The sequence below is a fragment of the Patagioenas fasciata genome, chromosome 1 (assembly GCF_037038585.1).
Source record: "Patagioenas fasciata isolate bPatFas1 chromosome 1, bPatFas1.hap1, whole genome shotgun sequence".
Lineage (NCBI taxonomy): Eukaryota > Metazoa > Chordata > Aves > Columbiformes > Columbidae > Patagioenas > Patagioenas fasciata.
Genome location: NC_092520.1, coordinates 138,458,826 through 138,528,119, shown reverse-complemented (window position 1 = coordinate 138,528,119; position 69,294 = coordinate 138,458,826). Strand labels below are relative to the sequence as shown.

At 38.5% G+C, this 69,294-nt stretch overlaps 2 protein-coding genes across 2 annotated transcripts; one reads left to right on the top strand and one right to left on the bottom strand.

The window, feature by feature from the left end:
* Nucleotides 1-5,770: 5,770 nt before the first annotated feature.
* LOC139829247 (uncharacterized) lies at nucleotides 5,771-10,208 on the bottom strand. The gene is made up of 2 exons (XM_071815790.1): nucleotides 9,375-10,208; nucleotides 5,771-7,034 (listed from the first exon to the last, which is right to left on the bottom strand). The coding sequence occupies exons 1-2, from the start codon at nucleotides 10,039-10,041 to the stop codon at nucleotides 6,955-6,957; spliced, it is 747 nt and encodes a 248-aa protein (XP_071671891.1). The 5' UTR covers nucleotides 10,042-10,208; the 3' UTR covers nucleotides 5,771-6,954.
* Nucleotides 10,209-26,008: 15,800 nt separating this feature from the next.
* Nucleotides 26,009-60,680, top strand: ETNK1 (ethanolamine kinase 1). Its single transcript, XM_065846412.2, has 8 exons — nucleotides 26,009-26,352; nucleotides 38,185-38,444; nucleotides 39,284-39,424; nucleotides 41,404-41,546; nucleotides 48,150-48,233; nucleotides 49,915-50,075; nucleotides 52,590-52,663; nucleotides 53,826-60,680. The coding sequence occupies exons 1-8, from the start codon at nucleotides 26,197-26,199 to the stop codon at nucleotides 53,896-53,898; spliced, it is 1,092 nt and encodes a 363-aa protein (XP_065702484.2). The 5' UTR covers nucleotides 26,009-26,196; the 3' UTR covers nucleotides 53,899-60,680.
* The last annotated feature ends 8,614 nt before the right edge of the window (nucleotides 60,681-69,294 follow it).

Sequence of the window (69,294 nt, the reverse complement as noted above, 5' to 3'; positions counted from 1 at the left end):
GGTCTTCTCCTGGAGGCAGGTAGCCTTCGATAAGGAGGTGTGGGTTTGTATTCAAATCATATTATAATGAGCAAAGTTTAGTTTAAGCACATCCACAAAATTTGGCAGTAATCACTAGACAGTCAGTCAACTGTTCATGGTTGACTTCTCAATTCCCAGATAAGCTTTGTTCTACAATTAAAAAGTGAATCGCTGCCAGACATCTCATTTATTATTCATCTAATATTAACTTTCTAGTAGGCCCCATGGTCAGGTCTTTTGGCCTCTCTGGCAACATTCGGGCTGAGAACTTTCTACAGTAGCAGAACGAGACCTGTCTTTCAATAAATTAGTGTGTTACTTAACACATTTCATTTCAATAGTATTCCAGTTCTCTAGGGCCAGCAGGGACACATAGAGGGCACTCCGCTGGAAGTTCAGTCAAAGCCCTAGAATATATAGACTGTTTGAGGCATCTAAAGTAGCATTAGATTTCCCTCAGGTTTAGGCAAATTCTGTTCAATATAATGAATATACTTGAAAGCTATAGTATGTACCTCCTCAGTAATATGCATGGCAGAAGTCCACAGAAAAGTGGTGTGTTTTCATCATAAGGAAAAAAAAAAAGTGACATCTGACTTGGCACTTTAGTATCCACTTTTTTTTCTTGCTTAGTTTTCCCCCTTCTGCTTAAAAATGGCTTTTTAGCAGGTTGTGACAATAGAAATGTTTCAGCAAGACAGAAAGTGTGATATCCTTAAAGAACAGCACTATCATATTTGAGCAGGTATTGTAATATATTAAATGGCATTGTAACCCAACTATACAAACCAAGAATATTGCTAATGGCAATATTAAAGATAATCTTGTGTGGAACGAGTGTCATGAAAATAAGAGTTTTGTGTGGGGAAGCTGGGAGATTTTACCATCTGAATGTAAAGATCCACGTATCCTTTCTTTTCCAGTTGTTTTAAGTATGATAGGGTTTTGTTTTCTTCTTGACTGTTAGCTCCGTGTATGCTTAGATTAAAAAAAAAAAAAAAAAGATATTTCCTCTGTGATAGACGTGTGTGTTGAACCCTTGGTTTAGAAATTGATACTCCAAAGAAAATGTTTTCCCTGTAATTTCCATCTGCTGACTCCTGACTTTAGGGGAGATTTCAGTTCCATTACTTTACTAGCCTTCTTCAAGGTACAGATTAGCAGATGGTAGCCCAGGCTTTCCTGAGATTGCAACATGACCTGAGATCATAGAATCATGTGGTGGGCTGTGTCTTAACCATGGGGAAAAGTGCTTTTTGGTTATATTGCATTGAGTTGATTTGAACAAAAATGAATGAAAATTTTTTTTGGTTTTTTAATTTTTTTTGAAACACACCAAAGATACTTTTTATCAGCCTGTGCTTTTTAGCATTCACAGAAGATACTGGCTCAATTTCTGCTGCAGTTACTGTCATAAGCAGTCTTTGATAACAGCTGACAAAGACTCTTCTTTCAACAAAGAAAACTCTGCAGTGCCAGTTTTTTGCTTCTGGAAAAATCCCAGTATTTCATTGTAAAACTACACATTTCAAAGTAACCTGGCTGAAATCTAGAGGACACCAATCTCAAAATACTTTTATTAATGCTCAGAGACATCCTATGTCCAGAGTAAAATATGTGTATATATATATGTCTATATCTCCTTACTCTGTTTCCCCGAAAATAAGACAGGGTCTTACACAATTTTTGCTCCAAAAGATACTCACATATAGCTGCCTGGACACTATTTCAATTGACTTTTTAAATGAACTGTAACTAGGGCGTATTATTGGAGTAGGGATTATGTTTTGAGCACCTTCAAAAATTCTGAAAAATCATGCTAGGGCTTATTTTTGGGGTAGGTCTTATTTTCAGGGAAATGGGGTAGTAAAAGTTACCTACATCCCAGAAAACGAAACTTCCTCTCTGACTGTATGTGCTATGCTGTGTGCTCCCAATGAGAATTTAGATAGGCAAAATCCTGATCACTACTATTTGTTATTGCCTGTATGTTTTTGATGTGGCATTGCAACCCCTAATCCCTCTTGTTAGATTAAAAGATATGGAGTGAAATCCTGTCTCAATAAAATCAGTAAGGTGAAACTGTCGCTGAAATGAAAAGATGGGTTTTATTATGAACTCCTGTGGGTAATAAGGTTTCATTATTGAGGTTTCTGATTTACGCTGGAGGATCTCACTGTAGTTAGCCTGTTTAAACGGGAGATAAAGAGCAGTATTAATGTCTATTACTATCTATGGGAACAAATTCCTGCCACAATAAGGGTCTCTAATATAGCAAGCATGGTAAGGAAAGGATGAAAGTCTGAGCAGGACAAATTAAAACTGGAAATATGTAGACATGACTAATGGAAATGTGAGTTATTGAGCAAGTTATCAAATATAGGCATTTTTTAATTCCGTGTAATCATAAGTCATTTGGAGCACTTAGAATCTGTAGTTCCATCACTGAGACTGTCTTTTGTCCTGACCTGTGAGTGAGAACAAAAAAAGAAGAGGCCCATGGCCTTGCAAAGATGAGCACCACGCAGAGGAGGAAGGTAACTCTGGGCAGGCTCCAGTCCTCCACAATTGTCCCCTTGCTGGTGGGATGCTCTCTCCCTGGTCATGCCCATAGTATGGGTGGAGAGTGAACCTGGGGACAGTGGCATAAAGAGACCACGAAGGCAGTCGGGAGATGTTGGCTACCTAGTACTATAGCCAAAAGTTTCACTTTGATTCTCAGTTACTGGCGGAGAATCTTAGGGGCTCATTTTGCTGGCTTTATCCTACTTTGCCTAAACCTGCTTTTCTCAATAATGCTTTTTAATCTTAATGCTGTAACTGTTAGGTAAAAATCAGTTGATTGTAATAAGTGATTTTCCTGATGGAATTAAACAAGTAATGGTATACACTGGTGGTTTCCTGCTGTCCTGAATCTATTCAAAGTTGTTCCCCAGCTAACAGAACTAAGTCAAGCTGACATTGGTGATAGATGATTATACAGTCTGTTCTTTTATATTATACAGGAGTTGAATACAGAACTTCTTTGGACTTTAAAAGGACACAGTATCTTGGAATTAATTTTTGAAGTTAAATATTATCAGGGAATTTAAATACTGTACTACTGATAAAACAGATCCATATAAATGCACTAAGTCTATAATTTGTATGGAAAAATGTTTATCTACTGAAAACTCTTTACTGCCAATGATATTCTAAGATATTCCCATGCAAATCTAGTGAATTGAATAAAACCTGGTTGGTCTTTGAGGAAAAATAGAAGCCACAAATTATTCATAAGGCTTACATTAAGAGTGTAAAAATAACCCCAAATATGTCTTAGTCCTAAAATTATATTTCTGGGTTGTTTATGTACACTTGTTTCCTGGATCTCAAATGAAAGTATTTCCTTTGGAAATGAGATCTCATCACTTCATATTCTTTTGAACATGACTTCTTTCCAACACTCTACTCAAATCAATCTTCTGTTGACTTCAGCAGTTTGCAAATTGGTCCATATCAAACGGGTCATAAGAACAGAGAGACATCAAAGTATTCCATTTCATGCTATTATTGCTGTATGCAGGTCTCAATTTCCATATAGACTTAAAAGAAATTGGATAAAATAAATATTCACTAACATGGGAATGTATGCAATTACCTGCTGAGGGAATCAGACAGCTGGATCTGATGTCATATTATCAGCTAGTAATTAGATATCATTTATCTTTCTTACAGTTCTGCGAGGGAAGTAACATTGCATATGACTTCGTGCATTTTTTGAGCAATGAGTGGCAATGGCATAATTGGGGCATCAGTTCACAGAGATTGCAGCAGAATCCTGTGTACACATGCTCTAGCAAAGATATTTAGTTACAAGCAGTACAATAATAGCTATTCAGAGTGCTTCACACTTACAAAGCCCTAGTTAATTAGTCAACACCTAGTTAATAATTTAATTAAATTGTCAGCAGCAGTATTTATCTAATTAGAAGATCATTAGTATTTCAGTGATATTTTCAACATTTCTGCCCTTCTTCCTTTTAAGGATTGAGACAAAGAAATGAAATATTTCACTGTGATTGTGACATGTATTGGACTTCCACAGTTACTAAAATGGTTATATTAATATTTGTTGGGTTTTTTTTTTTAAATTCTGCTTAGCATTGTTGGTATTTTCTCTTCCCCTTCCCGTATAAATGTAACAAATAGATCATTTATTCAGGTCCCATCAGAAAACATGGAAATATAAATGAATGTGTATATTTATGTACTGAAATGGCTGTCAGGATCAAAGGTGATGGTTCTGAAATTTTGAAGTAGGTTAATGCTTATTAAAGCTACAGTCCTTGTAGTTTGTCTTGTCAACAGCAATGGCACAGGCACCGAGACGACATACATACTGCTCAGCAAGTCAGTCTGTGTCTCAGAAGAGACTATTTTAAGTATAGTAACTCTGTATAAGCTATCCATAGAATAGTCTTCAAGATCCTTCGTAAAATATGCAAGTTATTTGCTGGTGCATTAGAGAGATTAAATTGGATTACGATGAAAACAATAAATCTTTGTATTCTAAAGTGTGGAGTGAATGCAGTTCTTAATACCCATGTGATGCTTTTGCTTCTTGTGCTCCATTTGGAATAGACATTATGATGTGAGTTATTCAAGTTTTTCATGTGTAAACAACAAAAATACTTTAATGAAGCAAACTCACGGAGTTTTATTTTCAGCAGCATATAATGCCTTGTGTTCAGCTTCTTATAAAAATGTCTGGACTGTGATACTCATTTGCTGTCAAAACATCTGACGCAGAGGGGTTCATGTTGGTTTTTTTTCAGAGTTTAACTTTCATGCTGAGCCAGAGGAGACAAGAGAGGCTCCTGAACTGAATTCTGTCTCTTCCCTTAGTATGTGGAAACATAAAAGCTGGGTTCCCAGCTCAGGCTGGTAAGGTTAGAAGCTTAAACTATAAACCAAAAGTAACATCCTTATAATGTGCTTTCGATCACCATTCAATTCGTTGTGAAAAGTATGTTCCACTGCTGCAGAAAGTAGTCATCAAGCTCACCTTAGCAAAGTGGTCATGACACGTCATTTGGATAAAATAGAGGGAACTGTGATGGGTATGAGATGAAGCACTTCACAAGCTAGATAGAAACTTTCCCCCCAAGTTAATTTTGTGTTTTCTACTGAGAATGTACATTGTGACTTTTGCTGTGTGGCAAGAGAAAATGGTGCTTCTGCTGCAGGGTTTGGGGCTCTGTGCTACGGAGCAGCTCTATGTGGTCTTAGCGATCAAATCTTACTCTGTATAAGAAGCCATACAGAAGTTCCAAAGTAGAAAAGAGTCTTCTTATCCATGTCTGGTGGGTTATTGGAGGAATCAGGATGGCTACTTCTCAGGAAATAGTAAGAAGGAATCAAGATTAATACTTCCAACAAAGCAAATATTTTTTCTTAGTCCTATCATGATTCCTGGACACATTCCTGAGTCCAACCTGGAATCAGAAGGAAACACCCATTCACAGAGAAAGCAGAAAGGTTCAAGACCTGCAAGATAACTGAAGCACCATAGAGCACACTTTAAAAAATCCTGATTTATATATAGTCCTGGATATATAGAACTGAATTATGTATGGTGGAAAGGAGAGAAGATGGATGGTCTCAGTACTGACCCATTATTTATTATCCAACTTGAAATAATCAAGTTCACTCTCTTGATTACTAGTCATTGAAACAAACTGTTTATATTCACTATTTACCACTTTATTTCTAAAGTAAAAACCTCTTATAATAAGAGTAGAACCTGGATCACTCAAGTAGGATCCTGTCATCTGTACTTGTTCACTGAGTACTATTTTAATTCATTCCTGACAGAGTTGTGTTCAGTGCTGCATTTGACCCTGTTAACAGCAATATATCGAGCTTTGGAAATACAAGGACAGTGTCTTCAAACTGCTTTCAAAGTACAAAAATTCTCATTCATCAGGCTTGTTTTGCTCTTTCTCTACTTTTATGTATGGAAGAATTACAATTGTCACCTTGGACTGTCTTGACAGCAGCTGAGGGAGGTGCTGCTTTGATTTTATTAGCAAAGGTGATTATGAACAGCACAAGTTGAAAAATATATACTAAATACATTGCTTAATTATATGTTATAACTCTGCAAAATTACCGAGCATCTTTCAATGCATCAAAATTAAATACAGACTTTAAGTAAGCAGGCTGGGAGCTAAGGGTGACATCGGACAGGGGCAATTATTGCTTTATCCATGCGAGCCACGGAACCTGACACACCAATATGATGTTCACAGAGTTCGCTTTATTGTCGGACCGGGCTGGCTTTATAGCAAAGCTGCCCTGTCCACGCGCCTTACAACAATGTGATTGGTTGTAACTCATGTTATACAATAACATGATAGGCTGCATGTGCTGTCCACGCGCTCTGCACACATGTGTCCGGCGATTGCTCACTCATTATTACCTTCTAATGGTGCTCCTTTAGTCTCTTGTCTCTGGCTTTACCTCTCAGCCAGGCTGGCGACAACCCCATCCCCCTGGGACGGGGGGGCTCTGCCACTACATCTCCCCCTCTTTTATTTAATATTAACAATACGCCGTATCATGCTTTAAATACAGTGTGAAATACAGGGTAAGAACATTAAGGCTAATACAATTACAATTAACAAGAACAAACCTGTTTTCAATATTCCTTTTAACCAAACAAGGCATTCACCCCAAAAAACCCAGTCTCTTCTGTTATTTTCTTGTTCTGCAAATCTTCTATCTTTTTATCTTTTAAGTTCAAACAACACATACAATCAAAGTCTTCATAACTGTGAACATGTCCAATAACAAAAGATTAATTGCTGCTCTGTTTTACAAAACGTTATTCTCAACATTGGCTACATTCGTTGCTTAAAGCGATAACATGTCTGAGGTTAAGGGTTGTCATCACTGCAATCGGTTTCTTCTCTTGTTAGCTAGCCAAGGTCTCACCCACTTTGCTGGGATCCATGAATTTTTGTGGTTACCTGTAGAAACACAAGCATATCCCCTTCCCCAGGTTATTAGTGACATAGGACCTTCCCATTGTTGTGTTGTCGGATTAAACACACTAACCTTAGGCACATTTTCGGAAAAATCTTTGACATTTTTGATATGGTGCATAACAACCGGTTCCATTTCAGTTTCACTTTTAGGATTAAGCCAGTTCAGCACATACAATGCCTTCATCAATACCTCTTCTGGGCTCACACCAATTCCCCCTTGTTTTTTCAAAACAGACTAAAGATTTTTAATGCACGGTGTGCACGCTCAATAATTGCTTGGCCAGTACAATTATAAGGGATTCCAAACAGGTGTTGTACCTTCCACTGGGTGAGGAAGGCTGCAAGTCTGTCAGAGTGGTATGCAGGACCATTATCTGTTTTGATTTGTGTAGGGACACCCATGACAGCAAAAGCTTGTAGTAAATGACGTTGTACTGCCTTTGCATTTGCTGAGGTCAAGGCTGTAGCCCACAGCAGTCCTGAACAGGTATCTATGGAGACATGAATGTACTTTTGTCTGCCAAATGGTGCAAATTCAGTAATATCAGTTTGCCATAACTGACCTGGCTGCAAGCCCCGAGGATTTACTCCCTTTTGTTGGAGAGGTACTATGCGGGCACAATCAGGACAAGCTGCAATAATGGCTCGAGCTTGTTCCTTTGTAATTGTAAACTGCTTTCGGAGTGCTGCTGAGGATTGATGAAAGAATTCGTGAGCTTGTCTGGCTTGTTCAAAAGGGGATATATCTGCTACTGCCACAAGTTTGTCTATGGTGCTGTTTCCTTACTAGACCACCTGCTATGTTAGTATGGCTTTTTATATGCATGATAAATACTGGTGCTGTCCTATAATCTAATACGTTCCACAAATCTAACAATGCTTCAAACAACAAGGAATTGGAAACTCGCTGCAAAAGCGCTCTATGTATTCTTTGTACAATTCCCACAACATAAAGAGAATCTGTTACCAGATTAACTGGAGAGTTATGCCATTTTTGCAATGCTGCTAAGCATATTGAGGGCAGTTTCTTTAAATATGTCCTGTCTGTTTGCAAGTAAAACATGCTAGGCCACAAGAAGAAGGGCTTCCACCTTTCATTGCAGGCTTAAGTGCTGCAGCCAAGGCCGCAGCGTGGGCTTGAGCATGTATTTTTGCTTTTTCTACCTCCTGTTGCATAATCGGTACCTGTCTGCAAGCTTCCACCATCTCTGCTAAAGAAGCAGTTTTTCCCAAACCGGCTAATATCTGTTGGCATTGGGTGTTTGCATTCATCATAGCCAAATCTTTCCCCACAGCAGCTTTTGCCTCTGGAGTCACGTTAGGAGAGGCATCTATCACTTCTTTTAAACAATCCACAAATGTTATATATGGTTCCCCAGGATCCCACTCTATTGTAGAATAGGGTGGCACAGGGTTACCTCTATTTGGCAATTCTTTCACTGCCGCCAAGGCAAGCCTTTGCGTTTGCTGCAAAATCCTTGGATGAAGTGCTGCCTGAGTAGCACCATCCGCATATTGCCCACGACCCAGTAACTGGTCCATGCTAGCTAACCGCAACGGATCATCAGCTGGTAAACGAACATTTTCTAATACTGCCAATTCCACTTTCCCCTGCCACGTGTCCAAGAACAGCAAATACCCCGTTGGAGGAAGCAATAACTCCATCAACGCCCTAATATCTGTTTGAGTTAGTACTTGCTCCTTGAAAAATGAATTGATTAGCTGCATCACATGCTTATTATCCATACCATATTGCATAACTGCACTTTGCAATTGCTTAACCGTTTTCCAATCAAAAGGCGACCACTGCCTTTGTCCTCTATTATCTATGTGCACTGGCATTGCTGTAATACTACCAGGTAACATGATCCCTTCAATACTTGCATCTCTGATTACCCCTTGCCAACGTTGCCCTGCATTGTAAGAATGATCTCGAGGAATATCTCTACCCTGATGCACAGGGGCAGCACCCAAATTATCATTATTATCACTGCTATACAATTCCCTTGTGTTTCCCTGTGGATCAGTAAGTCGACGCATATTTGCAAACCGATCTGCTAACCCAGTCTCCAGCCCTTTTCCATATCGCGCTCTCAAATATTCATCTGCTTCTCTTACAGACCACATCCCATCTTCAACACATTGTCTAGCCCATTTTTGTATTCGCTCCCTTTTAATACGGAGCTCCTCGGGAGTGAGGTCTAATTCCCTCCCTTTCCTGTTTTCCCCGTTTTTCACATTCCCTGCCAATTGCCTCCAGCCCGTCCTTAATTGCATCTGACGCCTTTTTATATGCTATTAACCGCGAAGTTTTACTGTTACCGCCATCTAGTCGTTTCATAGCTTCTAGAACTTCTTGCATCTGGCTCTCCTGCCGTCTCAGTAAGTCCTTCAGGCTCTGCACGTGGCTCTCCTCCTGGAAGTCAGGGCGATTCTGCGGTGCTCCGTCGTGGTGTTCCACCGGGTCCTCCGGCAAAGGCACGTTGGCTGGATTAACTTGTCCTGGCTTGTTGAAACTTGCCGGTTGCTGCCATTCGTTGTCGGAGCCAGGCAATGGCTCAACGGGCGCAGAGGGTATAATTTGCTCTCCGCCCCAGAACTCCAGATCTGATACGGGACATACCAGCGGTGTTGATTCTTCGGAGTCCTCGGAGGGTGGGCAGCTCGCGGCGGGCGGCTCCGAGGGGACGGCACACAGCTCCGGCTCCTCTGAGACTTCCTGCATTAGCTCCCTGACCTCCCGCCAGGGTCCGGCGAGATCGCAAGCCTCGCGGCTCCCCCTTGTAACCGCTTCCCATAGTTCGGTCCCTATGTCCTCCCATGCACCGGGAGAAAAAAATTCGTCCGTCGAACGAACACAGCCCTTACGCTGGGCGAATAGTAAAAGGCGCTCCACCGCGTCTTTTTCCAAAATTCTTCCTGTTCTTGCAGCCAGCTGCAGAATACTTTTCACTATTATTTTTCCTTCCACGGATGCCGTGTTTCCCATGCCACCTGCTTCCTCGTAGGCCTACTTTCCGCTATGATTGAGCGCTGGGCTGGTGTCTCCCCCAGGTGGCGTCCTCGCGTCTTCACTTCCGGTGATCTTGCTTCGATACGAAGTATCACGTCGGGGTCACCAAAGTGTTGCTTTATCCATGCGAGCCACGGAACCTGACACACCAATATGGTGTTCACAGAGTTCGCTTTATTGTCAGACCGGGCTGGCTTTACAGCAAAGCTGCCCTGTCCACGCGCCTTACAACAATGTGATTGGTTGTAACTCGTGTTATACAATAACATGATAGGCTGCATGTGCTGTCCACGCGCTCTGCACGCATGTGTCCGGCGATTGCTCACTCATTATTACCTTCTAATGGTGCTCCTTTAGTCTCTTTTGTCTCTGGCTTCACCTCTCAGCCAGGCTGGCGACAACCCCATCCCCCTGGGGCGGGGGGCTCTGCCACTACAGGCAATGACATCACCCACCAGGGTGCGGTCCCACAGCAACCAAACAAGAAGAGCTGAGCAGGTCCAGTGTTGATAAAAGAGTTCAGCAATTAGCCATCAAGTCTATAGTAACAAGGCAGGTAGAGAGTCAAGACAAGGCAGGAAGGTGAGGACATGATCTACAAGGCTGGATATGGCCAACCCAACCAAGCTCTAAGGCAAGGACTGAGGAGCAAGGGCCTGAGCCTACACCCAGCTTCCCACCAAAGAGCAGAAGCTGCAGGGGCCTCAGGTGAGAATTTTCTCACCACTTACCTATTTTCACAAAAGCTATACAGCTGTGCCAGATTAGTGCTCGTCTTGGACACTGGCAGCTAAAAGCTGGGGAAGGAGGTAAAAGGCATTGGGAAGGAGAAGGTGGCAACAAGTTGATGAGGGCAGTTAGGCCTGGTCTAATTGTGTTGGTATGTTCAGTGCCCTGATGAGAATATGCCACTGAAGTTGGATGTTAACGTAAGTAGGCTGCTAGCTAGTATCAAAATTTCTAGCAGCTGGGAAAATTCTGTTAAATTAATGTTTAATACACGTTAAGGAGACATACTGCTGTATTTTTAAGGAGTAACAAAAAATCCTCTCTACAGTAGTCCAGAAGAGTTTTCATGTATGCAAGTATGTGATTGCCATCCTATAATAGCTGTATCCTACAGTTTAGGCTTAGGATGAAGGAAGATCTCTGCTATCTTGCCATTACTAAATATAAGGACTGAGAACAGACCTGCCTTGGCTAATTTGAGCAGTGCGAAAGAGGCAAGGAGGAATAAGAATATTCCACTACATCCATCCTCATTTTTAGACACATTCACCAGCCTTGTGTCTTAATTTTACACTCACAATCTAGAGATGTCTTGCAAATGACTTTAAATAATATGAAAATCTACTGGTTTTCCTGCTTTTTATTGCTGTGTCTCCTGAACCCTCCACTGAGCAAAAGCAAGCAAAATTGATATAATCAGGTTGCAAAAACAGTCCTTTATCTAATTTTTGTGAAGTTCAGCTAATTCCAGAATTCATTGCAAAGTGTAGCTGCGATCTGTGTGAAGAAAAAGCCCTGACTTTTTGAAGACCTAATGGTCACACGATTCTGAATCCAAAGAGTTAACTGCTGTTACCTTTAGTATCATGTTTTGTCCCTGGCCTTCCTTTCCAGTGATTTTCCATTTATGCTGGGGATTATCTCAAGGCACTCTGTAAGTTTCAGTGCATTAAACCAACAGATTAATCACTTCATCAGCCTTCACTTCATTTTGGAGGATTGTTTTGAAATTAAGACAGACCTAATATTATTTTAACCTTGTTATTGTTTGCCTGTGTGGAGAAACAGCTTGATAGCATTGAATTTCAAGTTTAAAAAAGCATGGACTGTCTTGAATAACATTAGAAATGTTTTTCTTGCGATATTTGCAGTGTAAGATCTTACATTATGAAAACACGCACATAGTGCTTGTTTTTGATTTTTAGGTGTCACCGAGATAAGACAAGGCGTGAACTATCACAATTGGTTGAGTTCTACTGCAGTTCACTTATTCCAATTAACCTGTAGCCACTGATATGTGTTTGGTAGTTGGTGTGGTCAGGCCATTTGTCATGTAGAAGCAGAGTTGATAGTCTAGGGGGAAGCACTGCTGGAAGTGTATTGCTTACTCTCCATGGGTAGTGATGCTAATGCATGGATTATTAAGTGTTTGATATGCATAGGTTTTGTCTGTTTGACCATCATGTATTCTGATATTCCTCTGAGCCAGGGATTCTTAGGCTGGTGCCTTAGACAGACCAAAGCATGGGTGAGAACCAAAAGGTGAAGGCAAAATCTCTTGAGGAATGGTGCTGCCAAGCTAGAGGAACTAATAAAGTGTGGAAATGATGATGACTCCCCCTGTAATTCTAGATATTTGCCTGTCCTTTGTAACTCACATCTTGCAAGTTTTTTTTGCTCATCAGCGATTGTTAGATAAGCATACAAAATTGTGTCCATGCAGACTTTTTTGTGTGCAGCAAAGAAGTAACAGCTTGGTCTTTCGGATGCAAGCTTTGCAGCTGTGATCTTTTTCAGTCTCAAACTGAGGCTTTGCTATCAGAGCACGTTGTTACAGAAGTTATATTTCAAATCTGTCTGTAATACTGAATGGCTCCCAGAGGAAATGGAACCTTCAGCTCATAAACCAGATATGCGTCATGGTTGCATTTTCTGTTCTTGATGGCTGTATACATTTTTTTCACACAGTCACTGAAAAGTACTTTGATATGTTGGTAAAATGCAGTCATTGCTCACAGCTTTGTTAAGTGGCAGTACCTAAATTGTGGTGAATGAAATCAGGTAGTTGAAATTGAAGCTGATGAAAAGTAATCTGGAAAAATAATACTTCTGTTTTAGCCACATCTGATAACTATGAGGTCAGATACAAAGAAGGATCAAAAGTATTAAGTAGGGGTGGGCTGGATATAGAACTGGGTTATACTTCTGTGCCTAACCCTACTAATTCCAAGTGGCCACAATTGAAAACAGTAAGATGCTGAATTTAAAGTACAGCTAACTGGCTCTTGTTCTCCACTTCCTTTTCTGGTGAGAATAAAGTCATGGGAATATCTGGTATTTCTTAGAGATAAGATATGACCCACATTAAGAAGCCGAATATTTTTGATTCATTATTGAAGAGGACAGAGGTATCAAGTTTCCTGTGATTTAACTATGCTTGTTTAAAAAAATAAAATTAAAAAAAAAAACACAACAAAACAAACAACAACAAAGATATTTCTTGTCCCTGTTACTGGTATTTGAAGGCTATTTCAGAACCTTCATGCATGATTAGAAATTTTCAGCTAGAACTCCAGTATTCATGCCTATTTTGTGCACACCAATATTGGTTTTTAGCCTAAATGAATCTTTTCACTTTAGTATATATCTGTCCAGAAACTTTTGTGATGGGCAGTCCTGTACATATACAACTTTTCTTGTACTCAATGGAACTAGCCAAGATCCAGAGTTCTCATACAAGAGAATGGGGCTCTCCATTTACTTAATGTTATTATCCTTTGTCCATATCTGTTTAGTTTTTTGATATATGGGTCCAGAATTGTACATGGTAGTTCAGATGAGACCTCAACAGTGCTTTGTACTATAATGCCCCTGCTTCTGCATCTCATTTACCTCTGTATTTGCAGGTAGTTCTTGCTGGGACTGTCTTGCCTCATATGTCCTAGGATTCTTTTTGCCTTTTTGACAAGCATACTGTATTTGTGCCCCACAGGCATGTTTATAGAGAGAGAATAATGCTCTATCAGGGCACAATTATAAAAATAGAGGTATAGAAACTAAAAGCAAATCTGTATGTGTTCTACACACGCAGCACCAGTTGATATGTAGCTGGGCTTGTGTACAAAAAAACCACTGAGAATCATGCAGAGCCCTCTGAGGACCCGGATTTCCTCAGCAGCTTGTGAAGGGCTAGGGAGCTCATTAAGGGAGCAGAAAGGCTCCATGGCAGAACTCCCTCTTTCTCTCAGATCTCCACGCCAACGTGCAGCAGCATGTCTTCTGAATACTCAATGTAGAATAATGTTCTAATAAGGTTCTAATTCTTAAGAAGCACCAAGCTAAAAAATTAAAAGTGTAATGAAGATGGCTACATTAATGTTTTAACGTAATTTTCAGTATATAAACAATACAACACATAGTTTTCACTATGAATTTCCACTTGTGTGTTTGCAGGCCTTGTGGGTTTCCAGCAAGGACACCAAAAATGATCTGCTGCCTGATGATATCACTGTTCTGCTCTCCTATTATCAGCCATATCCAAGAATCAGAGGCTTAGAAAAATGGGTGAACATATTGTAACATTCCCTACAAATATACGGAGCGCAATAATAAATAAAGTTTGGGAAAAAAAATTCCCTCCTGAATTTGCCAGTTTAGTTTATACCCTACAAGAATAAAATTTAATTACCCTTATCTTAATTATCCTTAACTTGGTATGTGCAGTAACTGCAGGTATTATTATCAGCCATAAAATTATTCAGCCACAAAATTTACCTAAACTGCCCAAAGCACTATTTTCCATACCCTTATCTCAGTTAAAAATGCTTTTCTTCAATTTATTCTAAATTCATTGGACATAAATTTTATTGGAGTGAATTCCATGTTTTGCTGGTAAAGGACATAAAAGTAGTGATTAGTTTTTGGAAAAGGTTTTCATAGGGTATGCCTATGGAAACAGCTTATCTTCTTTTTTAAATGTCTGTACTGCTTTCACTCACCTTGCATCCACAGGACACATGTAAAACTGAAATTAACTTCAGGGTCTTATAAAATTGGGTCAAAGACTAAGAAATTTATCTCCACAGCTAGTTCTGCACCTGTTTCAGCTGCTTCTTGAACTTTGAGCCTAAGCTTCTCTATCACGCAGTTTTTCTATCATTTCCTTCCCCCCTCCTAAAATTAAGGTTGTGTTTCCCAATACAGTATTCAAAAAAACAAACCCTGTACTAATTACACTTCATTTTCTAACCTTTTTCTGATCTTGTTTACTCTTTCAGCAGCCACATCAAAAGTGTGCTTTGTTCTTTTACATGTGTTCTGTTCTGTGATCCTTCCCATATGAAATTCAGATTTTGCCAGATTCTTTTGGCCAGGTAAAATGTCTTATTTGTGAGCTTTTCTTTCTAAGAGAAGACTCACTTTTAAAATGAAAACAACTAGTGAATTATGAGGATCAGATTTGAACAGCTAGCTGAGGAAAGAATGCCAAAAACCACCACAAAGATATAAAAGGAAAAGTTGAAATAAACCAGAGAAGAGCAGAAACATAGATTTCTGGAAACAATTAAGGAGTTTGCTTTACAAAAGAGTAAGCAAGGGAGATGTTATTGTTGGAAAAAATACTTTCTGCCAGGGGTTTGGTTTCTGGCATCAACTTTCATGTGCACACAGGATTAAGGAGAACTTTTCCTGGTGGAAAAGTTGTCCTCCATGGTGGAGGAAAAGTAAATCCCTGGCTGGCAGAAAGTGAACTACAAATAAGCTGTGACCTTAAATTTGTCAAAGGGGTTTTAAAGGTCATTTTTTTTAATGGGTTCTGAAGGTTCAAATGTGGTTTATTCTACTTTTTTCATCACAGGTCCACATATGGTAGTGGCTTGTAAGATAGGATCTTGTTGAGTCTGTGGCAAAGCTGGTTTGAGGACACTATAGGAATCCCATAAAAGTTGACCTTGAGCCAGTGGCTTTATGCAACCTAGCAAAGCAAAGTGAGACAATGATTTATTGAACAAGAAGCGACCATCGGATAAGAGCTATCTCATGGGTTCCACTTGTCCACTGCTAAGGATCTATGCATGGTATCACAACTGTTTTTATAAATACATAATCTGGGCAAATAATCCACGTGATTGTAAGATCAGTTGATCTACATTTCGAACATTCCTTCAGTATTTCTGCTTTTGTATACTTAGGCTGCATCAGCAGAAGCATGGCCAACAGGCCAAGGGAGGTGATTCTGCCCCTCTGCTCTGCTCTGGTGAGACCCCATCTGGAGTCCTTCATCCGGCTCTGGTGCCCTCAGTACAGGAAACACATGGACCTGTTGGAGTGGGGCCAGAGGAGGGACACAAAAATGGTCAGAGGGCTGGAACAGCTCTGCTGTGAGAACAGGCTGAGAGAGTTGGGATTATTCAGCCTGGAGAAGAGAAGGCTCTGGGGAGACCTTATTGTGGCCTTTCAGTACTTAAAAGGGACCTGTAAGAAAGACAGGACAAGGTTAATGGTTTGAAACTAAAAGAGGGGAGATTCAGGCTAGACATGAGGAAGAAGTTTTTTACAATGAGGATGATGAAACGCTGGCCCAGGTTGCGCAGAGAGGTGGTAGATGCCACATCCCTGGAGACATTCCAGGCCAGGCTGGACGGGGCTCTGAGCAACCTGATCTAGTTGAAGATGTCCCCGCTCATTGCAGGGGGGTTGGACTAGATCACCTTTGAATGTCCCTTCCAATGCAAACCATTCTATGATCCTACCATTCCCATTCCCGAAGACAATAGGAAGCAAATACTTGTAAAGGTAAGCAGAGAGTTCAGTGTTCAATGAATAAGGTTTTGGAAATGTCTTTGTCGTTTACTCATCATAATGAGTACTATGTCATTTACTCATCGTAATGATTACTATGTCATTTACTCATTGTAAATGGACACCTTTTGGCATTGCTTTTAGCGGTACATTTGATTAGATGATCAATAACTGCAATAGCAATGGCTTCCAAGTGTTTCTTTCCAATGTAGGTAGTTGCTTTGGGTGCCAGAAAGATTATTTCTGGTAAAAAAAAAAAAAAAGAGAGGAACAATAATTATCAGGAAACGGTATTAGAATGTAAACCATTTTGAGGAACTCAAAAATTCTTTTAAGTGCCGTACTTTTTTGCTTTACAATTTACTTGTAAGAGATTCAGAAAAGCTGCCAACTGGCTGCTTTGCTTACTCTAGGCAAAGAAGATTAAATAAATACATTGTGGCAAAGAAGATTAAATAAATACATTGTTGCAAAGAAAGCATGAGAAAGCGATTTTATTATTTTTATTACAGAAGAGGGAGTTGGATTAGAAAAAGTCCTTCCCCTGAGAAGTAACACATCCAAAATAATCTTGCAATGGAAAAAAACTAAACTAAAGTGAGTGGTAATTAACAGAGCTAGTTAGCATGCTGTTCTTTAAAAGTTAAAGATGTACATCAGTTGTAGACAGGATATCAAATATCAGTAGGGAGAACAGCAGGAAACTTTTTCCACTGGATGAAAGGGATAAAAAGAAGAAAAACAAGCCTCGGTTACACTAACAGCTGACTAAGCTCCTGATGTACTCAAAGCGCAGCCAGTTGTAATGAATACCAGGGAAAACAGTATCTTCTAAACAAAAATGCTGCTTGTTTAGAAACTTGAAGTCAAGATAAAAATGTGAATCTCGGAATAACGTTGAAGCAGAAGATACACCGATCACAGTGAAACACAATGTTGCAGTTGCGACCTGCTTACAAAATGTTTTCTGCTGTACTCTGGGTGAACCTGAGCCTTTAGGAATTGTGGGCAGGGAGGCCCAGCTGGCATAGAAATGCAAAATTCCAGTGTGTGAGAAAGAACAGGAGGCATTACTCTGCACCTCTGGGCTTTAGAGAGAGGGAGGTGAAGCCGGAATGAATATTCTTTCCTTTTTACATGTGAGAAACTTTGCAGATTTAAACAAAGGAGAAACGTGTCAAGTGTAAAGACTGTGGAGTTGAATCTGCTGCACAAACCAAAATATTTTAAGGGAAGATGAGAAAGAAACAGAATTTAGGAGAGCTGGTAATGATTAAGAAAGTGTGTTTGCTTACAGTTCTCTTTCAAGGTGTTTTCATAAAACTTAAACTCTGAATTCCACTCGCACGGGGAGCTTCTGAGTAAGACATGATGTTCTTGTAGTAGCAACTCTTGCTACCTTTCTGCTTGATTACCCTCCTGCTTACTTATTGTCCAAGCTGGCAGGAGCTGGGGAAGCAATTTTCCTGCCCTGCAGTCCTCTCCGGTTCTGTGGTTTTTGAGTTCTACAGCCCTATGGAGAGGAAGACAGAGACTTTGGCAAAATTAGCCCTTTACCTTTGGTATATTTGCTGTCATTTTATTGTCCTTAACTTTTCCGATGGGAATACATAGTTTTATTATCCCTAAACTTGAAATGTAATTTAATTAATGTTCCAGGCTCTCCCTTAACAAATGAAGCTGACTAATTCAATGATTTCCCATGCTTAGCAACAGTTGCAAACAGTGAAGTCTGTAAAAGGTATTTACAGTATATGATTAAGTATCAGGCTGTTTTGAGCCATTCTTCCCTTCTGCCCACTGTACTTCTTTGGCAAGCTCCCTAAGATTCAACACCTCAGGAGTAAATAAAACCTGTAGGACTTTCTAAAGCAGCCTGAGATGGCAACGTTATATCTTGTAGGTTCGGAATGGAAACATGAGTCAGCCCCTCTGAAAGTCAGATTTGCTTCAGCCCTACCCCCTTGAGAGCAGGTTGTTTTCCTCCAAAGTGGCACTAGGGGGGCTGCTGCCAGGCCCTGGGGCACTCATGGCCTTTAATGGCCCTGCCCAGCCTCCCCAGGACCCCATTTCAGCCCAGCCTGACCTGCCCCTTGGCTGAGGTTGGTGGGATGAGCCCTGCCCTGCTGCCCCAGGGGGAGCCTCAGTAGCCCCCAGGGCATCTCTGGCTGCTGCACCCTGAGAGGTGGGTGGAACGTGGATGTGCCCTGTCACTGGGTGAGGGCTGACGGCAGCGAGGGAGCAGAGCGCTGCTCTGAACTTTAATCCAGGCTCATGTGACTGTACAGACGTAGGTGGCCTGTTTCACTTCATTTGGCTCCTAATGAAGTAAACGGTCGTTTTCCTTGTGACGGCAATGGAAGATGACTGGGCTGCTCAAAAGGTCTGCTCCTCTGATGTAGCTGATTTTAACCAGGCTGGTATGCAACAAAAGAAGGTGAAGACCACAAGGAAACAGGAATAAGCTAATAGCAACATAAACCAAGAATAACCACTGGAAAAACAAAACAAAACAAAAACAAACCCAAAACACAAACCAAACCAACCAAACAACAAACAAAACCAAAACAAAATAAAATGACCACCACAACAACAGAAAAACACACAAGCAAAAAAGAAGTGTGTCTGTTATAGAACAAAAATAAGAGTTCCAGAAAAGGAAAATTACTGTAGACCCATGGACTGATTTGGGGTGCCTTTACTTCTTCCATGGAGACAGTGCAACTCCTTCACTAAGGAGCTATGTACTTGCACTCTACTGTCAGGAAAGGAGTAAAGCATGAAAACACTGTGTGAGAAACAAGGCAGGGGAATCAAAAGAAAGAAAAAAGAGGCGAGGTCCGAGCAGGAGATACTAAGATATAGGTTATGCTAGACAATTTGAATGCAGAAGAAGTGGAATTATGCACCTTTCAAAACAGAAGGGACCTCACCCCTTCTACCCAGCTGAGAAATGGTAAATATAGAGACAAAACCCAAACAATTTGCTTCATTGGCAGCCAGAGAATGGATAAAAACTTAGCTCAACTGTTCTTTTTTTTTTCAGTGAGAAATAATAGTGATTCTTTCCACCTGTTCAGTAATTCCCAGTTACAGGATTTAAAACTGTCTTTTGATTTGGATTGGAAGTCCCAGTGAAATTAAAAAGTCCCTCCTCCAAGTTATTAAGGGAGGACAGACACAAAGTCTGGTCACATTAACCTTAGTTGTGTAGGAAATAGGCTGTAAACAAGAGTGGAGGTAAGACTTAGAGAAGATGCACACAGGGGCACCAAAAGAGCATCCACCTTGGAGTCCACTGGGCACACAGGCCTTGATACACAAGCTCTTACAATATATGTGGAAAGGGTACAATGGTGTTGCCCCAGAGTCCTCCTGATTATCCATCACCTTGAGGTAAAGGAACCGGATGTAAGGACAGGAAAGCAGCACAATTTCTGCCTAATTTCTATGCTGTTTGTGGTTTTTTTTTTTTTTTTTTTTTGGTGTTTTTTTTTTTTTTTTTTTTTTGTGTCAGTCCTTGGTTTCTTCAAACTACCAAGAAAGTTGCTGGAAATGTTTTTGTTTTTGTTGTTGGTTTTTTTTTTTTTTTTTTTTTTTTTTGTGAGGAAGGCACCGTGTAGTGATTTCTTCTCTCATTGAGACAGAATCACAACTACTTCCTGCTCTTTCCTTCCCCTTCTCCCTCTCATCTCCCCTCTTTGCTGCCTTTCTTTGCCTTTGCTGCTTCTTTATTATTGATTCAGGCTGAATGTGAACTGGCAGTCATTTAAATGTGACAACCATACTCTCAGTCTCTCAAGATAATTCTGTAGACATTTTTTAATTGTTTTAATTTAGTTCAGCTAACTCCCACACATACTTTTTAATGCTATAAAATTGATTAGAGATTTCACTGGAGACTACAGAATGACATTCTGATGGTACCTTAAAAATAGCGAAAAGTATTCTAGGCTTCTTTTACAGACAGGCTTACATAACATTTAAATGTACATTTGATACTGTCTTTGTTCACAGGTAATGTTTCAGCTTGCTGAGGTTTAAACTTTACTTCATAGGAGTATGTTTGATTAGTCAGTAAGATGTCAGAAAAGCTAAAAATTTAAAAGCCACTGAACTAATCCTCTTACATTGCTGCAGGTGAATTTATTCTTGCATGCAAGGCATCCTAAATCTGCCTAAGCAGACTCTTTCTGGGCACTTACACAGTGTGTCTATGTGTTGTCTTTGAGAAAAACACCAGAGTATGGTAAATCATTGGACATGTGTATAGTTCAAGTTTAGTCAAGGATCAGTCAACTTGTAATTACTCTTCATATTTTAAAATACAGATGAATCTTTTAAAATAAATGCAGATACTGGCCTTAATTATAATTTTGTACTGATGTATGTAATCTGTATTTTTGAGTAGTGTAATTAGTACAAAGATTTTATCTGCTGTCTTTATACTCAGTGGCTATAATGTTTTACATATAGCCTGAAACAAATGTACAATTCAGCCCCACCAGCATGGAGAAATCACAGAATTCCTTGCTAAGCTGCTCATTTTGATTTAGGATCTGCTTAAGCATAAGCATGCATTTGGTTTTACTGACTTAAACAGGCTTTGCCAGGCTTTGTCTCTTCACTGAACTGAGATTAATTAACATGCATATTTAAGCATTTTCCTTATTTTGCTTAGGTTTTCTGAAGGATGTGTGACTAGATAACCACTCATGGCTGTTCAGCCTGCAGGTCATGGACTCAAAGCTAGAGACAGCACAGAGGGAAGACACCTATGTGTTCATCTGAAGGGGCTTTGGAGGTAACCAAGCCTATTGGCACAGATATCCAGACTTCCACTAGAAACTTCTGGGGTTTCCAGGCGAAATCCTGAAAAGCTGAAAGATCTGGAAACCCCTAAGCTATTTCATTTGTAATCATGTCTGTTATCACGTTACATTATGCACCGCACTGCTCCCATGTTGTCAGAAATAGGGGTTAGATAGTCAGGAACTAGGTTATCACACGGAACGTGTCAAATGAGTGTTACTAATTGGTAGCTACTAGAAAATTAAGCCATAAAACTGCAGTGAGCATTAAGATTTTTACTCTGCTGTTGTATGTGGCTTTCAAGATGTACTTGAAAAAGCTATAACCTATTATTCTGTCAAGCAACTTGCTCATGTGAGTGTTTTTACCACTTCAACAACATATCAAGCAGTATCCGTCTAAGAGAAATTTGTAAACTGTCAGGATTTTTATAAAATAATCTATTTCAAGCTAGTCTTCACCAAGATTAAAATGAACTCTGTTTGAAGAATACAATAGACATATGACAGAACTATAAACTCTGCGTGTCAAGAGTTGCTGGTAAATCAATATGGATGCTAGGGCACCAGGCACTCTCAAAATCGATATAATACATAAATAAATAGAAGAGTTGAATTACAGTTTAACACTGTGTGTAGAGACATGTGATTCATCTTGACACAAGTAAAACATGCTGTGTAATCAGCAGAGTTGACATGCTCTAAAGCACCAGAGAATGCATGTGATCAAAGGATTGGAAGTCAAAAATTATTTGCAGGCCTGCTGACTGGCTGGTCTAATGGCAAGTTTAACCTTCTGATGACTCAATTTTTGCATTTGTGAGGTTAGGACAAGTATTTTGAGATGCTCTGCTATGCAAAATGTTATTAAAATTAATTATGGCTAGGAGGGGTACATTTCCCATTTACAGTCACATTTATGCACTGAGTTCTTCTGAAGCAATTACTGAATTACTAGGTTTGGAAGGCTTCCCAGGAGAACTGCACCTGGGAAGTTAAAACTGGTTCTGAGCCTCATGTTGCCATTTTCTTTTGCGCTTTTTTTTTTATTTGGTTGATTGCTTTGGTTTTGGGGTTTTGGTGTGCTTTTTGGTTGGTTGGCTGTTTTTTTGTTTGTTTGGTTTCATTTTTGTTGTTTGTTTGTTTTTTAAAGAGCTTACAAAGCATCCAGCACTGACCTAAAGGCAAGGTGAAAAATATAGGAATAAATGAATGAAATGGTGCAACCCATTCCCTGGTTAGCAAAAGAAGGAAAAGACAATGGCAGAACAGTGACAATAAGCAGGTCAGACAGTCTGTTATGTAGTCAGTACCCAGCTCGCCTGGTAGAGTACAGGCCTGGTAGAGAACTAAAGTTGTGTGGGACTATGGTGGGTCTGTGGATTCCTTGACGGAGGGCATGGGAACAGAAATTAGCCTTGCAGATATGAAGGCCTACCCGCGAGAATTATGGGAGTAATGGAGTATCTGGAGATGTTAAGGATGTACCCATGAGAGAGAAGGGAGTAGAAGAGTAACATTGATGATAGCAAAATTAGCCAATGAGATGTAACTGCTGTAACTTGTAACCAATAGTGAAGAGACACATGAATTGGTAAAACTGTATATAAATGCACTTGTGGCAATAAATGGCATCTACTATTTTCATCCTGGAAGAACTTGGTCTATGTTGTTTGTCCATCTCAGCCACGACATAAAGCATCCTGTTTTCTTCAGTCCCATGTTGTGTACATCTATGATCAGCGTTAGAATTGCTTTAATTTAGTATGGTGTGTTTACAAAAATATCATGCATTAAGAGAAAACACATTCTCTTTATCACTGAGCTGTGGCTGACCTGAGCACTTTGTAGCCGGTGAGGAACCCACTAGAGTTCTTATTAATTAATTTCGCGATTTGCAGGGTATAGCTGACAGAAGAGGCAAAAGAAAAAGGAAAATACATTTTTCAAAAATGAAAAAAAATGCTATTCTTGGAAACTTGAGAAAGAGTCCCGGTCTTCAGAAGATGTTTTCTGGGGTTTGATTTGGACACAACAAACATTTGCAGGAAATAAAAGGTTAAAAGGAAAGGAAACAGGGTGAGTAGCTATCTATAACTTGTATTGAACTGTTTTAAAACAGGAATTAGGAATTCCCAATGCATCATGAGGACAAGCAAAAAGGATGTGTCTTTATACTGTGATGAGAAATACAAAGGTTCTACTGCCTAAGTGTTCTTAGTTCTTTCATTTATTTGATAAATATTTTGTAGACAGAAGTTCAGTTCCCTTAATTCCCAAACAATCGAAGTACCATGACTTCTCCAACTACCCCATTTTATATTTAAATATACTCACAGACAGCTTCTCTAAATTTAGTCAGACTTGGGTAAGTTAGCAAGGCTTCTCAGAGTCAATAACTGAAAGCTTCTGGTAGGAGTATTATGTTCAACATGAACAAGACCAAGTCTCTGTTCTTGTTGAATTTAACATACAGAAGCTGGAATATTCAACCTTTGATATTTTATTTCAACAAAAATGTCACTTTGCCCTTAATCTGTAAATAAGTCCTGGTTTATCATCTACCAAACTACCTGAGCAGAAACTGAGGGCACCATGTATTATGTCCTTGATTAGAGAGAATGATAATCATGCTGTGATGGTAATACTCGCTTATAGGACTGAAAAATCTATGAGGGTGATTGTGTTTAAAGAATGCTTTTTTCCCAAATTAAAAAAAAAAAAAAAAGAGTTTGACTTTCAAAATGTCCTTTTAAAAAAAGAAAAATTGGAGTGAGCTAGTGGAAGAAATAGGTCCAATCAGGTGAAAGGGAGAAAGAAGATTGTAAGTAATGAGTCAGTGTATGCAAAAGACAGATGCAAAATAGCAGGAAAGAGAGTTATAAAACTTGAAGCAGTTTTTTTTTTTTTTTGTTTTGTTTTGTTTTGTTTTGTTTTGTTTTTTAGGAAACATTCAAACAAAGGCAAGTCAAAAGCATATTACCACTAGGAATGTACCCAAGCTATAATGCTTAGATCTGGAAATTTTGACATTTGAAATTTGATTCAGACCCCTATATTCTTATCCTTTTAATCCTTGATAGAAAAAAAGTTTCTTAATATGGGATAACATATTTACACTAATAACACCAAACCATAAACATTATGTTCTCATTTAAAATACAACAGAAGAAAATTTTGTTTATTAATCTCTCACAAAGATAGATTTGTGGCTCTAAAGGTTTTAAACACTTGGTCTGAACCAAAGTTTAGACCACAAAGAATACTAATATAATGGTCATGAGGAATGAGAGAAAAAAGTTTTAAGAAAGAAATTACTTGAAAAATTGTTGACAAACTGTTCCAAGTATTTAATTCTGTCTGAGGGGGAAGGTGTACAGGTGAGTGAATGAAGAAGAAACATTGGGATAAGGTGAGGTGTTCAACAGAAATAATAGAATTGATGATGCATTTACATAGTGAGGTCATGCAAAACCCTTCTGTGACAAGACGATGGCAATTTTTGGTAAAAGAGAAGACACATTCACACGTATATAGTCGTGGATGACACAGCGGAAAGGTTACTAATGCACAGCACTTTTGGAGACGAATGCAAAATCAATGAGAACTAAACCTATAGGACTAGCTGTTTTCTTCATGGCGTTGTTCATTCTGAGCGTAAATTATCCCTGTTCCCCTGACCTGGGTGTATTTAGAGTAACAAGTCTTCAGGGAAGAGACAGACCGTTATTCCATTTGCTTAGTTCTTGTGTCTTAGGCTAACTTAATAAACTTGCTTTATAACAGAGAAACTTCTTGAGTCTTCCGTGTTTCCTACATGGGAAAATCATGGAATGTCACAGGAGGCAGATACTTACAGGAATATTAGGGGTAGCATAAAAGTATTTGTTGAAAAGACAGGATCTTTTTCTTGATTGGTAGAACGTTGTGGTATAGTCTGGGCTTTTTTTTTTTTGGTCTGAAAATAACTCAAACTTGAAAGCAGCAACGTTTTCAGGATAAAACAAGAAAAAAAAAAAGGATGTAACTGTTCTGTACTGCTTATGAAAAGAATGATCCTTATGACTATATTTAAATTAGGGCGGGCGTGGAGCGTGATACTTTCTCAGTGCCCTAAGGGGCCACAAGCGGCATCAAACTACAACCGGCTGAAACTGGAAAGCGGAGCAAGGTGGTTGGCAGGTACACACACTGCAGAGGAGCGAAGAAGCAAAAAAAAAGGGGCGTGTTACGAAGAAACTGAAAGACAAAAATTAACCGCAGCAGATAACTCAGAGCCTGATTACAATCAAACATTTGCTCGGTGACCGACCGGGCGGCGCCCCGACAGCTGCCGGCCCCGCATTCCTTCACGCCCCGCCCGCCGGGTGGTGGCTGGGGCCGCCCTCCCTCTCTCCCTTTCTGTCGCTCTCCCTCCCTCCCTCCCGGCTGCCCCTCCACAGCGGCCAGGAGCTTTTGTTAGTCCGTCCCCCTCCTCGTTGCCCCACGGGCAGGTGGAGGCGCGGGAGCGGGCTAAGGGAGAGGCGGCAGGCTGGCAGGTGGGGGGTGGGGGGGTGGGGGGGGGAAAGCGAAGGGCAGGGCGCCGCCAGGCCCCGCCTGCTCTCCCAGGCTGCTCCGCGCCGCAGCCGAGGGGGAGGTGGAGCTGCTTTATCGGGAGCCGAAGTGGAAATTTCCCCCTCAGTTGCCGGCTCCGCCGCGGAGGAGACGCTGAAGAGAGAGAGCGCCGTCCGCCCTTCCCGCCCAGTGCCGCGTCCCGTCCGTCCGACCGACCGACTGACTGATCGCCGTCATGTCCAACTACATCCACGTCCCGCCAGGCTCCCCGGAGGTGCCCAAGCTGGACATCACTGTCAGCGAGCGGGAGGGGCCCGGCTGCCGCCAGGGCGCCCTGCAGCTCCTGCGCCGCCTGCGGCCCCACTGGAGACCCGAGGAGGTGACGCTGCAGGTACGAGGGGAGGCCGGGCGCGCCGCCGGGGCCTTGCGTTTTAGGTCCCCGGTGAGGGATGCGGCAGCCTGGGCTTGGGCAGGGAGAGAAGAGAGACAGAGAGAGGAAGGAAGGGGGGAGGGCGGGCGGCCATTGTGCGGGGGAGCTGCCGCCTCGCTTCCTTCCCCTCCCCCTTCCCGCTCTCTCTCCGAACGCAGCCCCCTGCGCTGAGCCCCATTTGCTCGGCAGCCTGGCGGCGGGGCGTGTCGGCGCGGCAGCATCCCCTGCCCCCTCCCGGCCCTCCTCCTCCACCTTCCCCCATCGCTCGCTTTCCTCTTCCTCCTTTCGTGCCCTCACCGCTGAAACTTATCTCCCCCCCACCCCCGTTATCAGCGGGGAGAGCTCTCCCACCCGCTCTCGGCTGGCGGCCACACGCAAGACCCCCGCTGCCGGCCCGGAGAGTGAGGGCCGCGGTACCGGTGAGGGACGGGATGGGCCAGGGCCCCGTGAGCTGGGCAGGGGGTGTTCGTGAAGTGGTGTGGGGGCTGCCCACCTCCCCAGGGCAGAGGAGGAGGAGGGGGCGGCTGCTGAGGTAACGGGGGCCTCGGCCGTCGGCCCCGGAGCCTCGGCGGGCTCTGCCCGCGCCATCACATGTTAATAAATATAAATACACGCCTTGGGTTCGTCGCGGAGTTTTGGTTTTTAGGCTGGCGGTATCTCGGCAAGTGTCAGCCCCGTTAACGTCCGTGCTCGCATCTGTTAGTCCCGGCCGTGCGGGGAAGTATCGCCGCTTAGTGTCTGGTATTCTCTAGGTGAGCGATCATTCATATTTGACGAGTCATCTGCCTGAGGATTGGCTGCTTTTGTGCTTCTAGAATATACGTAGCCTGGCCCCATGCAAGTCTCCAGTCAGTTTACCTGGCTAAAGTAGCAGTTCAGTTGCAGCCTGTGTTTAGTTGAGCGTTTTGTTACACGCCGTTAAGCTGCCTTACTCAGCAGTTATTAGTATGTGGAAGTGTTTTATTTAGTGAAGTTCCTCTGAAGAAAGCTGCTGGAACTAATTTGTATAGAAAAACTGAACACATTGAGGTAATAACACATAAATTAACTGATATTTTCTGAAGTTTCTTGGTAGGAAAAGAAAATTGACATATGCCAGTCCAGTAACTGTGGAAATAAAACTAATGAGGTTTTTCTAAGTAATTTCTTTAAGAACTGTAGACATTAAGTTAAGCATAGTCCCAACATATTGAGGTGCAACGAAAATAGATTTACAATGTGTAATTTTAAACAGGGTTCTTAGAGTTCATAGAATATGTTGAATTGGAAGGGACCCAGAAGGATCATCAAGTCCAACTCCCTGCCATTTGCAGGACTACATAAAATTACCCTTGTTTTTGTTCTTTCAGTTCTCTGATGAGAGTACTTATCAACAGAACGTTTTGCTCTCTTTCCTACAGGAAAACTAATAAATGAAAGTGAAACATTTTCTTGTCAGGGAGGGATGACTCTAATCTTGTGAGAAAGTTCTAGTAGGTTTAAAGAAAAAAACATGCTACTCCCTTCCTCTGTCACCCTCTTCAGAAGAAGCAATTAACAGAATAAAAAACACTGGTACCATTGGTGTGCAACAAGGACTAATTTGACTGGTCATGCAAGTGAAGTGATAGTCTACAGCCCGTGGTTAGAGGTTTCTGTCTGAAAATTGTTGCAAGTTTTGTTTCAGCCAAGTTACTTTAAAACCCAAACTTTTCAACTAGTTGTATTATTAATAAATTTTGTTTTTTTGGACAGCAGAACATCCTATTTATGGAACTCTCTAATAACCTTTTATTTTTCTCTTTAGTCTGTGTTTAAACTGCTATGTGCATGTAACAAGCAAGAATGCATGTGCTTTGAAACTAGTTGTATCACCACCATTGCTGCATTCTGCGCATGCATCATGTACAGTAAAATGCTGAAAGATTGCTGGTTTTATTAAAAGGATGGAGCAAGCAAAAGGTCTGCCTTGGAGCTGTTTCACTAGAGGGATATATGTTTAGCATTGAGATGAAAATGACAATCATGTTGCATGGAAAATATGGTTGAAACAACAGTATCACGGCAAAGTAGACAAAGAACATTGATAGGTGGAACAAACCACTACTTCCTCTGAACTCTGCTGTTACCTGCCTTTGCTCTTAGTGCCTCTTGGGTCAAAACAATTATTAAGGAGTTGAAGAATTCAGACTTTGACTTTAGAAAGTTAATTAACTTCTCTTACAAAAGTTTACTATTGTGTGTCAAAATTGTTTAGTCAGCTAAAAAATTTAGAACAACAGTTAAAGTGAGGTTTAAGCATTAAAATTTTCTATCTAAGATTTATATGTAGTTAAAATCAAGAATATATTTTAACATTTTAAACTTTTTTTTTTTTCAGAGAACATAAATGTAGGCCAGAGGATACAAACTTAAATCTTTAGTTCTTTAATTATCCTTTTATTGCATTATTTAACAGAAGGTTGATATTAGCCATAAGCATTGCCAATTATTTGCTGAATCACAAGCAGTTCTACTGTAATCTGTCTCCTCTATTTTAAATTATATGTGAATGTTATCACTACAAACCAGTACAAATATTCAAGTTCTTTTACACTGATAAAGAGAAACAAAATTTTCCTGCCTAGGCACTGACCTTCATGTAGTTACTTTCTGCAGTTGTCATCTGAGGATGTAATAGGAGCTGCATAGAACTAAGTATTGTATTTTCTAATTCTTGAATTCCTGAAGCTTGATTTCTCTGCCTTACAGTAATACAAAGCAGTGTCGTTAAACCAAATCTGTGCTTTTTGCAGTAGTCACTTTTGATTCTCTAACAGGTGATTTTGGTAATAAAATTGTAGCGCGGTTCAGGTTGGAAGGGATCTCTGGAGACCTCTCTCCCAACCTGCTCTAAAGCTCACTGCTTGCTGAATTCAGAAATTGTTTGTGGTGAACATGAGAAAGTGTTCTTTTGGATTTCATGAACAAAAATGCTCTTCAAAACTCATTCAAACCCTGTTTTGAGTTAGTGAACAGCTTGAATTGTGACAGTGGACATTTCAAATTTTATATTCTGAACAGTTCTTTATTAATGAAAGATAAACTCTTTAATTACTTGAAGAGGTTCTGTCATCCTTCCTAATGTAAAAATACAATCACAGTTTGGAATATCTTCCCAATCTTAAGATTTTTTTTTTTTATTATTTTCTTCTTTTAAGGAGATTCATTCATGTTAGTAATCGAAGATCAATGTTCGGTTACAGTACAGGAAGGTTGGTTACCACTTTAATAAGTACAGATTTGGGAATCTTTATCTCATGACCTATTCTACATCTTACAAGTGTGGTCATAATGAAGGATTCAGTAGGTTAATATGCAATTTCCTCTCTGCAGTGTAATATTATGGTGCGGGAAAAACAACCTGTATTTCTTTGCATTCTGAAATAATCTTTAGCATTGAGAATAAAAGCTGCTTGTTTTTATTGGTGAAAAAGCTTAGTATTAATAGTGTCAATTTACACCCTTATTTGGATAGACCAGCATGATAACTTGTGTGTGAAAAAAAAATCAGCTGCAAAATCATATAAAACGTAATAAACATTATGTTCTAGCGAACAGTGCTCTTGTCTTGGCCCAAACCTAAGGGGGATGGGAGGTAGGGAATCAGTTTTGCAAAGGGGATTGAGTTCTTCAGTAAGACTTCCCTTCTTCCCCCTGCCCCTCCCCAAATCCTGCAAGCTCCTATGATCTCCAGATCAGTCTAATTAATTTGGCTTGTGTGGTGTGGTTTTGGGTTGGGTGTTTTTGTTTTCTCTGGAATAATTGGACATTGCTTGATTTCTGGTATTGTGTCTTTGTTGGCAAGATGTACGTCTTTGCACTTAGCAGCTCTTTGCATGACTTTCCTATTGCAGCGTTTTATAATTCTTCGCAAAAATTTATTCCTGTAGCTATGAGATGTCAACACACAAGACAGAGCCATGCTTATAAAGAACTGTACTTTCACCGTGAAAACAACACTACTACCAATTTTTTTATATATGAGGTTAGCTTTTTCCCTGTCATTTTGCTTTTTCTTCCAGACTTGGGCTTAATAGCTTTGCTTCAGGCGGTATTTTCGGGCTGCTGCTCTAATTTCTTTGCTTGTGTGGATTTTAGTGTTTTCTTTGTAACAAACTGTGGTTATGTTCAGATTTCTCAACTAGTTAAAATATTTCACAGTTTATTTAAACAGACTGAGTATGGGATTTAAAGCAGTGAAATAGATGACTGGTAACAGAAAATGTTAGTCTTGGAAACAAAGTAAACTAACTTTATATTTTGTATCTCAGTGTCATTTTTCAGGAGAGATCTTCATTGCTTAGCTGGTTTTAGGACATCATGCTCTTAGCAGTTGTGAAAACAGTCACGACATAAGGAGGAAGCACTGATTTCACAGATTAACATTCTGAGGTGCTAATGTCTCTAAATGAAGAAGTGATGAGTGAAGGAAAGAATACGAAAAGTTTGAGTTTGGGTTGCGCTGCTGATGTGTTGTGGAAAAACTGTAATTTGAGGTGTGCCTTGAGCACAGAGTCACAGTGAGTGAGAAATGTGGACAGTATTGGATGTCATTTGAGGCTGGGTTGGTTTCTGCATTCTTATTGAGCTTCTGATAAAGCTCGATAATCTCAATCCCTCGTTGTAAAGGGTTTTTGTGATATCAGCAGATGAGGCAGCAATCATACATGTGGTGAGGTTTTATGTAATTTATGTGCCACGTCACAGTGTATTAGGTCATCCAGCTATGTACAGTGTAGGTGTGTTTGTATTGATGACTCTAGTTCTAATTATAGAGAATTGGTATTTGTTTAGACATGACTTGGATCTGGCTAGGTAATGGCATATAACTTATGCTATAGACTTGAAACACTGGAGATAAAGGTAGCTTATCTAAGATGTTGTAGTTCCTATTTGCCCTTCCCCTCTGCCCTCTTCCCCCCCCTTTACACAGATATTTCATGCCAAAATCTTCCAGGGTGAGTAGCAGCAAATTCATTCTTTGAGTTTGGATGAAATTTTAGGCTTCTTTTGCATTAGCTTAATTTTTTATCTGTAATTGTTCTTATCAATGTCACAAAATCTGTAAAAATATCTAAACTAATTCACAACTTTAGCAGTCTTAACTAGTTATCTGATGTTGACTGTTTTGAGTTAGGAGGATATTCTTCAGAAACAAGATGAAAAATATGTAATTTCTCTTTGAGGTTTTCTTCTGACAAACAAAAAACAAGCTTTCTCATCTCGTCACACATTTAGATCAGAACCAGTCCTTGCAAGTGGTGACATATCTTTAGCATTTATAGTAGACTACTGGCTGAATTTTTAAATGGTATTTATATTGAGAATATGGAGGATGTGAAACTTCAGTTAAGACTTTGAGAGAGAAAAAAACCCCACCACCCTAAAACAACCCACAACAATAACCAGAAACAAAACACACACCATGGGGGGATAGGGGAAACCCAAACAAAAAAAAAAACAACACCAAAAAAACGAAACACCACCAAACCCAAATTTGAATTCTTCTTTGAAATAGCAGTGTTAATAGTTTGGTAACCAAAAAAAATGCTGAAGTGATAATATGTAGCATCGGTAGTGGTGGTATTGCTTTCTCTGTGCTGCTGCATCCCAAGAGATCAGTAGAAAACTATTAGATTGGTGCAGATGTAATTGTGGTTTTGGACTGTGAATTTTAAATCATTATAACTAGGCTCAAACACAACTTTATTAATCAAAATAGTAACCGTTACAATCAACAGTTTTGCCAATGAAAAATGAGTTTTTTTATTCCTGTAGTGTAAAAATCTGTGCTCTGGGATTTGATGAACTTTTGGAAAGTATTTTCTGCATCCTGCTGGTTGTGGAAGCATTTTCCCTGCAAAAAGTTGTTGAGATGCTTGAAGAAGTGGTAGTCAGTTGGCGAGAGGTCAGAGGAATATGGCGGCTGAGGCAATTTGTATGACTTTTGAAGCACTGGTTGCGTGATGTGTGGTTGGGCATTATTGTGGAGAAGAATTGGGCGCTTTCTGTTGACTGATGCCCACTGCAGGTGTTGTGGTTTTCAGTGTATCTCATTGATTTGTTGAGCAGACTTCTCAGGTGTCATGGTTTCACCGGGATTCAGAAAGCTGTAGTGGATCAGACCAGCAGCAGATTGCCAAAGTGCTTTGGAGGTTCTTCTTGTTCAACCACTGAGCTGGTCATCATGTAAAATCCACTTCTCGTTGCACATCACAATCTGATTGAGAAGTGGTTTTTGTTGTTGTGCAGAAAGAGAAGACAACATGTCAAAAGAATTATTTCTAAATTTTTGGTCAGCTCACAAGGCACCCACTTCTGAAGCTTTTTCAATTTTCCAATTTGCTTCAAATGCTGAACAACCACAGAACAGTCAACACTGAGTTTTTTGGCAACTTCTGGTGTAGCTGTAAGAGTATCAGCTTTGATTTCTCTCAATTGGTCATCATCAGTTTCTGATGGCTGACCACTATGCTCCTCATCTTCAAGGCTCTTGTCCCCTTAGTGAAACTCCTTGACCCACCACTGCACTGTACATTTATTAGCAGTTCCTGGGCCAAACGTGTTGTTGATGTTGCGAGTTATCTCTGCTGCTTTATGACCCATTTTGAACTCGAATAGGAAAACAGCTTGAATTTGCTTTTTGTCTAACATAATTTCCATAGTCTAAAATAAATATACAACAAGTAGTAAGTCAGTAGCAAATAAAACATAACGTGAGAAAAGTGCATTAAAGGGTGTATAACATAACCACATTGTATTCCAAAATCAAATGGCAAATTTCAACAACACAAAACCCACAATTACTTTTGCATCAACCTAATAGTTTTAGATTTGTGCTACCTCACCTGAAAGTATTTACTACAATGTGATAAATATATATCACAATAATTAAATTTTTGCAGATTACAAGAGTGCTAGAAACTTGCTTCTGGATTTTTTTAATGCGTTGTATCGTGTTCTTGACTTCTGTCAGCTCTTTGTATTTTTTGATTTATTTCCAGAACTTTCTATCTGCTATTCATAACATTTTTTGGATTCTTCCATCTTCTTCCGCATGGCCTTGAGTTTACTGATTATCTTATCTGTCTCATCAGAGTCCCTTCTTTGCTAATGCTGCTGAACTGATTCTTTTTTTATAGAACTCTTCTTTTGCTCTACTGCGTCTTGGGTTACATTTCAGGCAAGAACCGATTCTTTAAATGCCATAGTGAAGGCATTCTGAATAAAAGATTAAAGTGAAATTATATTCTTCTACTGGTAGAAAACCTTAGATGTTTTCTTATGATGGAATATGGAAATTTTCTATTGTGAATAATGTTATTAAATAGAAAGTGAGCAAACACTTCTGCCTTTTTAAGAAGAAATAACTGAAATGCTCCTGGGTGTAAATAATTACTTATAGCAGCATGTTACAAATACATGTTAATAAGAAGTAGTTCCTAAATTATCAGTTGAGGTAGTCCAATTTCCTTGTTGTAGATTTCTTTTTATTAACACTAATGAGATTTGTTTTAACAGGATAATAGGCCTGTGCAGTATGACAAAAGCTGTGCAGTGGCCAGAAGTTTCTATTTAACAGCATAAGCAAGTAAAATTCTTACTGTTTCTTTGTGTCAGCACTGCTTAATGTCTGTGGGTTGTTTTGGTTTTTTTGGTGTTGCTCTCTTTGTTGTTGTGGTTTTGTTGTTGTTGTTTGTTTTGTTTTTGTATTACCACTATTTCTGATGACCATAGAGCCTTATCTTTTTCATGGTACCATTTTGTATGGTTAGAAAGGCAAGAATCATTAGAGGGTTGTTTTATAAGAAACAGGGGCAGCATAGGTTCCAGTGATTTGCAATCGTGCGGTTGTATGTTTGGGATTATTACCTGTTGTTGTGTGTGTTTTTTTTTTTTTTTTGCTGCCTTTGCCATTCAAGAAAGACAATAGACTTATTTTTCTTCAGGGGGTAATGGATTTTGTACTTATTGGTTTTGGTCTTTTTTAGTTCAACAGAACTTCTACTTTTTGGCCTTGCAGTGATAGGATAACAGCATTTCCTAATGCTACATTTCAGAAGTTTTCATTTAAGCATGGCAGACAAGATACCTTTTATCTTGATTGACAGCTCAACATAAATCACTTTCAGCAAAATGCTCTTTAAACTTTTGAATCAGTTAATTATGCTTTTATGCTTAAAATGTATGAGAATCAGTACTTCTGCATTGATTTGCCATATTAGAGTGTTGTGTCCCATTCTTGGCTCCCCAGTATGAGAAAGATCCAGGCTTGCTGGAGCAATTCCAGCAAAGGGCTGTGAAGATGATTGAGGAACTGGAACATCTTTCATATGAGGAGTGTCTGAGAGGGTTGGGACTGTGCAGCCTGGAAAAAAAGAGGGCTTGCAGGGATCTTATTGATGTGTATAAATACTTGATGGGAGGGAAAGAAGAAGAATAGGGACAAAATAAAACCACATGCAAAATTCCTTCTGAACTTTTTTAATGTGAGGGTGGTCAAACACTGGAACAGGTTTCCCAGACAGGTTGTAGAGTCTCCAGGCTTCCTGGAGATTTTTCTGGACACAGTCCTGGGCAACTGGCTCTTGTTGGCCTTGTTTGAGCAGACGGGTTGAACTAGATGATCACAGGGAGGTCCCTTCCAATCTAAGTGATCCTGTGACAATAACACTTACAAGTGAGAAGGTTATAAATTGAATACGTTATAATATAAAGTTGTAATTTGTGATTTGCAAGCCATACTTGAATCGCATTTAAGTACTACCTGTTCAAATTAGGTAGCACCTTTCAAGCACATCATACTTCTCTTGATACAGCATGTACATTGTTGCAGCAATATGCTCATGTGCACAGAGAAAACTGAGAACATCTACATATGTGTCAAGCAGAAGAACAGGGCAGTGTTATAATACAGTTGTATTCATTTTAATGAGAAAAGCAGTATCTATAGTGCTAAATGGTATAGTTTTCTTAGTTGTTCTGATTAACATTGTAACATTTAGTTGCTGTGAAGGCTGTTTGAGACAAGATTCTTCATGGCTTTTCTCCTGTCTGGGTTGTTGAAATAATAGCTAGTCATAAAGTGTGCCCATAAATTGTAAAACCTTCATTTTGAGTCAATCAAGGAGGCTTTGTGAGTAGGTTTCTTATAAATTTATGGTTGCCCTGTGTAGATGAAAGTTATGTGATTGCCGAACCTACTTCTGGAAATTTAATTGTTCTTAACTGTTTAAAAAAAAGGGAGTACTTTCACATCCTTTGCTATTTTGCATCTCTCCTCAGGAATCTTGAGCTGTATCTTGTTGAGTTTATTTACCTTGTAGCATAGGAGTGCTGTGGAAAGCAACACGTAATAGCTAAAATACAACATCTTCCACTGTAAGTCTTGTTATTTCCTAAATGGGAGACTTGACTCAACTTTAGATTTTTTTCTTTTTTTTTTTCTTTTCATTTTGAGGGGTGAGTGTTTGGAAAAAAAAAAGTGCTTCTGATGCTTGATTTCTCTAAATCTCTAAGATGTGGAAAAAAGCTGTAACTTGTGTTTGAATGATAGTACTTTACTTTTGAAAATAAAAGCTACCTCTTTGAGGGGCATGGGGGAAGTCCAAGTTTCTGAATTGTTTGTTTTTTCAAAAAAACCCCAAATTGACCAAGGCTTAAAGGAATGATAGTGCCTGTAGAGAAGTTCACCTGTTGTTGACATGTATTTTAACAAAAGAAAAAACATAAATGTTTAATATAAGGTCTGAAATGCAACAGACCTCTCAATTTATCAGTATTTTTGCTCTGGGCCTGACTTAGAGTTTGAGGGAGGAGAAATGCAGGAAGGATGTGTGAATAAGGAATTGAAGCTGTTGTCATTGAACATCTAGTATTCTAATTCTGATAAATAGGATAGCTGATTTTTCTGACATCTATTACAATAATGAATTAAAATATATAGAGTCTTTATGTTGCCTTTAAATAAAAGCTGCTTCAAGGACCTGCATAGGTTGTGAAAGCTCTGTTAAAGGTGATCAGACCATATGTCCCATTTGTCTCTTGCGCATATGCATGTGAATAACTGAGAATTAATGGTAAAAGCACTTTGTAAAGAAATGTGTCACATTAAACTTGCAAGATGGTTTGTCTGAGGGAAAATTGTCTATGTCGACCAACTTGAAGCTACTTCCTGCTGCTCAGTGCAAGGTCCTGAAAGGAGCTTTTGTTCTTCATGTGAGAGTTTATTATTTTTAAATTGAGTTTTAATTCGACTTTTGGGGGCAACAGAGTGGGAGAAAATGTATGACAGTAACCACTAAAAAAAATTGTACTTGAATATGAATTACATTTGCTGTAATAACCTTGACTTTAAATTGTTCACTGCTTATGCTTAAGGCTGTGGGCAGCTGTTCAGTAGTTATGAAAACATTGGCATTTTTGCTTGTGATGCTGCTTGTCACCTGAGAATGTTAATGTCTTGCCTGTTGGTCACTCACCTAACAGCTGGAGTTAATATGGGTAGTGCTCATCCAGCAAGTTCTCTAACATTCAGTCTGTGTTGACAAAATGCAAAGAATTTGAGAGCACCAAACATCTGTTTTCTGCTATGTAAAACTGTCCCAGATTGTAGGAGATCAAGAACTGCTGTGTTGCTCTTGCAGGCACTGAGCTGGATTTCAGGTGCTTGACTACATGCAGCCCAGTAACTTGGGTTTTAGTCTGCTTGTCAGGCAGTGTTTGCAAGAGTTCAGAGTGTATAATGACTGTTTTGGGGCTGGGCTCATCATCAAATGGAAAGGAGAAGCATCAGTTAAGGAGTATTTGTTGTTTGTGGGGTTTTTTTTGTTTGTTTTGGTTGTGTGTGTGTGTGGTTTTTTTTCTTTAGTATGTTTTTGGTTTTGTCTGCCCTCTGCTTTTTCTGTGACTAGGAAGTTTTCCCCATCATTATTTGAGAGGCAGGGAGTAGGTTTTCATTAGATGTAAACATAATGCTCAAATAATGTTCTTACTTTTGTAGAAAGTTACTTGCTTTATCTTCAGGATGTTCAGGCATCAGTGACTTGACTGGGCAAAGTCTAGTAAATAGGACTTTAAATGTTGTGTTTGTTTATGTCTTAATGATAAGGACTTGAAATGTTGTGGGTTTTTTTTTTCTTTTTCCTTTTAAATGGCATGTACTGGTTACGAAGTAAAAGTGGGAGGATAGTGGTCTGGTCTGAAGTTTTTAAATTTGGAATGGTACTTGAGGCTGAAGACTGGGGTCTTGCATTTTAAGTAGTCTCAAATTTGTAGAGGAGCAAAAGTGACTTTAACAATTGTTCTCTATCAGTAGAACCTCAAGGCTGGTGGGAAGATTATAACCACTGAACTTGAACTGTTTCTGACCTGAATTTAAAAGGAGATAGTTTAGAACTCCAGGAGTATCTTTTACCAGCGATGTACTGATCATCAAGTACTGAAATTCTGAAGTGCATCAAAGTTGTTTTTTGGTGTTTTGTTTTTTGCTTTCAGCCATTTAGTCTGTCAGTTTCAGAGTGGTTATGTGAAAGCTTATTTTACAATATTAGGATTTCAGTTATTGCCTTTTACAGGTAGCATTTCAGTAGTTTACAGTACTGTAGCACGTTTTCCTTTTCGCACTTTGTGTTACTGGGAAAAATCCTTGCAGTTTTCTCCATGATTTTCTTGTATCTTAAAGTGTTTTCATGAACTAAAGAGTAATCCTGCATTCATTTCCTGCATGTTGAAAATACAGATCTGAGCTGCTTTTGCATTCTTATTTTTCAGCTCTTCACTGATGGAATCACCAATAAACTAATTGGCTGCTACGTGGGTGACATAACAGATGATGTGGTTCTCGTTAGAATCTATGGCAATAAGACTGAGCTCTTAGTAGATCGGGATGAGGAAGTGAAGAGTTTCCGTGTGTTGCAGGCTCATGGCTGTGCACCTCAACTGTACTGTACTTTCAATAATGGCCTGTGCTACGAGTTCATGCAGGGAGAAGCACTGGATCCAGAGCATGTATGCAATCCAGATATTTTCAGGTAACCTTTATTATTATTTCATTATTCAAATTCTGTGCTGCATTTATAGTATTCTGTCAGGCTCAAAGGATCTCAAGCTTAGTTTATGAGCAGGCAGAGAAGAAATATTTCTATAACTCAGCACTAAGTTGATGTTCACACTCATGACAGCTGACAGTCCTCTGTCTTAGTTATCATGGTGTTTCAGTGCTGAACAAATGATCCTTTCTGCCTCCCCAGAAGACGATATACTCACTAGAGGTCTGTTAATTGTGAGTATTTAATACTTCCATATTACTGTTATGGAGATCACTTAACATGCTGGAGTTGTAGGGGGCTGGACTTGATTAAAGCGAGTACTCCCAGCTCTCTTTCTAGTACATCTTTTGTGAATAAGTTCAAGATAGGCTTCCATGGAGACAGATTTTTTTAAACTATTAGCAGTATACAGAAAGTGCTGATGTCTTAAGATTTTAGCTTTTCATATATGCACTAAAATTTATTTGCCTAACAATGGCAGCTAATTTAAGTCAACTCTTCTAAAGATAAGCAAGTTGAAGAGTAGACTGTAAATAAGGGTGAAGTATGCATGCTGTGTCTGAACTCCAGTCCTTCGAACTCCAGTCCTTCCTGCCTCCTCTCCCTTAACTAGTGCTGCTGATGACCTTTTGAGCCTTTACAGGTGCTACCCTATATCTGTGCTGCTCTTGTTTAAACCTCCTTGGATTCCCTTGCTGCATTTTTTACAGTTTTTCTGTTAAATATATTGTAGTTGTCTTCTCTTGTTGCTAGGATAAATATGACAAAGACTATTGTATCTACTGCAATTATAACATTAATTTAAAACTTTTTTTCTTTAGACTCATTACCAGACAGCTGGCTAAAATCCATACTATTCATGCACACAATGGATGGATCCCTAAATCTAATCTGTGGCTGAAGATGGGGAAATACTTCTCTCTCCTACCCACAGAATTTATGGATGAAGAAGTAAATAAAAGGTAGATATTTCATTATGTGATTTCCAGATTTCTCATTCTTTCTAGTGGAGAGGTAGAAGAATGTTTAAAAGGAAAAGTTTGGGTTACCATGTAATGTAGAAAGTGTGTAAAATTTTGAGTTTAGCCATACTCTTTATACTGAAGTAGCTATATAAATGTCAAATACAGTAAGGAAAAACTTTAAATTCATTTGGTATATTGCAGTTCTTGGTTTGATTGGGCACTCAATAGCCGCAGGGCAACGAAGATGATGAAGGGAGTGGAGCATCTCCCGTATGAGGAAAGGCTGAGCGAGCTGGGTCTCTTTAGCTTGGAGAAGAGGAGACTGAGAGGTGACCTTATTAATGTTTACAAATATATAAAGTGTGAGTGTCACGAGGATGGAGCCAGGCTCTTCTTGGTGACAACCCAACAGTAGGACAAGGGGTAGTGGGTTCGAACTGGAACACAAGAGGTTCCACTTAAATTTGAGAAGAAACTTCTTCTCAGTAAGGGTAACAGAATACTGGAACAGGCTGCCTGGGGGGCTTGTGAAGTCTCTTACTCTGTAGACATTCAAAACTCACCTGGACACCTTCCTGTGTAACCTCATCTAGGTGTTCCTGCTCCGGTGGAGGGATTGGACTAGATGATCTTTTGAGGTCCCTTCCAATCCCTAACATTCTGTGATTCTGTTATTCTGTAGTTTACTCTTTTTAAAGAACCAAGGTCAAGTGAAATACTTCTTGAGGCAGTTGTGTCTCAACAGCTTCTAAGAGATCTGTCAGTCTCCCAAACAGAGACCTATGTTCTGGGGTGAATACTGAAAGCATATTTCCTGGGATTGCACGAGTACTGCTTGTTGTTCATTCCCATCTGCACCTCTTAGCTCTCCTGTATTTGTCCAGTTTGTCCATAATTGCGTGGCATAAAAGTTAATGAAAGGCTGTTTTGTATGATGAGATGAACTCCCGAAGCATTTTCCAGAGGAGAAAAATGTTTTGGCTCGTTCTAGACTTGTACTATCATGGAGTTTCACATGGGTTTAAGGATTTAATTACAATTTATTTTCAGCATCCTGGTATAGCTCTTGTATTGTTCATCAAACTTTTTTCTTAGGAGCCTAACAAATTAAGATAGTATTTCTAAAGGGTTCTAGCATCAGTCACTGGAAGATTTGGATAAGAGGAATGGCAAAACTAGGCGCAATATTTTATTTTTACATTAACATAAAGTTTCTGTACTGTAATCTAAATCTTGAGTTGAAGACTTTTTCAGGGATTTGAGATCAAACTTTTATGTTAAAACTGTAATTTGGAGCTGTTTGTACAATATAATGAAACTTCATATCACTCAGTAAGTAGATTCCAGCTTTAAAACATTCTAAATAGAACTTCGAAATCACTGATGACAACTGCCCTTCTTGTTGCGTTGTAATTAAAGAATGATCTAGCAAAGTTGTTTGACATTGTTTCTTCTACAACATAACATTTGTAAGAAAACTGAGAAAATTTGAGTAGTTAATTGAAAGTCTAAAATAGAAAACGCCTACTGAAGCATGTTTATTGTGGCTAGACCTGAAAATGAGTCCTAATTTCCTTTGTATAGATACATATAGTACTTGCTATGCATTCTATTCGAAGGCAGTAATGTAGTGTGAGCAAAGTGAATGAAATTCATGCTATAACACTTGTAATCTTCACTCCTTAAAAAAAGTGTGCAGGATAGTGTTCAAGTTCTGCTCCCGATTTTTGGACTACTGTCAGTTTCACAGCACAAACAATCTTCAGAGAATTGGTTTTGGGAGGACAGAGGGAAATAATTGTTGTATTTTGACTGCCTTGGTGCCGGGCAAAAGTGTATTCTTGTTTGGGAGAAGGTCTATTGAATTATTTGAAATAAGAAGGTAGAGGAAAATAACTTGTTATTTCATTACAAATACTCGATATGGAACACATTTTACTAAATATTAACACTCAACACTTCTTTTACCTGAAAAGGTTTTTAAGTGACATTCCAAGTCCTCAAGTTCTTCAGGAAGAGATGGCCTGGATGAAGGAAAGGCTGTCAAATTTAGGATCGCCAGTGGTACTCTGTCACAATGACCTGTTGTGTAAGAATATTATTTACAACAAGAAACGAGGTAGGTATTGAACTAAACAGTAAGTAGTGGCTTAGTTTGTTTATGCTGTGATTGCATTTGTTACATCAGTAGTGTCATTTTACTGACTTTAACGAGCAAACTCAATTTGAGCTTTCAAGACCCGATGTAGTGGTAGTGATAACTGTGCAAATCTTAAGTTTCTTGATTAACTAATTCTCATCTATATGTTACTGTACAGATGAAGAATGTTTGTGTTCCTTGCTTTATTTTAATGAATTTGTTAATCCCTAGTCTGCCTGTATGACTAGGCTTCAAAGTGTGTATTTGTTTGTTAACTCTATTCCAGTCATATAAAGCTTGTCAGAAGACGAGTCCTACAAGGATAGAAAATAACATGAAGATATTATCTTCTATAGCATGTGTGTTGTTCTGATTTTTTGATTGTTGGAAGACACCTTCATAATTAAGTATCTTAATGATACTTAAAACTACACTCTGACTCAATTTATTTCCTCCATGAGGTACATAGGTATCTTAAAGATTTCTACTGTAAATATATACTTTAAGCAGTTGTAGGCAGTACATGTCTTAGCAGAGATGAAATACATTTTTGTTTTTTTGATTATAATAAGTTTAACTCATAATTCATGTTATTAAAGAATGCCTTAACTAAAAATCTATAAAGCTTCTGTATAAACCCACTGTTTTTTATTCCTGGATTTTAGTGGTTTGAGGTTCGGTTACTAAATAAATCAGTTAAACAGGTTATTGAAACAAACTTGTGACACTAAAATTACCATGGTGCAGTAAGAATGCACAACTTTCCTCCCATCTCAAACACCTGAGCTCAGCTGAGTGCAACAAATTATTCCAGCTAGGTGAAGATTTTCTTTTGAAGTGAGGATGACACATTCCTTCTAGTAGCTTCGTATTTGTTTGTGACAGTTTGATAACACTGTTGGTATGTAAGCCAAAAGCATATGAAGTAAATGACTATGAATTGAACTGGAGTATTCTCCATGAGTCATAATTGGTCTTCGACCTTTTAAGTTTATATGCCTTAATTTCTTAATAAAAACTAAAAAAAAAAAAAAAAAATATGCTGGAGTTGGTTCTAGTATGAAAACTGGCTGTGTATGTGTAACCAATTTCTGCATCAGATATGCACTGAATGCATGTAAATTGAGAAAATAAAGTCTTTTAGTGGCTTGTATACAAGTTTCCCCCAAGTGATACAATTCTGAAGGGAATTGCTAGCACTTCTATAGATATATACGTACACATATATATACATACCTGTACAGTGCTATTAACAGCAGTATTAAATTCTAAGAATTCACTATGTAAGTTCAGCAGTTTTATGTAGTTACAATGGTAAGTTATAGTTCTGCTTAAAAACAGGAGGGTGGGGAAAGCATGAAAGGTATGCAAAAAAAAAAAAACCAAAAACAAAAACCCAACAAACAACAAAACAGCTTGTGGTCTGAAACACATTGAAGTTGTGATACTGTGGCACCAAATATAAATCTGTTGTTTTTTTCAGTGCTGAAGCTACCTTGAGTTTTAGCATTCCATAACAGACCCATTGAGGTAAAAGTAACTTTATAGTCACTTTTCATAGTAGAACCATGCTGGGGGAAAATAAATAAATCAAAGAGTTCCTTTGGAGGCTCACTATCACAGTCAATAGGCTTGAAGTTCCTACTTGTAAAACAAATGCTATATGCTTTTCTTTTTGTAAACAGAATGAAGGAAAAAAACAATGCCAGCAGTGCATCACTTATGAGCAATCCTACAATAACGAGTGTGTGAGTGCTTAGTGTTTGGGAACAGGGTGGGGAGGAGGGAAGTGCATAAAGCACTCTGGCTTCGGGCTCGCTGTAAACATCTTGGGGGGGGAAATTACTTGGAAATATGAAACACATATTTATTAAACTTAAGTTTGAATGTTGCACATCTACTGTGTTCTAGAACTTCTACAATCTGGGTACAACTGGTACTGTTTTCATAGTAACCAAACCTCAATGCCATCTGTAGAGTATTTGTTGCTTGAAAACTGTTTCTTACAGTTACATTTTACAGAGCAAAAAGTATCAATCTGTCAGTACAATCTTCAGATGAGGAACATGATTTTGGAATTGGAACCTTAGCTTTTAACTGTAAATAAACATGTATTGCTGGAATTCTACTTAGGAGAGCAAAAGTTTTTATTGATATACAGATAAATTTGCAAGAGCACAAAATAGAATCTTTCAAGATATACTTTAAGTATGGCATCAAACAGTATGAAGGCAGTTCAAAGCTTTGGTGATGCTGTACTCTTACTAAATTTACTCTTTTGTCTAGAAAGGCTCATGTGTATCAAAAAGACCTTGGTTGACCCTAAGCTGGAACTGAAGAGAGGATCAGTCTTCTAGACAACTACTAATTTTTTTTCTCCCTTCCCAGTAAAGTTTGAGCAAAGCTGGTAGCATCTATCTGGCTTTTCAGAAGCTGACAAAAAATAACTCACTGTATTTATCATTTTGTTTGTGAATGCTTAATTTGCACATTTACTAGGTGTGGGGTGGGTGTGTGTATATATTTTTTTTTTTAAGTTGCAGACTATAGATACATACTAGGACTCCTGTCCAATGTAGTTAGAATGATTGTGGTTTGTCCCAGTGCTTTGCTTTAGACTTGTACTCTGCATTAAATTCATGCTAGATTTGCAAACCCAAAAGAAAAATCATAGTTTTGCCACATGCTGCTTTTATGAAGAATCAGTCTCTTCCCTAAATTTTATTTATGAGACTGGAATAGAATGTTGAGTGCTAGCTTCATTTAATGGAGTGTCACTCGTCTTATTTGAGTTTGTTCATGCTGTGGCTCAGAGGACTCTGCCTCTTGCTGTTTCATTAATGTCCGCTTGCAGTCACTCAGGATATGAAAATTTGCAAGTGTTACTTTATATAACTTATAATTATCAGTGTGAACCTCTCTTTGAAGGATACAACTAAGAGCTTCATGTTGCTCTTAATTACAATTTGGACATCAAGATAGTCAAAATATGCTTGATGCTTGGTACTGCTTCTTTGTAGACTTTGTGTTCTGATGCTCTTAAAGTTTGGTATTTTTTTTTTCAATATGACTTGGAAGTTTCCAAAAATACCTGATGTTTTAAGAGTATTCAAATACTTGCTATTCAATAAGACCAAGTATCAGTATTCTTTTGTCAATATCTGTTTGTGCTCTTTTTGAATGTATTAAAATCACCTACCAGGAAGTTAAGTGGTAGATGGCTAGTTTTGTTCTGTTTATTCCCTCTGCCTACCCAATGTTTTCTATGATCTTTGGTAGGAGTCTGTGGGTGCTCAGTGCTTCTGAAGACTGAGGTATGTTTAAGGCTTCTGGTTTTGATCTAAAAAACTTTCCTTTTTTTTTTTTTTGCAGAGGTATATTGGGTATTTATAGCTAAAATTATTCTTTGGGTATATGACCCATTTGTGAATTTTTGAGTATGTTCATAGCATAGATCATTGTCTTTACTGAAGCTGTCTTCTAGGGCCTCAGTGCCTCACCTGATGAGCAGGATGGGACGGAACTCAGGATACATCATTCTGCTGTGGTAACTACAGCTGGGACTTGCACGTCGGAAGTGCTTACCTTATCAAGCTGTCAAAAATGAAGAGCAGCTAGAAACAGAGGTGTCATTGGCCTCCTATCTTTCAGTTCACTGAGGAGATCCAACAGATGTCCTCTTGACTACTACTTGATCTATTTAAAAGATGAATTTCTGGCATATGGAACACAACGTGTATTCCATTTCATGTATTTATGTAGTTTTCATGGATTACATTGCATGTTGTCTACATTAGTAGACCCCTTGATGAAAGGAGTGCTTTTCAACTTGAAGTGTTCAATACTCTTGATGTCTCTATTCCTGTTGATAACACTAGTTTCTCCAGAGAGTTGATAGAGCTTAATTTTAAATCATGTCTCACTTCAATAAAATACAAATGCACCTTGACTAGTGTCTCTTGTTAGTCTGCCTGCCCCCTGTGAAACCAGCCGGGTGTACAAATTCTTTATATGTACTAAAAACCCCAAAACAAAAGCTAGCTGCTTAACTACTAGTGTAAGCCATATCTTTTAGAAGTGGCTTTCCTATGTATAATCTACATATGAATCCTATATGAACTGCAGTAAATCTTAAAAGCAACTTCTAATACTGTAGATATTTAAATAACCAATGCAGAGCTGCTTCTGCTTCTAAAACAAGGTAGCTGAGACATGTGTGCATTTGTGAAGTGGCAGGCTTAGAGTTTTTGCTTTCTTTCAGTTTCACAAAGAACTGTGCATCTTTGAGTGTTTCATGCAGAAATTAAACTTTGGGTTGAGTTCTGCTGTAGCCTAAGTCTGAAAGAGATCAGTAAAAATGCAGGACTTTTAAACTTTGAACTTTTGTCTTATTGAATGTGAGTTTGCCAGATTTTCTTCATCTGCTAGAGTTAAGTATGCTATTGTTGCTACCATGGGGTGGTACGTATTGTGCTGCTTGTGCACTGAGTGGAGGTCTATCGTGTCACTTGTTCACAGGCATTTCCCCATGGAAGAGTGCCTGGTGACAACCTCATGTGTATCGTGTTAGATTCAATTTCTTATTGTGCATAATGTCACTTATATCTGCAATTAAGTTTTAAATGTTAGGTGTACTTAAAAATGCATGAATGCACATAGGTATAGTCAAGATGAAATTTGTACATAAAAGAAATTCAAAGTATTTCTTATGTTGATATCTTGCAAGTAGACTTTTACCTGCCATGTCTGTATTTTACATGGGGGAGAAAGGAAAACCTTCTGAATATGAGCAATATCAAATGTTGGTGTGTGTAGGGGGAGGAACTTCAAGAGGTCAGCTGCGTGGCAGAATACTAACCAGGGTTGGGCTGTGCATTTTCATTGGCTTGTAACTTTCAGGTGTTTCTTTTTAAAAGTAATACTAAAGAACAGTAGGAAATGCAAGCCTATGTGGTACATGAGTCTGCCAGTCAAGCAGTGGCAGAAGTTAATCTTTGACAACATTATAACATCTTGGCTGCAGCTGCTGTAAAACTTCTTGTCCCTTCAGAGTTCTAGAGAACCTCAATTTTCTGTTGCCAAGAAGATTTTCCTGGGAGGAGCTTGCCATTCTGCAGGCCATTTTCATGTTTGTCAGAACCTAAAAAGTTTAATCTCGTAACCTTGGTAAGCAATCCTCTTTCTGTGGAAGTAAGGGTAAGCTCTGACTTGGAGGATTGTGACTAAGTGATTTTGTTTGTGTTGTGGGGTATAACTTAACAGAAGTGCTCAGGCAAGAAGATTTATGTATCTGGAAAATAGTGTTGGTATTTCAAATATGGTAAAGATGAACGGTATATATACATACAAGGAACACTTCTAACAAAGTTGTTCTGTGATAACTTTGGCCAGGACATTTGTCTGGCAAAGCTATTGCGTTTGATATGTGCAATATCCATTAATCATAAAGAAGCAGTATGTTAGACACTTAAAATCCTTAGTCTAGGAAATACTTAACATTATTCTTGATTTTTGTTTGTTTTTGTTAATTGGAGTTACGATAGTTAGCATTAGTATATGTTAGATGCTTGTAGTCCTGCTAAGATGATGTTCATTGTAGTAGAAGGAGTTTGTTGAATAAATATGCAGCTAGTCATCAAAAGAATGGGTGTAGTGAGGGAGAAGGATGCAATTGTGAAAATTACCCATTTCAGCCTAGCAGTGGGAAATATAAGGTTTTACATTTTAATGTTCTAGTGTGAACAATGCTTAAGTTAACCCATTGCTTCATTTTCTGATATTTTCAGTAATTTTGCTGGTTTCTCTTAAAATACAAGAGTTCTAGTTTTACCAAATCCGTCCTGTTTATGTCTTGACTGATGTACTGTAGACATTCTTGAGCAGGTTCAATGCTGTATTACCTGGAGTGAAGCATTTTCCTTAGCTTTGCTATAGGTAAATGTAATTTGGAGACATCTAGGGCTATTTGCTGCTTTACCAGTCCTTGTTTACATATCACTATGTAGTTTCAAGGACTTGAGGATTGTCTTCTGGTTTCTTGAAATTTGTTAAAGCAGCTAAAAAAAAAAGCAGCAGTTAATAATAGTCTTGCTTTGCGAGTGTGATTGGGGGAAACAAGAAATATCAACATGTTGCCACGTGTTAGTCCACTGTGGTTTTATACTTGTTTTAGAGTAAACAAGACTGTTCTTTAAGCAGGAGATGAATTTATCTGCTGTTTCTACATAAAGTTTAAATAAAGGATCTTCTACTATATTTCTTGTTTTGAAGGTAAGGGATGCCCTCATGTGGTAAACGTTAAAATTGAAATTCTGCTATTCAGAGTTTAAAAATTGAGAACTGTAATCTCCAGGTAGTTATTTAAGAGGTTTCTTGAATGAATATTCAAGGAAATCTCATATAATAAAAATCACAGCCTTACCCTGGAATGTCTGAATATACATAATGGGGCATAAGTAAGATGGGTGTGTGGTTTAGTTTAGTTTTGTTTTTTCCTTGAAAACTTCAAAGGACAACAAAGGCTTAGGGCTGTGACTTCATTTGATATGAATTCTGATGTTGCTGCTCTTGTGTCTCACATAGGTGATGTGCAGTTCATAGACTATGAGTACTCTGGATACAACTACCTGGCTTATGACATTGGAAATCACTTCAATGAATTTGCAGGTAAAAATTAGATTTCTGACGTAAAGGTAAACTGATTTTATAGAAGTGCTTGTTCCTGTACATTCTTTTTCTTCCTTTATATATCTAGATACATTTATATAGCTGTTCTTGTGATGGTATCAAACTGTGTTAATGTCTCATCTTGCAGGTTGATTAATGCCCTTCCTTTGCAGCTCTGTTAACCCAGAAGTGGGAGTGTCATGTCCTAAATTTTGGCAGTTAGGTAAATACAGAACCCGTAGCTTTCACAGTATCCTCCTGTGAAATGACACAGCAGGGTCTCAACACACTGTAATGGAATACTATAGATGTAACTTTTACAGAGTAGATATATATTGAGAATATGCTGTGTGGTAGACATATGGGTTTTTTTGGTGGCTTTGTATGTGTGTACCAAGTACTTGCCCTTGAGTCATGTCCTGAAATGAGAAGTAAAGGTTAAGACTCTGTGGTAGGAAAAAGGTGGGATTTTAGGAAAAATGTGTTGGTAGATTCATTCCTTTACTTGTTCAAATTGTTGTGATGAATGCTTATTCCGTTTACTCCGTTAAACAGAAATAACCTTGTGTGTGCTGTATTATTTCAGAAAATGGGGCAACAGGAAAAAACGTAGTAGGGAAGTGCAATATGGTGAAATTAGGAGCCCTAGACTACCACTCGTTTCACGAACAATGTTAAGTCTAAATAACTTTACCAAATATACACTCTGATTTTTTTTAATGTAAGTATTTATAAAGTGAGTTCAGTTATTTGCAAAATATATTTGAGACCTTTTGATTTTTTTCTTCTTGGACTTCTAAGAGTCTGATGATATCTTTATAGAGCTAAGTGTAGTAAGATGGCTAAACACGCATACCTTTTTTTTTGCCTATGAAGAACAGTTGTACTTCACCTCTGCTGTTCTTTTTCCATCCAGTAAAAATCTGTTGGTTTGCTGTAGGTTTAAAAAAAAAAAAAAAGAAAAAAAAAAAGTGACTCTGGCACAGGAAAAGGGTTTAGGTGATAGGAGATTGCACTCTTCATAAATAAGACTTAGGGAGAATTCTGAAATCCCCTGGGAATGATAGCTAGTGGAAGCAACTGTGATCCATGTTTGGGACTCCTGACAGGATCCATATGGCCTGTGATTAAGCATCTCCAGTACAGGTATAAAAATAGAACAAAAAAGTATGTTTATGGAGGTAAGACTTCTAATTCTACCAATACCTTGTAGAGAAGAGAGGTAGACTTCTCATAAATTTTTAATCTCAGAAATGTGAGCTTGGTTTGTGATTGTATATATGTCTGGATTCAGATTTGGATATTGTTGCATACAAGTCCATTTTCCTGTGAAATGTGTAATACTTTATATGGGTGCAAGGGCTTGTTTCATAGTGCAAATAGTTTTTGTTGAGGCTTTTCTCAGATCCAAACTTGTTGAATTTCAAAATTCAAGTAGAGCATGTATGTGGCTGAAAACATACAGGATAAATCTTTATGCTGAATGCTCTGATTCATGCGTGAGAAATTCTTGCCAACATCTAACTGATAAAATTGGGTCGAAGTAAAACCACCGAAGTTTGTCCACATCAATTTGTACATGTGTGTTGGGGACAGGGAGCAGGGGAAGCAGTCCAGTAATGTGATTCTAATGATCTTTTTAGACACAGTAATGTTCTAATAGATATTTTTTTTTCTCTAGGGGTAAATGAGGTAGACTACAGCCTCTATCCTAACAGAAAATTACAGGAACAATGGCTGAGATCTTACCTTGAGGCCTACAAAGAATATAAAGGATTTGGCACAGAAGTCAGTGAAAAAGAAGTGGAAGTTCTATATGTCCAAGTCAATCAGTTTGCACTGGTAAATAACAAACTGTTGATTAGAATATATTAAATGCTGTAGAGAAGTTTGCTACCCTATGGACAAATGTAATTGCCAGTTTTTCACTGAGTGCTCCTTAGCTTGTTCTATGGAACCTTTGTTATTTTGTGTGTTAAAGAAAAAAAAAATGAGACTAGCTTTTAGCAAGTATTTCTATTGACTGTTTATTGATCTGGCAAGTTCCTGAGTTAGCTTGAGCTTATGGTGGGTTTGTGTTGAACTCTTACAAGTAATGGTAAGAAGACAGAAGAAGAGCATGATAGCGCTTCATAAAGATATATAGACCTTGTGACTCTGAAAGCCTTTTTAAAGATGGTAACATTTTGTTAGAGTGAAACTAGGATACTTTGTGGGTATTTTAATTTTTTTCAGGTGATTAGGTCACTGGAGACTTTCAGTACTACCTTAAATCTTTCCTTGCCCGCAGTGTCTTGACAAGCAGGGAGTTGCTTTCAGATTTGTTTTTTAGTCACCTTAGTGGTTTAAGTTGTAGGGAACTGAGCACGCAGTCTCCTGTAGCTCCCCAGAAGTTCTGTCTGTCTGTACAGTGTGAGGGCTGGCTGTTTGAGTCTGTTCCCTGTTACTCCTGTATCTTATTCATTATACGCTGTCTCCTGCCTTTCACTCTGTCTTTCCCAGACTTCAGATGTAAAAGTTTCACTCCCTCGTTCTTTCCCTTTGAAAGGATGGAGTGAGTTCAATTTTGATCTGCCTTTAGAAAATTCCACCTGGCTGCTTTGCCTCATCCTTCAGAGGGGAAAAAAAAAATCAGGTGTAATTGCTGGAGATAAAATAAGTAGTCATATTGGTGTGTTACTGAGTCCTTGAATGCCCTGATTATGTATACTGTTAAAAGCAGGTTGAAGATGTCTTCTCTTCCCCCTTCCCCCAGCTTTGTGCAGTTCCCAAAGGTAATTTAGAGGTTCAGGTTATTTTTCTCAGGTGTCTTGTTCTGCTTAGAGAATTTAACAAGAAATTTTGCAGCAAAAGTGCCTTTTACCCAACAGCTAGATAACTTGATTTTGCTTTTTCCTCAAGAATAAAATACCAAACTATTCATAGGAGCACTAGGACTAAGAAACCAGCTTGACCTTATTTCAGTCTTCTTTCTGACTAATCCAAGCATACCTGTTTATGGTAATAACTTGGATTTTTCTAGCGAAAAGGTAGTGGTTGCAGTGAGGAAATGCAGTTCACGTTTTAGGAAGATGATTATTAAATAAGCCCTTAAAAATACCAGCTTTTTTTCCCATTATTCTTTAAAAATCTGTATTGTCAACTGTTACTGTTAAATTCAACTGTCTCATTCATTTAGGAAAGTTAGATCTGCAATTAAGTAGGCTGGTGGTCTGTTTCAAAATATATAGCATTGTTTTGTCAGTTTTAAACTATGGTCATGTTAATGTTTAAGAGGATAGAGTTCTGTTTAGAGAACAGATCAAGGCCTACCTATAGACCACACATTATGCACAAATGCTGACACAAATACTCTTGTGCCAGTTGATGTGGGAAGCTTTTTTAAGAGTAAATATGAACTAAAGTTAATGGATGCTGGTGTAAAATCCCAAACTGCTCACTATCAGGTGAAGTTATCTAACTAGAGGTACAAAAAAGATTCACATATAAAGTGTACATATAATAGTTGCCATTTTAAGGTGTTTTCAGGTGTGTGTGCATGCACATCTCTTCTACGCTTCTGGTAGTGTTACATACAAACTTCAGGAGGCAATTTAGGTAATTACTGTAAGAAGTTATTTACTGTATGGAAGTCTGAAGAATATCACTTGTAACCTGGGTGGTCTAGAAATGACTTCCACAAGGAGACTCTCAACCTCATATATTTGTTAATTTGAGGTATATTAACAATCATATCATTATTGTAATCCATACTGTCAATCCAAAACTGAACATGGGCCTCCGGACTAGTTATCTGGATTTTTATTGGAAGTAAGTTGGGAACAGATGAGAAATTTGTCTAAATGCTGATGAGTTAGAAGTTCTCTTACATAGCTACAGATCATATATCTTTGTCCAAGTCAGCAGTGAAAGTGAATTGTAGCTATGGCCTAAGGGTTGTAATCAAAGGTTCAAAAGGAATTTCATGTTTACACTAGAGTTGAATACAGGCAAATAATATATTTAATTAGCAGCACCAGGAATGAGCTAGTTGTGCTTCTGTGCATTTAACAACACTGTGTATATAGCTGGACAGTGGTCTACTTAATAGGTGTCCTTTTACATAAATGAAACATTATTTTTCTTGCAAATGATGCATGGGGAGTCAGGAGGAATGGAATTACTCCCCTGATTGCTAGTCATTAATTCTATAATACTTGTTTACCAGTCTGCTTTGGTAAAGAGTGATCAAATAACTTTCCAAAAAGATTGGGTTTTGAGAGTTCTCACATTGACACAACAAGTTATCTATAAGAGAGTGCTTACAAGTTAGATTTTATATAATGTTAATCTTTCACTAACTTTTTTTTCTTTCAGGCTTCCCACTTCTTTTGGGGATTGTGGGCTCTAATTCAAGCCAAATATTCCACCATTGACTTTGATTTTCTAGGGTAAGTGTGCTTGCTGCATATAATCATAGAATAATTGATGCTGGAAAGGACCTCTGAGCTCATCTAGTCTAGCACCCCAGCTATCAGAAGGTATGAGATCTGAGCAACAGATGTGATGGATCTATGTGATCCTACTACAATTCTTAACTTTTAAGAGAAAACAGGACTGTAAAAACTATCTGTGCTTTTTGTTGTTATGAAAGCTCTCAAAATTAGTATGTGCCCCTGGGCTAAAACACATAGTATAACAAACAAGGAACATAACTAGAGGTGTTTTGTTGGAGAGACAAAGGCATAAAAGCCAAGTTAGTCAGTGTGCTCAGTTATCTGTCAGATGTAGGACCTATGTTTCCAATGTAAGAGTCAAGAACTGGAGATCTTGTACAAAGAGCTTGTTTAGTCTTATTGCATGGAGTGTTGATCTTGGAATTTACTAATCTTTTTTGGACTCTTTGTAATGCCAGTGAATGTTAAGTTCTGTTTCCTGAGATGCTGGCCAGTGGTGTTCTGCTTCAGTTAGGTGTTTTTTTGGCATTTTTTAAAACCGTCTTTCATGGTAACAATCAGAGGAATTCTCCTCTGTATTGGAGACTGGGCAAGGTGACAAAATTAATTATTTTGCCTGGTAAAAGATCCCACTTAAGAATATTTTGTACTGACTAAGCCAGTTTACTGAGTGGTGTCATTTACTTAGTGGTGTCATTTTGTAAAAGAGAAATCTGAATTTCTTCATGGGATGAATTATTGTAAAGTAGAAGTACTTGTTAGTAACCACTAGATGGCACAGAAACCAAGTTAAAGCACAGGTGGTAGAACCCAGAAATGTGTCAGTTTTGAATAAAATATCGTTCTTCCAAGGATCAAGGTCAGATTTCTTTGGAATTGTAGTTGTCAGTTTTTGGACAGTCTGTTAAGATCTATTAAATGGGAAAACACCACCTTTGATAATTCCAGAACAGCATCTGTTTTGCAAACTGTAGCAAGCTGGGAGATGAGGGTGACGGTGAGGAAGTTCTTAATTTCTTCCTCTGGCAGCTAAGGGTCAGTGTTGGAAATGGGGTACTGGGGTAGGTGGGCTTCTGACTAGTCCTACCTAGCACGACTGTTTTTATGTAATAAGTTATCTGCTCTTAACTTTAAATCTCTCCTTCCCTTTGCATAGGTATGCAATTGTTCGGTTTAACCAGTATTTCAAAATGAAGCAGGAGGTCATGATGTTAACTCTTCCTGAGTAATGAAGAGGAAGAAACTTCCAAAGTGGATAGACAACCCCTGAATCTTCTCTGAGAACAGATACTGGAAAAAAACTAAACATTTGTTGAAGTTCTGTAATGCTCACTTGGTGGTTCTTGCTTTATAAATAATGCCTCTGAACAGTCCTTCAATGTTAAATTTTAATATGAAGAGCATACATACTGCTGTTGATATAAAACGGATTAGAAACTTGCTAAATCTATAAAAAAGTTGTAGAAATTGCAATTTAATCCTTCTTTGTAATTTAACATGTTGTATGTGAATTATTTATTATAAGTTTAACATGATTCCATTGCTGCTTTCATCAGTTTGTGTAAAAGTTGGGTGCAGACAGTGAAGTTGTTCCAAAGGATTCACTTAACAAGTTATTTTATTGAAGTTTCATTAACTTATATTAAATAAAACATGCTCAGAATATTTTAGGTGTATACAATCAAAATATGAGTGATAATAGACTTGTGAGGTCACCAGTGTGCTGTAACTAGGGGAAAAGGTTAGGATCTTTTATTTTTTCCCACTTTCTTTTTCTCTTTTTTTATATATTTTTTTTTAAAAAGGTAGCTTTCCCTGTGATGGTACTTTTCTTGATATGTTTAACTGTAGAAATGTGGAGGTTATGTAGACACCAGATTCCGTGAGGATATGTACCATCATAGTGTTAGATGGACAATGTACCATCTCCAACATCTGTGGGAAAGCTACTTGTTTAAGTGTACCTTTAAAGACCACTATTCCAAATATGTATTCATTTTGAAACTTGATTCTAAATTTGAACACTATGCTGGTCTCTGTATTTGATGTGTTTCGGCAGTATCTAGTGAAATGGACTATGGACCTGAAGATTAGTGAACAGAGATCCTGTTGCACTGGGGAGCAAGACACTTAGGTTTACAGTTTGTGTATTGTTGACATCTTTCTGCTTTGCCATCTTCTGATGTTGGATTCTAGTCTTAAATGCTTGGTCCTGTAGTTGCAGGTTCTGAGACGTCTTTTTTTTTTTCTGTGGCAGCAAATGACTTATCAAAGTCTCCAGTTTGAAGGATAATATGGACAAGTATATAACTTGAACAATGGGGCTTTGATCATCACACACACTTTCTTATTTCTTAAAGCTATTATACTAAGAATGGTCTGAATTACAAAATGTGAATTGAAAAGAAAATGTTTACTTAACAAAACAATGTATAAGTCTGAGTGGAAAAGAGGCTTTAAATATCAAAGAGGGTGAGTGGGGCAAGAGGGGAAGAAACCCACAACAGAAGAATAAAACCCAACAATGCAGTGTGGAGTTGGGCAGGCATGTACTCAGCTCTGATCATACTCTGAAAAACTTTGCACTTCGGTCACATAAGTGCCCACGTGTACAAAATCTGTGTGTGTGCATATACACATGCAAACACAAACTTACCTGAAGAGTAAATATTATGGGGAGTCTGTTGTACAGACTCCAGCAAAAATATTTATTCAAAATTGCTTTATGGCACACTGTGTGTTTATGTGTGTGTATGTGTATATACACACGCATATATACGTACGTGCTGTACAAAAGCTTGGATTGATTCAGGACAAAGACAACTGATGTGAATGAAAAATTTTCACCTTTTGAGACCATTTTGAATGGCATTCTGTTATTTTACAAAAGCAAGGTTTGGGATTTTTTTTTCTCTTGTTGATATTAATCTCCGAATGATTTATTTTTTTTTCGTTTCCTTCAGTCAAACCCTTAATCCTAATTCAAATGGGAGAACTGGCATTTTTTGTAACTTGAAATTAGGTAACCATTTTTGTTAGCATTTGTTAGCTGGAGGCTACTATACTGGACAAATTTCTTGGTAGTGAAATAGAAACAATAGCTAAAATAAACATTTATATTTTCCTTTGTAGCAGTTATTAAGGATGTTGCTAGAGCTCAAAGCACTGAAGACTTTCTGTACCTTCTCCCTGTTGACATTCTTGATGTATGTTGCATAATATCCTTCTGTCTTGGTAGTCCCTTTAAGTTCAGCAAGATCTGCTTGGAAGTAAGATCGCTGAAGATTTTTGAACTCTTATTACTATTTTCTTGGAGTGGTGGCTTTATTTCTGGCAGTGTTGCTTTGTATTTGTGAAATACTTGAAAAAGGCTGTGAAGTTCACTTTGTCTTGGAAAATCCAGCACTTGACAGATTCTAATTTTCCCAACAGTTGGCAAAACACATTCCCTTTCCAGGTACCAGTACTATTTAAGTTCGGATTCAGTGTAAGTTTTTTTTTTCAGTAGTATTTTTGTTTGTATAGCTCAAGTAGCAATAACTGGAGGAGTGGAAGCTTGCTTCTGCAGAACCAAAGCTCTTTATGAGTGCAGCTCAATCTCATTCTTGTGGAGTGAAGCTCCACCGAATCCTGTAAAAGCACTTTGAAGCAGATAGTAAATACTGGAGGCTTTTCCTGAGCCACTTTGAAGAAGCACAAGAACTGTCACAGGTTACAGTGGTTGACTTTGCAGTACTGGTAGAGGCTTTAATTTTGCATGTTGAAATTCATTTTACACACTTAAATGCTGCTTTGCATCAGCTTTCTTTCAAGACAAGTGCAGATTAAAACAATTTCTGATAAGTTCTGAGGAAATACTGTAAAACATTTTCCAAAATGGAATGCCAGTTACCTTGAGCCTTGTTCCACATCCTTTTGAGCCAGTGGCACTCGGACATTCTCACTTGCTAAGGAGTATCTACAGGTGCATTAAGTTGGAAGCAGTAGTTTGCAATAGCAGTGTAGATTATAAGGTAGCTTGAAACTGTGAATACAGGACATGCTGAATGTAAGTTAGGTACTAGAGCGCTGAGCTAGAGAACATGTACTTGTTTCATTTAATTTATCTCAGTCTTTTTAGTAGCATTGTTAAGATATTTGAAGGAGGACAAATAGAAATTACTGAGCTCTAGAAACATCCTGTAGTAGTTTTGACTGTGACTTGCCAAGAAGACATTCTGTTGCCTTTATGTTAAACTAAGGGCATGAATGCCAAAATTAATAATTCTTACTGCAGTTAAACCTATATTGTAAATATAAAGAGGATTATTAGTAATGGCATTCTTGCATAAGTAGCATCAAGTCAATAGACCATAGTGGCCTGGTTGCTTTTGTAAAGCAGAATAGTGTGAATTTTTTTCTTCTCATTTCTGCAGTCGGATCTGGCTAATCCACGCCTAATATCTTAGGTCACCTAAACATTAAACATTCTCAACAGTAAGTAGTCTCTGCTCACATAATTTTATATTTCTCCATTTACACTTCTTGATTTGAATTTTAAAAGGACTTGCCCAATTTGCATTAACCAGGTCTGACTGTATATGTATATACAACAGTGTAAATAACCATTTGTAAATTAGTGTGAATTGTACTGTATCTTGCATTTATGGACTTGTGTATTGCATTGTATTCTCTCCTATTTTGTAGAAACTTTGATGTAAAGAAATCTGTGTGTGGACTTATTTTGTTAACTTGACCTGTAACAGCATAATAGTTTTATGTTAAGGTATCCATTTATAGCCTTGGGCATCCAGTGTCTTTTTTTCCCCTCATCTCGCTCTTGGGAATGATTCTGGTAGTAAAGGAATTTATGCAGTACTAAGATGGAGAGTATGTCTTAACCATAGGGCAAAACCCTGTGTCAGAAGTCCATGCAGTACCTATGGTATAGGGAAGGCTGTTAAAATAGTTTACTTAAACTTCCAAAAATTTCCTATACATTCTTGAATGCTGGTGACTTTTAAACGTAAGCATGTTGAAGTATTCCCAAAGTGTGCGCTCCTGTGGTGGCAGGATTTTAATTTGTTGTAGAAGTCACCCAACTTAAATGGTTTTGGTGGATATAGCCTTATACTAGGGTTAGTTGCTCACTTGTAAATTCTTACAATCAATGCCCAAGTCACCACAATAGTTCTGCCAGTCATGCTCCTCCACACTAGAACTACTGGTAGCCCCTTTAGACTATTGGAAACTTACCTGAAGTATTTTCCCTGATTGCCATTCCCTCCTGCTCCTCCCTGTGCCCACAACCCCGCTTCATTAGGAGAAACGAGGATGTAAAAAGCTTCCTTTCTATACTTAATCATCATTATTTCCTCTGATTAAAATAATGTTTTATCTGGTCAGTGTGTGACTTCTCATCAGAATTTTTTTGTGTAGGAAATCCCTTTCTGAAGAGGCCTTCCATCTTGGAAGCACAGACATGGTGAAGCGTAGTTTTCCCTAAATGCCCAACTGTATTTCATTACTGTTGCCTCTCACTGTTTTAAACTCAATAGTGTCCTTCAAGCTGTTAGTTTATTCTTGTCACTGCTGTGTTTAATAACACTGCTGGAAGATACTGGTGTGTAAAGCTCATTGTCCATCTGACGAATTGATCTTGGTACAGTTGGTACGCCCTGTCAGCTTTGCCTGCACTGGAAGGTGCACCTGCTTTTTATCAGTGTTGGCACTTCAAGTTACCAGGGTCCTGGGAAGTGAGCTTATCAAACAAGTATTAGTCAAGAGGAGGGATAGGCTCAGTAAATACAAGTAAATGGAAGTCATTCACATGGAAACTCAGGCTTAAGCATCTGATGTAGCAGGGTGCTGGATATGCTTGTTTACTTGTGTGGTTTAAGGACAAGAGCAAATTGTAAAGGGGGAAGTTTGTTTCAAAATTAAGATTTCTTTTAAAGCCTTTGGTAGCTGACAAAAGCTTACAAAATGTTCTTACCAAAAGAAATCAAACCAAATGTTAGTAACCTGCTGATTAAACAAAGCTTTATTCTGTAACCCAATCTCTTGCTTGGGGTAGTCCTTCCTCTAGTTTGCAGAGGAGGTTGATCACATCGTAGCTGAATTTGCAGTGGCTGTTTATTCTTGATTTGTTGGAATGTTTTTGTATCATTTACTGTGTTCTTGGATGCCTTCTAAGGTGTGCTAGGTTATTAAACTACTGGAATTAGCTACTGTCTCATACCATTTCTTCCATGCCAGGCAGGTTGTAATTACAGTAATAGAACAGAAAGCATCTGATCAAACCTTCAGGTAATGCAAGGTGGATGTTAAGCAGTCTTACAGCTGATTTTTTCCCCATCTTTTTATTGCTGTGGGCTGCAAGCTGTTTCCATTACTTGTGAAAGACATGAAAAGCCATGACCTTTGGTCTTGTGCAAGGCAGGTGTTCTGATAGACAACCACACAATGTTTAAGAAAAGGGGCTCTCAGCAGTGAGAAAATACAAATTCAGGTGGAACATCTTGGAAGAAACCAACCTTTGTGGTTTATAGACCTCTGGAGTTGAAAGGAAAACGTGTGAAACATTTGTATGTACCAGTTATAAGGAGGCACTCCATCTAAGTGATGTGGTGAGACTTTTTTTAAAGTGATTTTTCCAGTTGGTCTGATCTGTAGAAATAAAATTCCTGTGATTAGGAAACCAGTCAGCTTGGGGGAAGAGGGAAGAAACATTCCAAAATATTACTAAAAAACTTAGGCTGTTGCTTAATTTGCAACACTTAGATGAGAGTTGGGCATTTCTGTGTATCTATTACTGTAGGCAGTGTTCTGCACCGGATTCTTTAGTTAAGGGGTTTTATTATTACTATGAAACATCAGAAAACTGACTGGAATGAGCCCGAAGCCCATTGTGATCTTAGAACAGGTGGCCAGACTGCACCAGATCACCAAACTTCTGGTTCAAGGTTTTATGTTAGCTGATCCCATAGCCTTCTAAACTTTTTGAGCTGCTGTCTTGGGTTCCCTATAGTGTGGGAACTCTCACTCATGGACTTCCTGAATAAGTTTGATATTCTGCTTATAGACAGATGACATAAAGAAAACCTGGTGGAAATCAAAAGCTGTGTGAACATTGAGAAAGCAAATGTTACTTGAAATCTAATAAACTTTGAAAATAGATGCTGAAATAACTTCAGGTACTGCACCAGCCTATTTTTGTGGTATTGCGACTGTTTTTTCTATGTTAAGTGTTTTTATTTTTTTCCGCATAGAGATCCATTTAAAACACAAGATGAAAGAGACCACGGATGAGAAACATGAAAAATGTATACGATGCCATAAAATGCAGCATAAACTGGAAAAAAGTGTATGTTTCTAAGCCTTTGGTGGTAGTAATTATTAAGTGTTATAAAAAAAATAGTAGGTGTCAAGTTTTCAGTGTATGAGAGAACTTCTTTTTTTCTAGAAATGTTCCTTTTAACATTTTGTATCTCAGTTGCAGTCTGTGGTAGTTAATAATGCTGCTTTGTACACAAGTGCTTTGAATAGTCTCAGCACCGAGAATGTATCCAATCTTTCTTAAAAAGAGACTTATAGTTAGATTCATTGGTTCTGTCTCAAGCCTCTTAATCCAGCTGTCTAAAAACACTTTAAATACTTGCAGAAACAGGGCTGTAGCTTATTAGGGATTTATTCCATTTTGTATCTTTTTTTTTACTGCATATTTTCTAATATTCTTTTAAACATGAGTCCATTTGTCCTGTGAATAAAATAAGCTCAACTTATAAATAAGCCTTTGTCATCTTCCAGCACTGTCATCATCCCAAAAGTCCCCATGACTCACCTTGTATGTTGTGGAGTTTAGATGCATCATTTATCCATTGGAGTGAAACGTGTTTCTTTTGAACTAAATGTTGTTGAAGCTATTATAAGGCCTTCTACCACTGATTAAATGAAGTATTGTACCTTTCCAAGAGATTTATATTGTGTAAATAATTTCAAACTGCAACAATAAAGTTTGTTTCCAACTGCACTCTTAGTATATATTGTGATTATTTAGCTTTCCTCAGGTTTAAAAGCACTTGATATGGAATACTTAAGAGCTCTTAAAGACTTGTGTTCAAATGCATACTTCTTTCTGAGATTAACAACCCAGCTAAAAATTAGTAGTTGGAACCAGTATTTGGCTTGCACAAAGTTAACTTCTAGCAGTGCTGTGCATTAAATAGGTTTGGTCATTGACCATTAAAATGTCACATACGGGAGGCAGGAATTAGGTGGAGCGTGGCTGCCAGTAGGAATCGCTACTGTTGAGGAACTGGAGGAAAACATGCAAAGTCTGGGCTGCTTGGAAGTTTAATTTATGCACAAAAAGCACGAGGGACCCATTTTACAGGCTGATCCATGATGCTGAAGAAAGGTGCTGCATCCACCCTGAGGGGCGTTGGACTAGATGACCTTTAAACATCCCTTCCAACCCAAACTATTCTATGCTGGTGTCACAGTGTTAGTTGCTTGGGGCTTGACTGGGATGTTTTGATGTACATCAATAAAACTCTTGCTTCCTCCATCTTGGTTGGGTACCCTAATGAGAATTATTTCAGCAAGGTACAGATTTTACTCATGCCTGAGTTACCCTGTGCAGTTGCCAGCAGTGAATCTATTGAGGAAAAGATTCCTGAGGCCAAAGTCTCCGCTCTTATGTGCCTGCTATACTTGTCACTGAAAATAGGGATTTCACAGAATCACAGAATGTTAAGGATTGGAAGGGACCTCAAAAGATCATCTAGTCCAAACCCCCTGCCAGAGCAGGAACACCTAGATGAGGTTACACAGGAAGGTGTCCAGGCGGGTTTTGAATGTCTTCAGAGAAGGAGACTCCACAACCCCCCTGGGCAGCCTGTTCCAGTGCTCTGGCACCCTCACTGAGAAGTTTCTTCTCAAATTTAAGTGGAACATTCTGTGTATCAGTTTGTACCCATTACCCCTTGTCCTATCATTGGTTGTCATTGGTTGTCATGATTTCCTGCATACACTGAATACAAAATTTTGGTCTTGTTTCTAGTGGGTTTGATTAAGGCTTTATCAGAGTTTATATGTATGTAGTAAGGGGCAAATAGAACAAGCAAATAAAGGGAAGTATTTTTTAAAAGTTCTGATGAGTGCAAAGGCAAAATAACCCTTGGGTTATGAAAAAGTATTGACCCAGCATTATAGGAGACTGGAGCCCGGTGCATCTTTTCATAAATAGTTTTTTATATATAATAATCCCTTCTTAATTTTCAAGGCATCCACCTTTTAACTCTGACTGTTTTCTTCAAGTGTAATGATCACAGGGTAGTGCTTTATACACACAACTTAATGCAGCATGAGATTCTCAAACACTCCAAGCATGGCTGCTTCTTGTTGACCTAAACACGTGGCCTCTTTCCTTTGGGCTCTTTGCTGCTTAAGTACTACTACTGCAGAACGGATGAGTTGAAGAATTATTTTTCAATTTAACAGAAAATACTCAGACTATGACTGGGTATCTGAGGTGACTTGTCCCTACTGAATTGCTGCTTAGAACCGAGAGCCAGCGTTTCTCAGGCATCCACTGCCTAAATTCTCAAAACTTTCCACAGGGCTAAGTTGTGGCTAGTGGTTGTTCATGGTCATGATTGCATTCAAATGGATAGCTCCTGCACTGATAAACTAATCCACTGTAACACGGAATCTTCCTTTTCTTCCCCAAGTAAAACTCCTTCTTTTACATCTTGGCTGGAAAAAGCAGAGCAAGCACTTGCTAGCCTAGAAGTTGTCTGTGGGAAGTAACGACAAGGTTTTTTTTTTTTGAGGTCACCCCAGAAAATACAGACCTGAATAGGTTTCTTCAAGATAAAGAGCAAGTTACACACATAAAATAGGAAGGAAAGCAATGGCACATGTAGTGGACTCCGATACATAACGTGTTTAAATGTTGAGTATACAAAATGTACATTCCTGGGAGTTTCCATTAAGTGAGTTCAAAAATAGCACATTTATGCTTAATAACAATAGAAATCTGATTAGTTTTACATAGGATGTATACAGGTTTATAGGTTAATAGATATATTAAATAGAAGGCTTCATTCCCATTAGCACTGTGGAGTCAAGCAGTGTGGGAGTGTATGGGAATTTGTTTTCCGCACATCCAGGGGTGTGCGCTGCTGACAGTCCCCTCTCAGAACTGGTACTTCCTACCGAACAGGTAGAGAAGGCTTTTTTTTGAAAAGCCCCACAGTATCCTTTATTGCTGACACATAGCAGCAGAAATATTTCTTTCATCAGGAACTGGCTTTGAGGAAGGAGTGTGAACCTCTTGTTGCACACTCTATTGAAAGCCTTCCTTGAAACTCCAGACTGAAGCTGCTAACCATGTCTTGTTTCCTTCCCATTCCTTGTTAATATTCTCTACAATTAATCTGTAGTTCATCTTCATCCTGGTGTCTTGCTGTGCTATTTAAAATAAAGCCGCTTGTCTTTTTTTTTTTTTTTTTTTAATTTTTAGGAGTGGGAAAGAAGCAATACATAGAATTGTTCAAATAATAGCAGTCAACTGAGAGGCCGAAGGTGATGTCTGCTTCAAATGACTTTATGACTGACTGAGTCAAGTCAGAAGCAAGGCTCTTACTTTGTTGTAATTATTTTCTGTTGATACCTTCATTTCTCTGTGCCCTGGGAAACAGAGCGGGATGACAAACTCCAGCACTTACCCGCAGGTGGCAATGGAGCTGCAGACTGTGTCTCATTGTTGAAGAAGCTTTTTCAAGACAGCTTATTTTTGTAGTACAGCATGTCATACATCGAGTTAAACAGGAAAAAGGGTATTCTTTTATCTCTCAGTGAGTTGCAGCCAAGATCTGTAATTGCCTTGCTCTTAATGTTGCGTAACTGTTAGCAAGACTCAAGCCAAGCATTAATGAATTTCATCAGAACTTCATTTTTTAATGAGCATCATTAATCGTTAGTCATGCGTGCTACAAGCTACACTTTTCTAAAGTGGGGGTTTGCCAATCGTATTGCACTATAAAAACAGCAGCATATTTTCCCCAGATTTTATCAGTAAAATAACAACAGGAAAAGACCATGGAGGGAGTGAGACCAAAAAAACTAATTTATTTGACCTTTTAAATACTTAAGATGCTCTCTGAAATTTGCTCTGAAGCTTTAGCTTGTGAGCAGCTGCTACCCCGCTTTCTTTTCTCTGAGCGGTGGTAATACTGTGAGAGCTCTGGTGGGAGCTGGTGGGGACTGAAATGGATTTCACCTACCGAACTTGAGTTGTTCCAAGCTATAGTGGTCTCACTAGGCTTCCTCTGGCTCTTGTTACAAACTTTAGTTCAGTTTTTAAAGGCAAAACTTATTTCCAGGCTTGGAAAAATGATGACTAGTGATCTCCTGGCTGGTCTTTACTGCTTTGGATTGCGCGAGTAGACGTGTCTAAAAGCTAGAAAGGGAACGTGGGGTTCCTGACCATCCTTGTGCACTTGCTCAGATTTAGCAATTCCAGTAACTAGTTGGTGGCAAAGTTTTATCTGCACCAAACTCTTGCAGCTCATTCATCCTTCCTCTTTAATCAGGTGGAGCTGACTGGCTTGTAGAGGTGGATGAACTGGGTTGTCACACAGATGTCAAACTGTTAGAGCTTTACAAGAAACAAAAGCTTTTCGCTGCTGTGTGTACTAGAGGTGTGCGACTAATCGTAACTCTGGCCCAAATAGTGCAGTCTCTCACTGCAGATGCTGATTAGTACCAAGATTTCAGAAGCAGGTTAAAACAAACTAAACTAATCAAATCGTGCCTAATAATACTGCACAATGATGAAAAAGTATTTTTTGTATCTTATGCACTGACCAAGAAAATCTTTCACCTTAATTTTAACCTATGTAAACACCAATGTTTGTGGTTAAAACGGAGGACTTGTCTAAGGCAGTGGCATATAATGGGAAGAGCAAAAGAAGAGATCTTCTTTTGCAGGGACCAGAGAGGAGAGTGTGCCTCTCTGATGAAAGGAGGAAGAGGAGACAGCACCATGGAAGAGAAAGATGAGGAAAGGATTGTGAGGAAAGAACGGAATACAGATGGGAAAAGAGAATGGAAAAAGGAGCAATTAATGAAAAGGTGTACTGACATGAGGGGACAGCAGGGGGCTAGAAAACGGGGACATGAAATAAACGGAACATCCAAGATGAGGAGAAGATATTGAATATAGTGGCAGGAACAAATCAGAGGTTTGCTGCAAATAATCAGTTTGCAGCCAAGAAAAAAATTGAGACCTCCTTTTGAAAATGTCATAGTTAATTTCCTTGTTTCTCTGGCATATAGTATCAAAAGCAGTAGTGATTTTGGATGTTTTTGTTCGAATTGGACATCCAGCAGTGTTCAGGGCAGCTTGCTATGGTGTCCCCAAACCAGGTCTACTTGCAAGTTCTGAGTTTTGTGATTTGGAAGTGTATTTATTCATTGGATGCAGGGTTCATTTGAGCTGCTTAGAATTCTATAGTCCAAAAAACCAAGAGGAAAGAATAGAAATGCATGCAATAGATATTGTTCAGTGCTTACACTGAACTGGCTGCACATTTAAGTACCAGAACTACTCTTGGAATAAATCTCCATTGCTGCTGTTTATGTTGTGCTAACATGGATCTGAAGATTTGTACTCAAGCTTTACCTAGCCCAAGTGATTATTGAAAAGTTTGAGGATGAAATAGAAAGGCAAAAAAATGACCTCAGGGGCCACCGAAAAGAGATGCAAACCAATAATATTTGGTATAAAAAGGCTTCTCTCACTAATCATCTGGTCTCTGCTTGAGGTGCAGAATAGGGTTGCAGAATTCCTCCTTGCCTGTTTTCTATGGCTAAGATTAGCAAAACCTGCTGCGGTTGGCTTAATGGACTGTGAATCGGGAAGAGTGAGATTTTAATAAGTTGCTGGTTAATACCTACAGCAGCATATCTGTGTGCCTGGCGAGAGAGCTGTAAATACCAGCTCTTACTTCATATAACCTGGTCATCAGCAAGGGAGGCCAGAGAAAAATGGCAGGCAGAGATGGCTGAGAAATTCAGCTTACAAGAAATAATACATGGATTATGTCAGTGAATTGGTGAGGCGGAGGCTATGGAGGTCACTTTTTCATGCCAAGTTTTTGTAAGTCATGGCATTCAGTATCCCTATTTATGGCTGCTTCACTTGAGAAGTATGTTCTTGCGTTAGGATATTGCAGGTGGAGAAATACTTGGAGTGGTAAAAATAAGTAATATTTTAAACTTTGCCACTGACTAACATTATCATTGCTATGTTACATTCCATAATGCTTGACCAAATAGGATATTACTGCTGCTTCAAATCTTCCTTTAGGCTGTGAACAAATAACGTGTTAATAGCTGTGTTCACTAGCAGGAATGTGTATCTGTCTGAACAACTGATTCAGTTTAGTACCTTGCTCTGATTCTAACCTGATTTGGACCAATCCTGTTTTCTCCATTTCTCTTTTCCTGCTGTATTTTGTGTATTTACATTGCCAAAGTCCTAGATTTGTCCTACATACTGATAAACAATGGGAGAATTCCCCTGTGTCAGAGATAAAAACAGCTACTACTGTCACAATTAAAGCAAGCAAATCCTTTTCTTTATATGAAATTATCTAGAATGAATCTAACACACAAAAATAAAGCAAACAATGTAAACTTAATATACCTATAAATATATTAAATATTATCTAACCTATTAATATATATGGCATAGAATATATATTATTCTGTATGCTATACTAACTCTATTACTATGCATTACATTATATATGTTTTGTATAATGTGTTTTATAAAAGCATGTAATTAATTAAATTCATTGAAAGCCATCCTACTCTAGAAGCAAAACAAAGGCTTCTAAATCTGAAAAGCATGATTAGGTCTTGAGAGCTGAAAATACGAGAAGCTGTTACATGATTTTCTATCATTGTATCTGTTATTAGACTTAACTGTGAACAATGTTCTACTAAAAACATCAGTCCTAACCAGTATCTATCATATGTATATTAAATGGAGCAAAACACCCAGCTGGCTAGGAAATATCACTTCCTTGCCATAGGAAATGATCTGAAATTGCAAAACGTTATCTCACTGTCATATTGTTCTGCAAAGAAACACGTGGCGTAAAATAATTCCATTCCTTCAAATACTTCAATGTTTTATTTAAATATATAATATTCATGTCATGGATGGCAGATAATCTCTCTGAGTTGTACTTTCTATTGCAACTGTTGGCTACATTTTTAAAAATAGAGCAGTAGAGGAACAAATATTATCTATGCTTCAAATGAGCTCAGGCACCCAAAGCTGTTTTGTTTTTCCCTTTGTGTGTAAACATAGACATACAGGGAGATTTTTCTGCCCAAGGACCTTGCAATAGAAATAAAGGTAGAAGAAGGTCATATTCCCATTTTACAAGTAGAGAAGAACATAATACAAATATAAATTACAAACCTAGCTTTGTACAATGAGTTTTGTAGCATGAACAGGAATTAAACACAGATATAATTGATCAAACTTTTCTAATACCTTTTTTTTTTTCGTGAGAGAACGATGCTCTCTGAGACTGAAATGTTTCTACAATTATGTTCTGTTTGCAGAAAATTCCTGAGATCTTAGGCAATGTATGAAGCAGCAATGAAGCTTTGAACCAGGAAGGAAAGCAGGCATCTCTTGCATCTGCATGAGCCTCCCTGGCATCAGGGCAGTGATTCTAGATCGGATCTCTTCTTCCTACCCTAAAATGAAGGTTAAAAACTCAATCTCTTTAGAATTAGTACCAACATTTTGAAAGTTGGAAATGCTTTTGTGAAATGATGTCCAGGACTGTATTTTAAATTCAAATATCTGCTTCCATAACTGTTGACAACATTGATGATAAAATAATGATTTTTAGCATAATTTAAGATTTGCTGACAATTTCCTGGCTGTCTACAGATTATCTACCATGTGCAAATAATTAATGCGTAGATTCACCTGGATTTAAAATGTAGTGGATAGTAATAGAATGCTTAGTCTGATCTTTTCTGTAATTCATGTCATGAAGTTCTTCCTCCTACTGCCATGCTGAACCAAAATAACTTATGCATTTGGTAAAACAGTCCATCTTGATTTAAAGAGAGCTTGAAATGGCAAGTTCGCTGCTTTGACTGGTACCGTGTTCCTATGGAGAGTCAGGCTCACCAGTAAAAACAGTTGCTTCATTTTCCCTCTGAATTTCCCTGCCGCATACTCCTTGTTATACCTGTCTCCACTTAAACAAAAGGTCACCTTTTAACCTCAATTTCCCTTGTCGCCTTTCAGTCTTCATTCTGACAGGTAAAACTGAATGAAGCATACCAGCTCAGCTTATAACTACTTTCCTCATCACGCTTTTCCATGCTGACAGTTTTACGCTGCTGATACCAGAGCGGAACACCATATTTCACTATTGGTCCCCTCTCAGTATCTCACTTGTTTCTCCCCCGCTTTCGTTCACTGCCTAGTTATTTATCAATTAAAATTCATTGATCCCTTCCTGCTAAGGCAGAGTTGCTATCAGGCTGCAGAGTCAGCATCTTCGTTCATGGGTGAAAGGTCCAGATCATTCCAGTTTGAAACGCTTGATGTTTGAGTCACCAGTATCCCAAGGTGATCACCATCACACTATGATGGCCCTGTCAACTCTGCCAAACTCCTTATTACCACAAAATTTGTCAAAAGTGGGTTTATATTCATTTCAGGATCACAGATGGTAATATTAAATAGCACTGGGCTGTGAACTGGTCCCTTTCACCATCTATCTGATGCACAGTAATAATTCACCGCTGACAACTATTTTTGAGATCTGTGAGTTAGCCAGGTTTTAATTACAGCTTGGTGAAACAATTCTTCTGTAAAAAAGAATTCTGTTTGTCAAAATCCAAATGTTTTGCAAGAATGTGTCAATTCTGACAAATATTTTTAACGAGAAAAAGTCAAAACATTTCATTTTTACTTTCTTGATTTATTTTAATAATATCAAAACATTTTGTTTTGATATAAGATAAATTTGTTTTGACTTTATCATGTTTTCATTTCATTTTCTTTCTATATTAAAGTATCTTTAACATGCTTCATATTAAATATACCATCAAAGACATCATATTTACTGTAAGAGAAGCTCAAATGGATAAACATTATCCAAATGAATTATTTGAAATGTGTTGGCTGTTCTAAATCAAATCGGAGACAATTTTTAAACCATTGCTGATTTTGAAGTCATAAAATTTTGCTCTGATTTGGAAATCTTTTCAGCCCCTTTCCATGGCTCTGAATTTTGTGCAAGGTAAGTTTGCATTCTGGATCCATTTAACCTCTGCTTTATAAACAACAAGCAGTAACTATTTTAATTGTAATGGTAATATGATTACTACACCTATTAAAGTGACCTTGTTTTGTCACTTTCTGAAAAGAAAAATATATATTTTAAAGGGTTTTTTTGAGTTTTATCTGTGCAGGCTGTCTTCTTGCAGTTTTTGATTTGGTAGGGTCATGGATTAAGATGTTGGAGATGGGACCTAGCAGATTAGCACTACAGACCAAGTGTTGCAAAATTTGAACCATTTAGATAAAACAT

Coding starts and splice junctions, on each gene's coding strand:
- LOC139829247 (XM_071815790.1), bottom strand. CDS start 10,041: ATGGGAAACACGGCATCCGTGGAAGGAAAAATAATAGTGAAAAGTATT. Junction 7,035..9,374: donor TATGAAACGACTAGATGGCG/GTAACAGTAAAA, acceptor GTGTTTCTACAG/GTAACCACAAAAATTCATGG.
- ETNK1 (XM_065846412.2), top strand. CDS start 26,197: ATGTCCAACTACATCCACGTCCCGCCAGGCTCCCCGGAGGTGCCCAAG. Junction 50,076..52,589: donor AAGTCAATCAGTTTGCACTG/GTAAATAACAAA, acceptor TTTTTCTTTCAG/GCTTCCCACTTCTTTTGGGG. Junction 52,664..53,825: donor ATTGACTTTGATTTTCTAGG/GTAAGTGTGCTT, acceptor CCCTTTGCATAG/GTATGCAATTGTTCGGTTTA.